The following is a 72,089-nucleotide window of genomic DNA, read 5'->3' as shown; positions in this document are numbered from 1 at the left end:
AGACATTGATACCTATGTTCTCCTCTAGGATTTTGATGGATTCTTCTTTTTTTTAAAATTATTTATTTATTGACAGAGAGTACACAAGTAGGTAGAGAGGCAGGCAAAGAGAGATGGGGAAACAGGCTCCCTGCTGAGCAGAGAGGCCAATGTGGGACTCGATTCCAGGACTCTGAGATCATGACCTGAGCCGAAGGCAGTGGCTTAACCCACTGAGCCACGCAGGCGCCCTGGAGACGTGTTTTGAAAGAATACATAAACAGAGGACCTACATACATTTGTATATTCCATGTATGATGTATGGTATAATAATTTCATATATGCGTTGTATATATGTATAGATATATAAAACACAAACACATAATTTTTTTTCTAATCTACTTGAGAAGAAGCTACATACACCATAATCCTGCACTCCTTAATACTTCAGTATGCATATTCTAAGACCATGGGCATGCTCTCAAATAATCACAGACCAATTAACAAAATTGATGCAACTGTCCCATTAGTTATGGGGCAGGTACTTAGCCTAATCTTTGGCTACATTGTTCCATTCTCACTTTAAAGATGAGGACAAGGAAGCTTGGAGACATTTCAGAAATCAGCTGAGGTCCCAGCTATGTAAATGGTACAGCAATAAGGGCACTTCATTCCCCTATAGTGCAAAGGTTAATGGGAAGGGACAAACAATTTCAACGTATTAATGTCATCACCTTAGTTTGAGCTGCAAACACTGATTGGTAGGGGCCAAAACAGGAGAATGTGGAATTCGGACAGGATAATGTCTCCTAATAAAACATGGCAAGACAGTTTTCTTTAGTTGCCTTTTTATTTTGGACATTTAAATCTATTTGTAATGATAGTAAAATAGTAAATATATTGTAATGAGAGTAAAAATGATCACCCTATAATTTTCACCTGGATTCATCAACTGCTAACATACAGCTACATTTCCTTCTGGTTTCTTAGCTACCTCTCTAAACACACAAGTATCTATTAGCAAAAATAATTTATATATATACACATATACATATATATACACATATATGTATATATGTGTGTGTATGTGTGTGTGTATATATATACAGTGAAAATTAATTAAAAGGAAACCTCACTAACATGGAGTCTGGAGGTTCAACAGGAGTTCTTCTGCCCTGCCACTTGTGGTCAATTACAAACCCAACAAGAAGAGACGGACCTTGTGAGCCAATATGAGTCCACTCAGCCAGTAGAAGGAAGAAAGTCTCCTCTAACCTGCTCTCCTCCTTCACCTCCCCCCAGCAGACTAACCAATGAGAGGTAGTCACAGCCCAGCCAATGAAACACAGCCACAGCTCAGCCAATGGGAGACAGTCACAGCTCAGCCAATGAGAAGCCACATACTTCAAACTCCCTGTTTAGTCCAGTGGACTTTTTGCGTAGAATAGCCCTACCCAACCTCCTCTTTCCTCTCTAAAACAGAAGTCTCCTTTGTTTGGTGAGCAGGGGACTTGCCTCTGCCCTGTGGGCTGCCTTGTATTTCCCACTTTGCAATTCTCTTCCATCCCAAATAAACCCATTTTCCCCAAGAAAAAACTGGCTCTTTTACTTTTAAGGTTAACATACCTATATACAATATAGATATATCTTCAACTTAGTTTCGTGTCACATTGAGATTATGTAATGGTTATAAATATTCATGTACATACCTGTGTGTATTTATTTTTCACGAATCCATTGGAAAATAAATTGCAGATATCTTGCCCCTAAATCCCTTAGCTTTTATCTACTAAGAATATGGACATACTCTTACATAACATAGGGTCAATTTAGGAAATTTGTCATTGATACAATTCTATAATTTATGCTTATTGTCAAAATTTTTTCAGTTGTTCCAGTAATACATTTTTTTTCAAGTTTGGGATTTATTCTTCAATCACGTAGGCATTATATTTAGTTACTATGTTTCTTTCATCTCCTCTAGTCTAGGACAATTGCTTTCAGCCTTTCTTCTTCTTTCATGACGTTGACATTTTTGTTGAGGCGAGGTAGTTAGATTAGAGCATGTGCACCAGTTGCGTTTGTCTGAGATTTCCCCATCATTAGGTCTGGTTATGCGTGGGGGGCAGGGAAATGGCACATATGCTGTTCTGTCTTTCTTTGTGTATGATATTGGAAGTAGCACATGACGGAGATGGTTTAAGTTGTTCGTCTAATATATCAACAACAGAATTACACTGATTTAACTAGCTTATTACCTAAATCCTGGTGATGGGCATTAAGGAGGGCACGTATTGCGTGAAGCACTGGTTGTGGTGCATAAACAATGAATCTTGGAACACTGAAAAAATAAGATTAAATTTTGTAAAAACCCAAGAAACTTTTTTTTGTATTTTTAAATTTTTTTTTTCCAATTTATTTATTTTCAGAAAAACATTATTCATTATTTTTTCACCACACCCAGTGCTCCATGCAAGCCGTGCCCTCTATAATACCCACCACCTGGTACCCCAACCTCCCACACCCCCCCCCGCCACTTCAAACCCCTCAGATTGTTTTTCAGAATCCATAGTCTCTCATGGTTCACCTCCCCTTCCAATTTACCCAAATTCCCTTCTCCTCTCTAACGCCCCTTGTCCTCCATGCTATTGGTTATGCTCCACAAATAAGTGAAACCATATGATAATTGATTATCTCTGCTTGACTTATTTCACTTTTAAAGTGCATCTGGGAAGAGTCCTAGAGGAAAGAATTATTTTTAACTCACGAGTGAGTCAAGTCATTTGTTGACATTTTAAGAGACAGGACTTCAAGTGGGGATTAGATTGATTAAATATTGAATCAAACAGAGAATGCACAGTGCTGCCTTCTGCTCTCTCTCTCTCTCTCTACAGATCCATGCGCAAACCATCCCTGCCCTGCTAAATCTTACTGTGTTTCCATGGAACAAAAATACTTCTGTCATTGCATACATGGATACGTTTCGAACACAGGAGAAACAAATTTCACAGACCGGAACGTCGTTTGCAGAGGTGATTCTGGGCTTGTAGAAAGAGTGGCATTACTGCTGCAAGAGTATGCCAATCTTGGAAAGAAAGCTGGCCATAGGATTCTCAGAGAGGAAAGGCTTCAGTGTCCTGCCTGAAGGTCATGTCCCTTTACTCTGTAGCATCATTCATGTGAGAGTAAGAATTTGAGGCCCAGGTGAAATTGACTTGTGTTCCATCTCAACTCTAACTAAGCAGCTGTGTGACTTTTGGGGCAATTGCTTGAATCCTCCATCTCAAGTGTATAGCCTGTAAAATAGGAGTAATCATCCTACCTTCTGCAGATCAGAGAACTTAGGTCAGAGGAATATGTGTTTGTTTAAAGGAGTCAATCCCAAAGTGAATGAAATGCCCGGTTTAAAAAATAAGTCCTCCTATGCATCCAATGTCATGCTGGGCATTTTTCTTATTTAAACCACACTCCAACTCCCCATGACATGGATGTCTCTCTTTTTCTTTTTTTAAGATTTTATTTATTTATTTGACAGAGATCACAAGTAGGCAGAGAGGCAGGCAGAGAGAGAGAGGAAGGGAAGCAGGACCCTGGGATCATGATCTGAGCAAAAGCAGAGGCTTTAACCCACTGAGCCACCCAGGCACCCTCTCTTTTAAGATGGAAGTTAGCAAACTTTTTCTGTACAGGGCTGTCTAGTAAATATTTCAGGCTTTGCAGGCCATATGGTCTCTGCTGCAACTATTCAGCCCTGTCTTTATAATGTAACTGTAGCCACAGACATAAATGAATGGATGTGGCTGTGTACCAATAAAATTTTATTTGCAAAAACAGGCAGTGGGCCAGCCCTGGGCCACAGTTTGCAACCTTGGCCTAAGTAATGAGAATATTTGCTATCCCCCCAAATTCCCCAATACTTATAGTAGGATATAGTCATATTTATTTGAAAAGGAAAATAATTTGTTTTGCTGAGTTTATCTCAATATATTTTCTAGTGGAATCGTTTCTAATAGAAATCTAACAGAAGCCTCTTATGGGAGTCACATAAGTAATTTTAAATTTTTATGGTAGCTACATTTAAAGTATTATGCCTCCATCAGAAAGGATGAATACCCAACTTTTGTAGCAACATGGACGGGACTGGAAGAGATTATGCTGAGTGAAATCAGTCAAGCAGAGAGAGTCAATTATCATATGGTTTCACTTATTTGTGGAGCATAACAAATAGCATGGAGGACAAGGGGCATTAGAGAGGAGAAGGGAATTTGGGTAAATTGGAAGGGGAGGTGAACCATGAGAGACTATGGACTCTGAAAAACAATCTGAGTGGTTTGAAGTGGCGGGGGGGGGTGGGAGGTTGGGGTACCAGGTGGTGGGTATTATAGAGGGCACGGCTTGCATGGAGCACTGGGTGTGGTGAAAAAATAATGAATACTGTTTTTCTGAAAATAAATAAATTGAAAAAAATGTAAAAACAGGAAGTTATTTTTAGTAATATACATTTTTCAAATATTATTTTATTTCTTCAGTGTTCCAAGATTCATTGTTTATGCACCACACCCAGTGCTCCATGCAATGCTTGCCCTCCTTAATACCCACAACCAGGTTCACCCATCCCCCCACTCCCCTCCCTTCCAAAACCCTCAGTTTGTTTCTCAGAGTCCACAGTCTCTCATGGTTCATCTCCCCCTCTGATTTCCCCCAATTTACTTTTCCTTTCCTTCCCCTAATGTCCCTCAAGCTATTCCCTTTGCTCCAGAAGTAAGTGAAACCATATGATAATTGACTTTCTCTACTTGACTTATTTCACTCAGCATAATCTCCTCCAGTCCCATCCACGTTGACAGAAAAGTTGAGTATTCATCCTTTCTGATGGAGGCATATTCCATTGAATATATGGACCATATCTTCTAGTAATATACTTTAACTCAGCATATCAAAAGTATCATTTCAAGCTGTAATAAATACAAAAAGCACTAATGAGACCATTTATGTATTTTTTTCATATTGTCTTTGATTTCCGGAATGCATTTTATGCTTATAGTACATTTCAGTTCAAACTAGCCATAGATTCAGGTACCTGGTGGTTCCTGTTTTGGACAATGGACTTCTTGGACTTGACTTTGAGTTGTTGTGACATTTTTTAAAACTCCAGCTCTTTACATTTTGGAATCCAGAATGAGATGGAAGTAAAACTCTTGATTTACAATTATTTTCTCTCAGGAATTCATAGATATCTCTTCCTTATTTTTAATAGCTAACATTCTCAATTTGAATCTTGTTTTCTTTATAATAACAGTTTTTTCCCTCTTTCTGGTAGCTTGTAAGATTTCCTCTTTTTCCTTGGAGGTAGGACATTTCATTTTGTTTTTAGCATGTTTTTATATATTTTTCTTACATAGATACATATACATATATCTAATATTGATATAGAGATTTATTCTCTTCTCCCTTACAAGATCTCTTTTTGGGGTTATCTTTTTCAGTATTCTTTTTTTTTTTAGTGTTCCAAGATTCATTGTTTATGCACCAGACCCAGTGCCCCATGCAATCCATGCCCTCCTTAATACTCACCACCAGGCTCAGCATGTTCTAGCTTCTGTTGATCTAAAAGTTGTTCCTTTTTACTGTAGGGAAATATTTGATTGGATTGCATTTCTTCTTGTATTCTTTTTTTTTCCATATAATAATACTTTATTTCATTACACATTCACACTTCACACTTCGAATATACATTTCAGTGAGTTTTGACGAAAGTATACAGTTGTTTTAAGTCCAATAGAACTTCAACTTTTCATAGTTGAATCGTTTACAAGAAGCTTATGTGTTGTAATTTTGTTCATAATTAGTTTTTTTTCCAATTTATTTATTTTCAGAAAAACATATTCATTATTTTTTCACCACACCCAGTGCTCCATGCAAGCCATGCCCTCTATAATACCCACCACCTGGTACCCCAACCTCCCACCCCCCCACCACTTCAAACGCCTCAGACTGTTTTTCAGAGTCCATAGTCTCTCATGGTTCACCTCCCCTTCCAATTTACCCAAATTCCCTACTCCTCTCTAACGCCCCTTGTCCTCCATGCTATTTGTTATGTTCCACATATAAGTGAAACCATATGATAATTGACTCTCTCTCCTTGACTGATTTCACTCAGCATAATCTCCCAGTCCCGTCCATGTTGCTACAAAAGTTGGGTATTCTTCTTGTCATCTTGACAAAATTCCTTTTGGGTGGGTACTGGCCTTCTTGGATAACTCCTTCCTCTTTACTTTTCCCTCTAAATCCTAGAAGAGTTCCTCAACTTTCTTTTCCTGACCAATAATTTGGCCTTTTGCATATTCATTCTGTTACTGAACATTGTCATTAAAATTTCAGAAACCACAGCTTTAATTTCTCAGGAACTTTTTTGGTTATTGTTCTTTTGTTGTGCCATTTCCATAACAGCTTCTTCTTTCTTTCAGTTGTTACAAGATATTTGTTGGGATGAAGAGGTTTGTCAAAGGCAAATTTCTTTTTTGTCTGTCTCATTGTTAGTGTATAGAAATGCTACTAATTTCTGTGCATTTATTTTGTATCCTGCCACATTCCTGAATCACTCTGTGAGTTCTAGCAATTTTGGGATGGGTCTTTTGGGTTTTCCATATAGAGTATAATGTCATCTGTGAAGAGTGGGATTTTGAGTTCTTCTTTGCCCATTTGAATGCTTTTTATTTCTTTTTGCTGTCTGATTGCTGAGGCTGGGACTTCTGGTACTATGTTGAACAACAGTGGTGCGAGTGAACATCCTTGTCATGTTACCCAGCCTTAAGGGAAAGGCTCTCAGTGTTTCCTCACTGAGAATGATATTCACTGTGGGCTTTTCATAGATGGCTTTTATGATATTGAGTTATGTTTCCTCTATCCCTACACTGTGGAGAGTTTCAATTAAGAAAGGATGCTGTATTCTGTCAAATGCTTTTTCTGCATCAATTGAGAGAATCATATGAATTTTGTCCTTTCTTTTATTAATGAGATGTATCATGTATCATGTTGATTGATTTGCAAATGCTGAACCATGTTTGCATCCCAGTAATAAATCCCACTTAGTCTTGGTGATTCATCCTTTAAATATACTATGGAATCCTATCGGCTAATATCTTGGTGAGTATTTTTGGCATTCATGTTTATCAGGGATATTGGTCTGTAATTCTCCTTTGTCTTTGTCTAGTTTGGGGCTCAGAGTAATGCTGACTTCATAGAAAGAGTTTGGAAGTTTTCCTTCCATTTCTATTTTTTGAAACAGCTTCCAAAGAGTAGGTATTAGTTCTTCTTTAAATGTTTGGTAGACTACATCAAAAACCAATGATTTATTTTTTTAATTTTTTAAATTTATTTTCAGTGTAGCAGTATTCATTGTTTTTCACCACACCTAGTGCTCCATGCAATCCGTGCCCTCTCCAATACCCACGACCTGGTTACCCCAACCTCCCACCCCCCACCCCTTCAAAACCCTCAGATTCTTTTTCAGAGTCCATAGTCTCTCATGGTTCATCTCCGCTTCCAATTTCCCTCAACTCCCTTCTCCTCTCCATCTCCCCATGTCCTCCATGTTATTTGTTATACTCCACAAATAAGTGAAACCATATGATAATTGACTCTCTCTGCTTGACTTATTTCACTCAGCAGAATCTCTTCCAGTCCCGTCCATGTTGCTACAAAAGTTGGGTATTCATCCTTTCTGATGGAGGCATAATACTCCATAGTGTATATGGACCACATCTTCCTTATCCATTCATCCTTTGAAGGGCATCTTGGTTCTTTCCACAGTTTGGCGACCGTGGCCATTGCTGCTATAAACATTGGGGTACAGATGGCCCTTCTTTTCATGACATCTGTATCTTTGGGGTAAATACCCAGTAGCGCAATGGCAGGGTCATAGGGAAGCTCTATTTTTAATTTCTTGAGGAATCTCCACACTGTTCTCCAAAGAGGCTGCACCAACTTGCATTCCCACCAACAGTGTAAGAGGGTTCCCCTTTCTCCACATCCTCTCCAACACATGTTGTTTCCTGTCTTGCTAATTTTGGTCTTTCTAACTGGTGTAAGGTGGTATCTCAATGTGGTTTTAATTTGAATCTCCCTGATGGCCAGTGATGATGAACATTTTTTCATGTGTCTGATAGCCATTTGTATGTCTTCATTGGAGAAGTGTCTGTTCATATCTTCTGCCCATTTTTTGATATGATTGTCTGTTTTGTGTGTGTTGTTCTTTATAGATCCTGGATATCAACCTTTTGTCTGTACTGTCATTTGCAAATATCTTCTCCCATTCCGTGGGTTGCCTCTTTGTTTTCTTGACTGTTTCCTTTGCTGTGCAGAAGCTTTTGATTTTGATGAAGTCCAAAAGTTCATTTTTGCTTTTGTTTCCTTTGCCTTTGAGACACATCTTGAAAGAAGTTGCTGTGGCTGATATCGAATTGGTTACTGCCTATATTCTCCTCTAGGATTCTGATGGATTCCTGTCTCACGTTGAGGTCTTTAATCCATTTTGAGTTTATCTTTGTGTACAGTGTAAGAGAATGGTCGAGTTTCATTCTACATATAGCTGCCCAGTTTTCCCAGCACCATTTATTGAAGAGGCTGTCTTTTTTCCACTGTATATTTTTTCCTGTTTTGTCGAAGAGTAATTGACCATAGACTTGAGGGTCTATATCTGGGCTCTCTGCTCTGTTCCACTGGTCTATGTGTCTGTTTTTATGCCAGTACCATGCTGTCTTGGTGATCACAGCTTTGTAGTAAAGCTTGAAATCAGGTAACGTGATGCCCCCAGTTTTATTTTTGTTTTTCAACATTTCCTTAGAGATTTGGGGGTCTCTTCTGATTCCATACAAATTTTTGGATGATTTGCTCCAGCTCTTTGAAAAATACCGGTGGAATTTTGATCAGAATGGCATTAAAAGTATAGATTGCTCTAGGCAGTATAGACATCTTAACAATGTTTATTCTTCTAATCCAAGAGCATGGAATAGTCTTCAATCTTTTTGTGTCTTCTTCAATTTCTTTCACGAGTGTTCTATAGTTCCTTGAGTACAGATCCTTTACCTCTTTGGTTAGGTTTATTCCCAGGTATCTTATGGTTCTTGGTGCTAGAGTAAATGGAATCGATTCTCTAATTTCCCTTTCTGTATTTTCATTGTTAGTGTATAAGAAAGCCACTGATTTCTGTACATTGACTTTGTATCCTGCCACATTGCTGAATTGTTGTATTTTATGGTGACTAACATAACACAGTAAAAAAATTAAAAATTAAAAAATGTTTGGTAGAATTCTCTTGAGAAGCCATCTGGCCCTGGATTCTTGTTTGTTGGATGATCTTTAATTACTACTTCTTTGATGGTTATGGGTCTGTTCAGATTTTCTATTTCTTCCTGCTTCAGTTTTGGTTTTTTTAATGATTGATTGATTGACTGATTGATTTGACAGACATAGATCACAAGTAGGCAGAGAGGCAGGCAGAAAGAGAAAGGAAGGGAAGCAGGCTCTCTGCTGAGCAGAGATCCCAGGACCCTGGGATCATGACCTGACCCAAAGGCAGAGGCTTTATCCCACTGAGCCACCCAGATACCCCTGTTTCAGTTTTATAAGTTTCCAGGAACGCATCCATTTCTTTCTGATTGCCTAATTGGGACAGAATTGCTCAGAATTGCTCATAATACATTCTTAAAATTGTTTGTATTTCCTGGTACTGGTCATGATCTCTCCTCTTTCATTCATGATCTTACTAATTTGGGTCCTTTCTCTTTTCTTTTGGATAAGTCTGGCAAGGGGTTTATTCATCTTATTTATTAATTCTTTCAAAGAACAAGCTGCTGGTTTCATTGATCTATTGTTTTGGCTTCTGCTTCATTGATTTCTGTTCTTATCTTTATTATTTCTCCTCTCCTACTTGGTTTAGGCTTTATTTGCTGTTCTTTCTCCAGCTCCTTTAGGTGTAAGGTTAACGTGTATATTTGAGACTTTTCTCCAAAATTTTGAGAACTTTTCAAGAAAGGCTTTTACTGCTATGTACTTCCTTCTTATGACTGCATTTGCTATATCCCAAAGGTTTTGAAAAGTTGTGTTTTCATTTTCATTTGTTTCCATGAATTTTTAAAATTCTTTAATTTTCTGGTCAACCCATTCATTCTTCAGGATGCTATTTAACCTCCAAGTATTTGAGTTCCTTAGAAATTTCCCATTGTTGTTGAGTTCAAGTTTCAAAACTGTGACCTGAAAATATGCAGGTAATAATCCCAATCTTTCGGTAATGGTTGAGACCTAATTTGTGACCCAGTATGTGATCTATTCTGAAGAAAGCTCCATATGTACTCGAGAAGAATTTGTATTCTTTGTTTTAAGATGGAAAACTCTGTATATATCTCTGAAGTCCATCTAGCCAGTGTGTCCTTGAAAGCTCTTGTTTCCTTTTTTTTAATTTTATTTTTTTCAGTGTTCCAAGATTCACTGTTTATGCACCACACCCAGTGCTCCATGCAATATGTGCCCTCCTTAATACCCACCACAAGGCTCACCTATCCCCTCAACCTCCTCCCTTCCAAAACCCTCATTTTTTTTCTCAGAGTCCACAGTCTCTCATGGTTCATCTCCTCCTCTGGTTTCCCCCAATTCACTTTTTCTTTCCTTCTCCTAATGTCCTCCTTGTTATTCCTTATGCTCCAGAAGTAAGTGAAACCATATGATAATTGACTTTCTCTGCTTGACTTATTTCACTCAGCATAATCTCCTCCAGTCCTGGCCATGTTGATAGAAAAGTCGGGTATTCATCCTTTCTGAAGGAGGCATAATATTCCATTGTATATATGAACCATATCTTTTTTATTTATTCTGAAGGGCATCTTGGCTCTTCCCACAGTTTGGCGATTGAAGCCATTGCTACTATGAACATTGGGGTACAGATAGCCCTTCTTTTCACTACATCTGTATCTTTGGGGTAAATATTCAGTAGTGCAGATGCAGGGTCATAGGGTAGCTCTATTTTTAATTTCTTAAGGAATCTCCACACTGTTTTCCAAACTGACCGCAGCAACTTGCATTCCCACCAACAGTGTAAGAGTGTTCCCCTTTCTCCACATCATCTCCAACACTTGTTGTTTCTTGTCTTGTTTCCTTTTTTAAAGATTTTTATTTAATTATTTGACATTGCTGTGAGGGGGGTTTGAAGTCCTCTATTCTTATTGTACTTATACCAATGTATTTCTTTAATTTGGTTATTAACTGGTTGATATAATTTGCTGCTCCCAAGTTAGGGGCATAAATATTTACAATTGTAAATAGGTCTTCTTGTTGTATAGACACATTAACCATGGTATAAAGTCCCTCTTTATCCCTTACTACAGTCTTGGTTTAAAATCTACTTTGATATGAGGATTGCTAACTCAGCTTTCTTTTGAAATCTGTTAGCATTATAAATGGTTTTCCACTTCCTCACTTTCAGTCTGGAGCTGTCTTTAGGTCTAAAATGAGTCCCTTGTAGACAGCATGTGGATGGGTCTTGCTTTTTTTTTTTTTTATCCAATCTGATACTCCGTGTCTTTTGATTGGAGCATATAGCCCATTTATTTTCAGAGAGACTACTGAAAGATATGAACATAGTACCATTGTATTACCTATAAGTGCCTGTTTCTGTAAATTGTCTCTGTTTCTTTCTATGTCACTCCTGGGCTAGCTCTTTGCTTACAGGATCCCCTTAATATTTCTTACTGGGCTAGCCTAGTAGTCACATATTCATTTAATCTGTCTGTCCTGGAAGGTCTTTATCTCTCCTTCCATTCTGAATGAAAGCCTTTCTGGATAAAGTATTCTTGGCTGCATATTCTTCTCATTTAGCACCCTGAATATATTATGCCAGCTCTTTCTGGCCTGCCAGGTTTCTGTGGATAATTCCTTTTTTTTTTAAGTTGTGTTGTTAGTCACCATACAGTACATCAATAGTTTTTGAGGTAGTGTTTCATGATTCATTCTTTGCATATAACACCCAGTGCTCAATGCACTACTGTGTATTTACCCCAAAGATAAAGATGTAATAAAAAGAAGGGTCATATGCACCCCAAGGCTCATAGCAGCAATGTCCACAACAGCCAAACTGTGGAAGGAGCTGAGATGCCCTTCAACAAATGAATGGATAAAGATGTGTTCCATATATACAATGAAATATTACTAAGCTATCAGAAAGGATGAATATCTAACATTTGCATCAACATGGATGGATCTGGAGGAGATTATGCTAAATGAAATAAGTCAAACAGAGAAAGACAATTATCTGTGGGTAGTTCTGATGTTAAGTCTGACATTCCTCCCTCTAAAAATAAGGAGCCTCTTGTCTTGAGCTACTCTCAGGATTCTCTCTTTTTCTCTAAAATGTGCAAGCTTCACCATTATATGTTGGGGTGTTGAACTATTTTTATTGATTTCAGGAGACATTGTATCTTTCTCTTGGACATGAATACTTGTTTCTGTCCCCAGATTATGGAAGTTCTCAGTGATGATTTGCTCAAATATACTTTCTGGCCCCCCTCTCTCTCCACCCTCAGGCACCCCAATAATTCTGACATTGGCTTGCTTCACGGCCTCATTAATTTCTCAAAGCCTTTCTTCATGGGCTGTTAGCTGTCTTTCTCTCTTTTTCTCAACTTCCTTCCTTTCCATCACCCTGTCTTCTAGGTCACTTACTCTCTTCTGCCTCATTCAGCCTGGCTGTTTGAGCATCCAATTTAGGCTGCATCTCCAGTATAGCATTTTAAAGTTTGGCATGATTAGATCTCATTTCTGTGCTAAGAGATTCTCTACTGTCTTTTAATGTTTTTACAAGCCCAGCTATTAGCTTTATAATTGCTATCCTGAATCCATCACTGATATCTTACTTATATTCATATCAATTAGGTCTGTGGCAGAGAACATTGCTTCTGGTTCTTTCTTTTGTTTTGAGTTCCTCCTTCTAGTCATTTTGTCCAGAGAAGAATGGGTGAACAAGTGAACAGAATAAAAAAAAAATCAATCACCAGCCAAGCAAAATACACAGTAGACAAATCCAAAGTGGTCAAAAAACAAAATAGAAAAACAAAACAAAAAAAAAAAGAGAGAGAAAGCAAAAAAAAGAGAGAAAAAAAGGGGGAGGAAGAGATTAGTCTCACAGGGTGAATAAAGAAGTGTGATCCACTTGTTCCTGGGTGAATTTTGGTCTTTATGTTCAAAGACACTAAATCCCAAAATTGCAAAGAAAGCAAAACTTGTATATATAAAAAATTAAAATTATATAGAGTACAAAAAGGCCAAAAATGAAGTGAATCTCTATAAAATATAGATGTAAAAAATAAAAGATAAAAATGAATTAAAAATATAGAGTTCGTAAAATAAGAAACTAGTTGAAATGGAAAAAAAAGAAAACAAAAAAAACCCAGAAAATTTTAAATGTAAAGATAAATGGATTATGAGAAAATCCTCAAGTTCTATATAATATTTTCTCCTAGCACTGGAGTTTTACAATCTTGTGGGATCCCTAAGCTAGTTGTGCACCTGTTCCTCTAGCTTGTCTTCTGGGGGAGGGGCCTGCTGTGCTGCTTCTCAGGTGTCTTTTTCTGGGCTGAGTTGTTCCTCCCTTTGCCAGGGGGCTGGTCTCAATGTAAGCTGGTCCTCTGTGTGGGTTTGTTCCCTCAGAGTTTTCCACACCTCTTTAGAGGATCAGAATAAAAATGTTAGAGAGGAGAAGGGAGTTGGGGGAAATTGGAAGGGGAGGTGAACCATGAGATACTATGGACTCTGAAAAACAATCTGAGGGGTTTGAAGTGGCAGGGGGGTGGGAGGTTGGGGGAACCGGGTGGTGGGTATTAGAGAGAGCACAGATTGCATGGAGCACTGGGTGTGGTGAAAAAATAATGAATACTGTTTTTCTGAAAATAAATAAATTGGAAAAAAGGAAAAAAAAAAAAAGAAAAAGAATAAAAATGGCCATGCCCCAATCTCTAGCCCCAGAGCTGAAAGATCAAAGTCCACCCCCCAACTTCAGTAAACCCTCCTGGACAAACAGTTTTCACTTTTGTGTGTGTGTTAAACTCCGTAACTCCTGTGGTAGGTATCCATGGCAGTCTCCTAGGGGGATTCTGAGGGACTTGCATTATTGCCCTTTTTGTTCCATGGGGCTGAGAGAGGTTGCAGGCTCATGCATGTACCCATTCCACCACTCCCAGGGGGATGGCTGACTGTCACCCTACTGTCATTTCTGAGGCCGCACCCAAGAGCTGTTGCCTGGTCATGGGCATATCTGTTTAACTCCTCTCAAGGGATGGCAGGCAATGCACATGTTCCACTCTTTTTAAAGGTGCTCAGGTGGAGAGCAGTCACCCCATTAGCCTGGCTCTTGGTTTATGGCGACCTGAGTTAAGATTCCCCTCCTTGGGTTCCCCAGCTATAACCAGTTTCCCCGTTCCAATGCTTGGGCACTCTCCCAGTTCAAGCACCCTGGTTAGTTTTGTGACTCCTGGGATCCCGAGACCACATTTACTCACCTGGAATTCTGCCCATTTCATCCCCTGAAGCCCTTTCAGACAGGGATGTCTTTCACTGGAACAGATTTCTAAGGGTTCTGATTTTGCCCCCCAAGGCTCTATCACTTTCCAGTAATCAGCTTATGGAGGCTCACTCCCCCTTCCGTTTATCTCTGATATCTCCCCTCAGATTTGTGTCTCCATACCTCCTACTTTGCAAAAAAGCAAGGAGAAAAAAGTTTTCTACTTGTAGAGTTCCAGATATATGTCCTTACATCTCGGGCTGAATTCGTGGCTATTCAGAATGGTTTGATAGTTATCTAGCTAAATTCAAGGGACCAGATGAAACAAGGTCCCCTACTCTTCCACAACCTTGCCTCCTACCCCTCAGTGATTGTTTTTCTATTTGTAGAGTTGCAGTGATTCTTTTCTTAGATCTCAGATTTCATTCACAGTTGTTCAAAAGGATGTGATAGATAACCAGTTGAATTCAAGGACCAGATGAAACAAGGGCCCCCTATTCTTTCCCCATCTTCCCTCTGACTGAAACTTTTATTTTACAAGCCCTGTTAAGGGCTAAGCTACAACCTTCCCAACTACTTAAAAACCAAAGTAGAATTTGAGACCCATTTTTTATTTTGGGAATTATGGGATCCTCCAAGATTATGGAGACAAATCTCTCCTAATTAAAGTAGACATGGCATTGTTTTCTGTGATGAATCTATGATGTTAACCCAACTTACCTATTTTCTGTCCTAGAAATCGACATTGTGAACTGCTCTAATTTCAGTAGTGATGCAACGTTTCAGAACTGTCAGAAGCAGGTAAGGTTCATCACTTCATGGGTTTGCACAAGTGTACAGAAGACCGTCCTCAGAATAGAGTGGGTGATGTAGGGAGGGATAGCTCACCATAGTGTGCAGATGTATTCAATATATATTGTCATGAAACAAGTGACCCCCAAACTTAGTGACTTAAACAACATTTACCGTGTCTCAATTCCTTTGAGTCAGGAATCCAGGGAGTGCTTTGCTGGACATGTTGCCATGGGATATCTAACAAGGCTGTCATGAAGGTGTGAGAATGGAGAGTAAGCAGAAATCTCATCTGTGCTGACAGGAAAGGAAAACCATGGAGCTGCTTTGGTAAACAGCCTGGCAACTCCTCAAACAGCTAAACATAGATTTATCGTATTCCCAGTAAGTCTACTGCTAGGTATATAACCAAGAAAATTGAAAATACATGTCAACATAAAAACTTGTACACCAGTGTTCACAGTGGCATTATTCACAAGAGCCAGAAAGTGGAAATGACTGACATGCCCGTGAACTCCTAAGTAGACAAAAGAAATGTGGTCCATCCATACAATGAGCTCCTCCTCCACCATAAAAATGAATGAAGCATTGACACATGCAACAACATGGATGGACCTTGAAAACACGACGCTCAGTGAAAGAAGCCAGACAAAAAATGTCACAGAGAGCATGATTCCTTTTATATGAACTGTCCAGATAGGCAAATCCTGAGACACAGAAAGTAGACTAGGGGTTGCCCTGGACTAGGATTGGGGGTGATGGCTCAAGAATGCAGATTTTAGGGGAGAGTGTTGAAAATGCTCTAAACTTTATTGTGGTTGTGGTGATGGTTGTACAAATCTGTGAATATACTAAAAGCCATTGAATTATATACTTTAAATGGATGAGTCTTATGGGTGAATTATATCTCAATGGAATTGTTAAAGAAAAAAATGTTTGTTGAGGGGCACCTGGGTGGCTCAGTGGGTTAAAGCCTCTGCCTTCAGCTCAGGTCATGATCCCAGGGTCCTGGGATCAAGCCCCACATCGAGTTCTCTGCTCAGCAGGGAGCCTGCTTCCCCTCCTCTCTCTCTCTCTGCCTGCCTCTCTGCCTACTTGTGATTTCTGTCTGTCAAATAAATAAATAAAATCTTTAAAAAAAAAAGTTAGCTGAATTGGCCAGTGGTCTCCCAATATAATTGGGTCTCCCAATTATATAGTTGGTCTCCCAATATAATTATATTATAATTATATAGTTGGTCTCCCAATATAATTATATTATAATTATATAGTTGGTCTCCCAATATAATTAATCAAAGACTTTTAGTACCTACAGACCATATATTCTGAGCTCCTTTGTTTTTAATTAGGGACCCTGAGGCCCAGAGAGATTTAAGTGACTTTTTCAAGGTCACAAGTCTTGTTGGTGCCAAAGCTGTTTTAGCAACCAGTTTTAAAGTATGTTTGGCAAAGCAGAGGATCATAGAGAAAGAGAGGAAAAATAAAACAAGAAGAAATCAGAGAGGAAGACAAACCATAAGAGACTCTCAACCATAGGAAACAAATTGAGGGCTGCTTGAGGGGAGGGGAGTGGAGGATATGGGGTAACTGGGTAATGTTCATTAAGGAGGGCATGTGATGTAGTGAGCACTGGATATTATATAAGACTGATGAATCACAGACCTCTACCTCTGGAAAAAAATAAACCAGTACATTATTGAATTTCAATACATAATTGAATTTAAATTTTAAAAATTAGGGAAAAAATGATAAATGAAATTGGGGCTCATCTATCAAAACTACTAGACAACCAGCCCAAGCTGATTAAAGGAAAAATAACAAATCCTTCTTTTCTTCTTTTCTCTTAGTTAAATTTGAGCGGTTTTATGGACAACAGCAGAGAGATCTGCACCAGTTTTGCAAAGCTGTCCCGCGGCTGTGGAGAGAGAAGAACTACTCTGTCCCTACAGGTCTGAGCTTCTTTTCCTTTGGCTCCAGGTGCAGGTGGATGCCTTCTCCACCACCACCTCCCTTTTAAGTAGACTTGTATGGTGTATATACAATGAATCTTGGAACACTGAAAAAATAAAATTGAATCAGAAAAAAAAAAAAACAAGTAAACTTCGTCTTTCAGAGCAGTTTTAGATTCACAGCAGTGTTGAGCAGAAATAGGGAGTTCCCACATATTCTCGCCCCATTCATATGCACAGCCTGCCCTGGTATCTGGCATCAGATGGTGCTTTTGTGAACCTACAATGTCATGTCAATGTCACCCCAACGCCAGAGTTGTTGACATTAGGCGTCATACTTCATACTGCCCATTCTGTGAGTTTTATCAAATGTATGACATGTGTCCACGATTATAGTATCAAACAGAATAGTTTTGCTGCCCTAAAACTGCTCTAAAAAACTCATCTCTATGAGTTTTTATTAAGTAGGGCATGTGCCATGATGAGCACTGGGTGTTACATGCAATTAATGAGTTATTGAACACTACATCAAAAACTAATGAGGTAGTATATGTTGACTAACTAAACATAATAAAAAATGTATTTTAATAACAATTTTATATATCCAAGGAGTACATGATGATATTTTGATATACATATATGTAATGAAATGATTACTACCGTCAAGCTAATTAGCATTCCATTTCCTCACATTTACCTTTGTGTGTGTGTGGTGAGCATTCCTGAAAGCTCTTAGCAAATGTACAGTATATTATATAGTATTCTTTTTTAAAAGATTTGATTTATTTTTTTTTTGTCAGAGAGAGGGAGAGAACAAGCAGGGGGAGTGGCAGGCATTGGGAGAAGCAGGCTCCTCACTGAGCAAGGAGCCTGATGCAGGACTCTTAATGCCAGGACACTGGGATCATGACCTGAGTCAAAGGCAGATGTCTAACCAACTGGGCCAACCAGGCATCCCTATTATATAGTATTTTTAACTAAAGCCATCATACTATACATGATAGGTTGAGACTCATCCTATATAAATGCAACTTTAGAATCTTTGACCAATGCAGATGGATACTTAACCAAATCAAAACCAAACACTACTATAATACTGGAAAGTATTGAAAGACATACTAAGGAACTGAGTCTACTGACACTTATCTTCTTAGGAGATGACCTATGTGAAGATTCTCAGGATTGGGCTCAACCAGCATTTGCCAATTCAGGAAATCTCATTTCACACAGTTCCTTTGGAGTCTGTGCATACAAGGTTGTGGGATGTTCCCAGAAAAGATTTAAGGTCCCTCAGACCTCTGTCAATGAGAGTAAATACCTCCTCTTTTGTGCTTCTTGTCAATTTTAATTTTAATTTTGAATTTATCACATGGCAAAATGTTGTGGAAAGGCAATGAAAACCAAAGTCTTCTCCCAACATAGAAAAAAGCACCAAAAAAGTCTAAGAGAAGGAAAATGGTTTTTTTATGGAATAAGTATTAAACCAGCATGCTTTTGCTTTTACAGTGCCAGATCCTGGGCTCAGGGCTATTGGTAGATTTATCTGGCCCAAACACAAGCTTTAATTTGTTCAATTAAAGGACTTTGGGGAGCCCCAGTGCCACCGCCCATCAGCTGAGAACCGTAGCGGGGGGCTCTGGGGCCCGTGGGTGCCCACGGCCAGAGGAGAAGGAGGAAGCCGAGGAGGTTGGGGTGACTGCTTAGAAAACTGTCCAGCCCGCCAACATCTGATGAAATTAGTGAATAAGCGAATCAGCTATGTCTTACACTCCGGGAGTTGGTGGTGACCCCGCTCTACTGGCCCAGCGTATCTCTTCTAACATCCAGAAGATCACACAATGTTCTGCAGAAATACAGAGGAGTCTGAATCAACTTGGAACACCTCAAGATTCACCTGAACTGAGGCAACAGCTGCAACAGAAGCAGCAGTATACTAACCAACTTGCCAAGGAAACGGATAAGTACATTAAAGAGTTTGGCTCTCTGCCCACCACCCCGTGAACAGCGTCAAAGGAAAATACAGAAGGATCGCTTAGTGGCTGAATTCACAACATCACTGACAAATTGTCAGAAGGTCCAGAGGCAAGCTGCAGAGAAAGAGAAGGAGTTTGTTGCTCGAGTAAGAGCCAGCTCCAGAGTGTCTGGTGGTTTTCCTGAGGACAGCTCCAAGGAAAGGAATCTTGTATCCTGGGAAAGCCAAGCTCAACCTCAGGTGCAGGTGTAGGATGAAGAAATCACAGAGGATGACCTCCGCCTTATTCAGGAGAGAGAATCTTCTATTAGGCAACTTGAAGCTGATATTATGGATATTAATGAAATATTTAAAGATTTGGGGATGATGATCCACGAACAAGGAGATGTGATAGACAGCATAGAAGCCAACGTGGAGAATGCAGACGTGCACGTTCAGCAGGCAAACCAGCAGCTGTCAAGGGCAGCAGAATATCAGTGCAAATCCAGAAAAACCCTGTGCATCATCATTTTCATCATTGTCATCGGAGTTGTAATTCTCGGTCTCATCATATGGAAAGTCAAAGGCTAAATTATAAAGGAGCGTGCTATTGCACTACATTCTCTAAATTATGTAGGAAGATTCCTATAATCATGGGGCTTTTGTATTATTATTTTTAAGTTACTCCATTAAGGATGGCTCCCAGACTTCATTATTTTCATTTGGGGGGAGATTTTCCTTTGGATTCAATCTGGTATTTTCTAACACTGAAAGTTTTTCTCAGTATGACTGCTGGCATTACTTCCACACTTTTCAGTCTAATAATTGTGAGGTTCTGTCCACATTGTAGATGCCTTTCACTTATAATTTATTTACCTGTTGACTTAGTTCTTGGAATCAGTAAATGTAAAGGTGTGCATGTGTTTCATGGGCGTCTGTCTCTCACAGAATGATGTATACCCAGATTTGGGTTCCTTCAATTAAAAATCTCAAATTTAATTTCGATTTGGGCCAGCAAAGGAAATAGTCAATAATTTTAAAAAAATTATCATACCTGTTTGTGGTGTTTAGTTTGTTTGTTTGTTTGTTTGTTTTCCCTGGTTCATAGCAGACAAATTACCTATTTAACTTTTCTTGTTGGTTTTCTTTTAAGACCCTTGTTTACTCTAAATGAAATCAGTGAATAATTTCCTAGAGTATCTCATACTCCCGATGTGTATATATTAAGCATTTGCTGTAGATTGCCTAGTAAAATACTAAGGATAGATTGTTTTTACATAGGCCCTGTGTAAGTCTGATGTTTGCTGGGGAATGTGTAGTCACTATAAATGTTTAATTTGAAGGAAGAGTATGAAAAATCCATACTTACTGCATTAGGAATCTGAAGACCCCACCTTATTATTCTGTTGTATACTTCCACAGCTATTACTGTGGAAAATAAATTACCTTAAGTCCTTTAGAGTAATGGCTACATGTGTATCCTTGGATCAGAATTACTTTGGGGAAGGAACTTTCCCAGAATTATTGTTTTTGAGCACTAACACTTAAAATTTAATATTACCTTGCATACCATTTTGTACCTTCCTTCATTAGAAAACAACTTGGATCTTTGCCAATTAACTCACTTGCTTTTTTAAATCAATGTTGTTTTAATGCCCTAATCTGAATACTGTAAAGAGGATTATCTTAGTTTACAGTTTGTATTTTATAACGTTCTTACATAGCAGTTGGATAGTGAAGTCAGTGTTTTACATGGCAAAGCTATGAGACTTCAAATGGGAACAAATAAAATACTACATGAGTAAATTATATCTTTGCAACCAAAATAAAGATGATTTTAAAAGTGAAAAAAAAAAAGGACTTTGGTCTTGCAAAGCCTCCCATTCATCTAACAAGCCTTGTTTCTAACAGGAAATCGGGAACTCTTACCATTTTCTCACAAACCTCACTTCCCAATTAACGCCTGAAAATCAAACACAGAAAGCAAGGCTAGTGACCACCTACCTGCAGAGTATAGAAGCGGCCGTCCTTGCCACTGCATCCAGAAATCCAAAGGAAACACAGAAGGAGGAAGGGCCTTTTATGGGTAAGGAATCACAAGGATGGTAAGTATACCTCCCCTTCCCTGTTGCCAGGCTCTGTTCTACCGAGTTTGTGTATCACCTCACAAAATCCTCCTAGTAGTGCTGGGGTAAGTGTGATTACCTCTATCTTATAATAAGGGGGCTGAGTCCCAGAAAATGTGCCTGAGTTCCTGGCATCCTAAATGGTGTAAGAGCCCAGAGTCAGACTCTGCACCCAAGTCTGAGTCCACAGTCTTCTCTCAGCCAGTACACAGTCAGTGTGCACTGCCTGGTATAATTTTGCATTTCATGGATTTGATTTTTTCCTACATGGACCCACCATCAAAAGTTTGCAGGTAGCCGATTTCATAAAGTACTGACAGAGGAAATGAATAGGGTGTGGTTTTAATTTTGGATTGGACATACCTCTCTGTTTCTTATAAACATTCACAGAAATACAGATCAGCAAGTAGAAGAAAGTATACACCACCTATAATCCTGCAGATTCAGAGAAACCTACTCTAGGTTAGCGTATTATTTCGTGATTGCTGCGTAACAAGCGATCACATATATAATTCATAGCTTCCATGGGTCAGGAGTCGGGGCATGGCTTAGCTGAAAACTCTGCTTGGGTGGGTCTCCCAAGACTGCAGTGAAGGTGTTGGATAGGGCAGGAGTCTCATCTAAAGGCTTGAACAAGGGAGAATTTATTTCCAAGCTCACATGGTTATTGACAGGATTCAGTTCAGTTCTATTGCTGATTTGGAAATGGTTCTTTCTCTTCTACCTTCCTTCCTGGGCTGTGAGTCAGTCCTGGGTTGAAGAGCAAAGGGTAATACCTCACATCGATTTGGAGGACTATTAACAAAAACCAGAAAATAACAAGCATTGATGAGGATATGGAGAAAATGGAGACCTTATGCATAGCTGGTGGGAATGTAAAATGGTACAACGATGTGGAATTTCTTGGTGGTTCCTCAAAAAATTAAACTTAGAATTACTATATGAATCAGCAATTCCATGTCTGGGTGTGTACCCCCAAAGAACTGAAAGCAGAAACTCAAAGAGATATTCATATATCTGTGTTCACAGCAGCTTTATTCACAGTAGCTAACAGGTGAATGCAACTCACGTGACCATTCATAGATGACTAGATAAACAAAATGTGGTGTATCCAGACAACATAGTATTATTCAGTCTTAGAGGAAGGACATTCTAACACCTGCTACAACAGGGATGACCCATGAGAAAGTTATGCTCAGTGAAATAAGCCAGGTACAAAAGAACAGATTCTCTATTATCCCACTCATAGGAAGTCCCTAGAGGAGTCCCATCCATGGAGACAAGAAGCAGGTGGTCAGAGCCAGGGGTGGGTGAAAGCATGAGGAGTTCATGTTTAATGGGAACAGATTTTCAATTTAGGAAGATGAAAAAGTTCTAGAAAGGGATGGTGAGGGTGTGATTGTGCTTAACACCAATGAACTGTATGCCTAACCACAATTAAAATGGTAAAATTTATGTTATGTGTATTTTATTCCAATAATGATAAAGAAAAAACAGTGAAGGTGCCTGATTAATTCCTAGTTCACTTCTTGAATTTGACTAAGTGCCCATAGAGTTTGGCCATTTCTTTTCCACACTAATCAAGAGTTATCAGTTCAGGAGTGTGTGGGCTTTTCTTTTTGGTGTACAGGGCAGAGGATTATCACATTGGAGCAGGAGGGCAAGTGAATGTTGTTGTTGACCAAACATTCTCTGTTTTTTAGCCATCAACACACAAAGGGTTGAGAACTGCAGGCTGAAGACACTCAGTTTGAAGGCAGAAAAGCAGACCATGGATATCCACTGCAGCACCACTGAGAAAGAAATCTTGGGAGGTACTCTATATGGTGGCCCTAGAATTTAGACTATCAGTCCAAGAATTTTCCCAGTGGAATTCCATGTTGCTCCAATAAAACAGTTCATAGAAGCCTTTTATTGTTACTTAAGTAAGTTCCATGAATGACACTGATAAAGCCAGAGTCTGGGAAATTCACACTGGATTCTTACAGCCAGAAAAAAGAAAAAGGAAAGAATCCTATTTTGTTTACCTTGGATGTGTTGGAGCAGGATTAGAGTTGAGATTTTTTTTTTTTTTAGAGATTTTTTAATGGCTTCCCCTGTCTTTTCCGTGCTTAAATCACCTCCACCCTCTGCAATGCTTTAGGCTGGTTTCCTTGAACAGATGTCTTTCCCTTGCAAATGGACAATGAGTGGCTCCCCATTTCCTGGAGGAAACCAATCAGTCTTTTAGCTCTTTCTCTCTTTTTAAAATTTCTGAATATTTGTGTTTATTTTTATTCATTTATATTTTTTTGCTTTAAGTTTTAAATTTTTAAAAAAATTTTACTTGAGATATAATTGACATATAACATTGGTTTCTGGTGCATGACATACTGATTTCATATTTGTCTAGCTCATTTTAAAAACTGTGCAAAGTCTAAATTTAATCACCTTTAAGATTTTTCCTTTACTATTTTTCATATGACCTTTCCCTCCTGCAAACTTAACCTGCTAATAGTCTTTTTCTTCCTCTTTCACTTCCTTGCTCTCCCTTTCATCTCTTGCCTTCTTCTCCCCTTCTCTCTTTCCTTTTTTCTTCCCCCTTTTTTTCTTCCATCCCATTTTCTTTCCCTTCCCTTTTCTCCCTTTCTTCCTTCTCTAAATCCACCCATTCATCCACCCATTCATCCATACATCCATACAATCTACCATCTTTCCTTTCACCCACCCATCCATTCATCCTTCTATCCACGCAAGCATGCATGCATGCGTCCATCCATCCGTCCATCCATCCATCCATTCTTCCATCCATCTACTCACTCACTTACCCATCTATTAAACTGCCTGCCTTCTTTCCCCTCTTCCTTGATTCCTTCCATCAATTCATTGATTTGCATTGGAATTTTGGGGGAATATAATGACTTCACATTTTCCTAGCTCCAACCTAAAGTTGGTTATTAAATATCTGTAATCTTTTCCTTAACTGTAAAATGCCAAAGAAAACATTCCCTAGCAAAAGTGGTAGTCATGAAGAAATTTCTATTTAAAATATGTTAAAAATAAAATGATTATGACTTATGTGAATGACTCAGCACATTGTCCCACAGTAAAGGCTCAATAAATGAGAACTAAAATCATTTTTTCCAATGATCTGTGAAAGTTAACACAGATTACATTGCCCCCAAGTGGCCATCCCTGAAACTAGGTGGGGTTTTCTTCTTTATCCCAGGTATTATCGCATTTATATCTTATGCTTCTATTGGTCCCATCATCGGTGAGAGTTTTGCGTCTGAGGAAAATCTAAGGACAAAGGAAAAATTGCATAATTTCTACCTGAACTCCAAGGTAGTGAGTGGTACAGTGGGATCCAGAAAGAACATCTCACTCCCCGTGTCGGTTAATTTCACATTTCAGCATGAAAAGGTATGTGAGAACCAGGTAACTCTATTACATGTACAGGGATTTCATAATTAAATGGGAATGTTTCCATGCTGATGAATTCACAGGTTGGAAGTCTGTAAAAATGAAATTGAATCTCACCCATCTGGGAGACGGGGTGTTGGAAAGTCCAAAATAAACCAAGGGTGTGCTATGGCTTCCTGAGAAACTGGGGTATCCCTGAACTGTATTGAGGAGATAACTTCAGAATCAGCCTCTCAACTCTCCCCCAAGACTCTGGACATGTCTGACTTGTCAAACCGGTCCAAATAAAACTGGTCAGGGTTTAAGAAGGCACCAATCCAGACCAGCATGTGAGATGAGTGGTAGTCCTTAGGTGTTTTTGGAGTGCTTCCTAATGGCTGTAACGAGGCACAATACCAGGCACATTCCAATAGAAAAGTTTTCAAGGTTTAGAACTTTGCCAAAATTAAAATTGATTTGTCTTCTTCAAAGGGTTTGTTTGCTGTGTAAACAATTACCCCAGAACTTGGCAACTTAAAGTGATATGAATGTATTATCTCACTTTGTTTCTTTTTTTTTCTCAATTTTTTTATTTTCAGAAAAACAGTATTCATTATTTTTTCACCACACCCAGTGCTCCATGCAAACCGTGCCCTCTATAATACCCACCACCTGGTACCCCAACCTCCCACCCCCCCGCCACTTCAAACCCCTCAGATTGTTTTTCAGAGTCCATAGTCTCTCATGGTTCACCTCCCCTTCCAATTTACCCAAAAGCACATACCCTCCCCAATGTCCATAACCCTACCCCCCTTCTCACTTTGTTTCTTTAGGTCAGGAATCTGGGTGTAGCTTTGTTGGACGGCTCTAGCTCAAGGTTTCTCAAAAGTTTTCGGTCAAGATGGTGGCTGGGTGTTGTCACCAGCAGACTTCACTGAGGCTAAAGGGTTTGTTTTAAAGGTGGATCCTCCCTGTGGCTGGTGGCAAGAGGCTTGTTTTTTTGCCATGTGGGGCTCTCTGAGAGCTGCTTCACTGTTCTCATGGCATGACAGTTGGCTTCTGTGAGTGCTCCAAGAGAGACTGCTCCCAAGGAAGTGGGAGTTAGACTTGACATTTTGAAGAGAGTGCCAAATAATTGATGGACATTTCTTAAACCAGTACACGGAGAGTTGCTGCTGAACAAACAGGGTTCAAGTCCCCGCTCCCTTCCCACTCACTAGTTAGGCAAATTACCCAGCCTTCTGTGCTGAGCACAGTCCAGGTGCTGAGGTTCTGCTACTGGTAATAGTAATGTGCCTTCTTGATGTGTAGGATAAATGAGGCCACATGTATAAAGCCCTTAAAATAGTGCCTCACATCAACAAATGGTGCTGGGAAAATTGCATATCTGTGTGCTAAAGCGCAAATGGACTCTTACACCATACATAACATGAACACAAGATGGATCAAAGACATAAATGTAAGACCTAGAACTATCAAACTTCTAGAAGAAAACATAGTTGAAAAGCTTCATTACTTAAATTTGGCAAGAATTTCTCAGCTACGACACCAAAAGAACAAGCAACAAAAGTAGAAATATACAAATGGGTGACACTAAACTAAAAACTTCTGTGCATCAAAGGACACAGTCAATGGAGTGAAAAGCTAACCCATGGAATGGGAGAAAATAGCTGCTAAAGGATTAGTACCCAGAATACATTAAGAACGTCTACAAATCAACAAAAGCAACAAAATACCACAATTTAAAAGAGAGAGAGAGATAGAGAAAGGATCTGAACACATGTTTCTCAAAAGATGATATACAAATGTTCAAGAAGCATATGCAAAGATGCTGGAAGTCACTAACTATTAGGTAAATGTAAATCAAAACCGCAATAACATGTCACTTCATATCCATTAGTATGGCTACTATAAAAAACAAAACAAAATAAGATGAAGAGGGAGAGAAATTGGAATCATTGTGAACTGTTGGTAGGAATATTAAATGGTGCAGCCACTATGGAAGATAGTATGGTTGTTCCTCAAATGCTTGAACCTAGTATTACTGTATGAAATAATATCGAATAGGGTTTAGCTTTTTTTAAAAAAAAATGAGCACTGGGTGTTATATGTAAGTGATAAATCACTAAATTCTACACCTGAAATCAATTTTACCATATACATTAAATAATTAGAATTTAAATAAAAACTTGAAAAATAAAGAAATACAATTTTGATATATGTTACAACAGGGATGAACCTTGAGGACATTTTGTTAAGTGAAATACACCAGACACAGAAAGAAAAATATTGTAATCTTCCATTTTGTATAAGGTCCCCAGAGTATTCAGGTTCATAGAAACAGAAAGTCAAAGAATGTTTGCCAGGAGTTGCAGAGAGAGAAATGGGAGTTATTTTTTTAATGGGCAGTGTTTCGGTTTTACAAAATGAAAAAAAGTTGTGGACAGGACACCTGGGTGGCTCATTTGATTAAGTGTCAGCCTTCTGCTCAGGTCATGATCTCAGGGTTCTGGGATCAAGTCCTACATTGGGCTCCTTGCTCAGTGGGGAGCCTGTTCTCCTTCTGCTTGTGCACTCTTTCTCTCTCTCTCTCTCTCTCTCTCTCTCTCTCTCTGACAAATTTTTTAAAAAGTTCTGGAGATGGGTTGCACAAAAATGTGAATTTATTTAACATTATGGTGCTGTCCACTCAAAAATGGCTAGGGTGAGAAATTTTTATATTATGCAATTTTTTTATTATGCAATTTTTACCATAATAAAACCTTTATTTAAAAAATCTGACACATAGGGGCGCCTGGGTGGCTCAGTGGGTTAAAGCCTCTGCCTACGGCTCAGGTCATGATCTAGGGTCCTGGGATCGAGCCCCACATCAGGCTCTCTGCTCAGTAGGGAGCCTGCTTCCTCCTCTCTCTCTCTGCCTGCCTCTCTGCCTACTTGTGATCCGTCTGTCAAATAAATAAGTAAAATCTTTTTTAAAAAAAATCTGACACATTGTAAGAATTCCAAAGCATTAGATACCATTACTTTCTAGGCTCAGCCTTTGTTGATTTTTTTTAAATGCAATTACATGGGAATTTCAGAACACAGGAAGTGGTGAGCACACATTTTTTTACTGCCTTTTATTCCCTGTCAAAGGAAATATTTAAAACCTCTAAATATCAAATAAGCAATATTCAGACACCATTTCCCCCTTTTCCCAGCTCTTGGCTGAACACAGGATTTTTTTTTCTTACAAACAGCCTTAAACCTGGATTAAGGAAAGAAACAGGTTTTTGTTTCCTTCATATAATCAAACTTTGGGCATGATTGAGTGGCCATGTGAAAGCATTCTGACCCATTTATACCTCCCACTGGGGCCCATTATACCTAAGTTGTTCACTTGTAGCAGCTTCAATGAGCAAGTCCTTTTCTGTGTCAAATCACAGAACAGTGAACCAACACTTTTGTGCATGTACTGTATTTTGGGGTATGCCCCAGCGCATGCATCTGGTACAGTAACAGAACCTACACCATAAGCTGCTGTGGAGGTTAACCGAGTTATTCCATGCTGAGTCTAGAGATTGGTGCCTACATATGTAGATATCTGTCAGTGTTGTCTCTGTTGGTGACAAGGACAATTTCAAGGGAGAAAAGAACCACTAGTTAGGAATTCAACAGATATTTTCTCTTCTTCAGGAAATCACATTGCCTTGACATCAAAAATGATCTCCTTTTTCTTTCCTCTTCTCATTTACCTTACAAATGAGAGAGACAGTAGGTAGGATGGTTAAGACTTACAGCTCTGAAGTCAGAACTCCAGGACTGGAATCCCATCTCAATTATCACCAGATTCCAACTGTCAGTTTCCCCCTGTGTAAAAGGAGTATATGAATACCTACCTTACAAGGATTTTGTAACAAGTAAATGAAATAATAGACACAAAATACCTAGTATATTTTGAAATATGAACAACAATCAGTAAATGTTAGTTATTCTATGACTAGGCTAAGGTAATGTTGTTATTCTCCAGATGAAGAGAGAAAATGAGCAGTCCATCTGTGTCTACTGGCAAGGGTCGTCTTGGTCTAATGAAGGCTGTCAAGTCATTTCTTCAGATGAAAATCAAACCCTTTGCAGCTGCAACCACCTCTCCAGCTTTGCCATCCTTGTGGCATCTGCCAAATTAAAGGTAATCTCTACTTTTGTAAATAAACTTACCTTTCATTGAAGTGGAACATTATCAAGTTCTAGTAAAAAGAAGATTGAATGCATTCTGACATTGAACAGAGAGCGGTTTTAAAGCAAGCCCTCTATTCATGAAAGGCTGTCAACATTTTCAGTGGAAATCACTAGAATGTTCACCTGGAAGTGTTAGCCATTAAGTGCTTCTCACAGCTTCCTGTTCCTAAGAACCAAAGGGTGGGGTGTTTATTTATAATGCAGATTCTTGGCTCCATTTACAAGAGATTTGGATTCTGAAAACCTGGTGTGGGGTCAGGGGCCTGAATTTTACAAGGGGATTCATTCCCTAGACAAATATTCCTCGAGCATCTAGGACCACTAAGTGTGTGGAAGATACCCCATGCTTCTGTGAATGGGGACATAGTAAGTAATGAACCTCAGAATAAATGAATTGTATTGTATGTTACAAACTTCTCTCTTTGATATGGGGAAGTTACAACAGAGACAACTCTGTGCTCCCTCAACACAGAAGGAAAGAATGTCAAACATCTCCTGAATAGCTCTTTACCTTTACATTGATCATACATTGAACTAATATTCGGAACCTATTGGGTTAAAGAAAATATACTAGAGTTCCTGGGTGGCTCAGTTGGTTAAGCAACTGCCTTTGGCTCAGGTCATGATCCTGGAGCCCCAGGATTGAGTCCCAAGTTGGGCTCCCTGCTCAGCAGGGAGTCTGCTTCTCCCTCTCACCCTTGCTCCTCTCATGTTCTCTCAATCTCTCTCTCAAATAAATAAATAAAATCTCTTGAAAAAAAGAAAACATAGTAGTAAATTATTTTATGTCTCCTTTTACATTTTTTTAAATTTTTTTTTAAAGAAAGTCTCAGCCCAGGGCTAGGAAATCTTTTTTTTTTAATATTTTATTTATTTATTTCTCAGAGAGGGAGAGCGAGCATATGCAGACAGAGTGGCAGGAAGAGACAGAGAGAGAAGCAGGCTCCCTGCTGAGCAAGGAGCCCGATGTGGGACTCAATCCCAGGACACTGGGATCATGACCTGAGCTGAAAGCAGCCGCTTAACCAACTGAGCCACCCAGGCGTCCCTCCTTTTACATTTTTAATGGGGCTACCAGAATATGTAAAATTACCTCATAGGATATATGTTTTTTGAAAAAACCCACTTTATTGAGATTTCCTTGATATGTAAAAATTGTATATATTTAAGGTGAACAATGTGATGTTTTAGTATATGTGTATGCATTATGACAAGATCTTCATGGTCACGATACATAACTTACCCATCACCTCTATATAGGTGTCCTGTCATGTGTGTCTGTGATGAGAAGGTTTAAGATCTACCTTCTTAGCAATTTTCAAGTACACAATACACCATTGTTATCTGTTGATACCATGCTGCGCATTGGATCCCCAGAACTTAATGAGCTTTCATAACTGAAGCTTGGTGCCACTTGGCCACACATCTCTTCATTTTCCATTCCTCCCAGCCTCTGGCAACCAACACTCTACTCTCTGCTTCTGTGAATTAGACTATTTTGGAGTCTGCATATATGTGATATAATACAATATTAGTTTTCCTTTGTCTGGCTTGCTTCATTTGGCCTGATGTTGTCAGGATTCATCCACGTTGTCACAAATAGCAGGATTACCTTCTTTATTAATGCTGAGTAATACTCAACTCTAGTAATGTAATGCATGCACCTCAGTGTCTTTACTCATCCATCCATCAATGGATATTAGGTTGATTCCATATCTTGGCTATTGTGAATGATGCAACTGTGATATTTCTATGGGCCATGCCAGTTTGGTGGTTTCAGTTTTCCAACAATCCTGTGTAGAAAATGCTCTTAATGCCTCTATTAACTTGCCAGGACTGTGATGACAAAGTTTCACAGTCTGGGTGGCTTAAACAACAGAAACTTATTTTACTGCAGATCTAAAATCCGGAAGTCCAAGTTCAAGATGCTGGCAGGATTTTTTTTCCTGAGGCATCTCTCCTTGGCTTCCATCACCCTGTGTCTTCACATGGTCCTCCCTCTCTACCTATCTGTTTCCAAATTTCTTATAAGGGCACCAGTCTTACTGGATCAGGGCCCACCCTAATGACATCATGTAACTCAGTTAACCCTGTCTCCAAATACAGTCAGATTCTGAGGTCCTTGGGATTAGTACTTTTACATATTAATTTGTGGGTGGGGAACACAATTCAGCCTGTAATACTACCTCCATTTTAAATATGGGGACACCAGATCTCAGAGAGCTAAAGTCATTTGTTTGAGGGACAGACCTGGGACACCCATCAGGCACATAACAACATAACTGGAAACTCTAATGGATTTCTTCTTTTGCGGCTCATAGGTGGATCCTGTACTGACCATGATCACATATGTGGGGTTGAGCCTCTCTCTGCTGTGCCTCTTCCTGGCAGCCCTCACCTTCCTCCTGTGCCGAACCATCCAGAACATCAGCACCTCCCTCCACCTGCAGCTCTCCATCTGCCTCTTCCTGGCCCACCTGCTCTTCCTCACAGGCATTGAGCGGACAGAGTCCAAGGTAGGAGAATTAGATGAGACTCACTTTTCTGTGAACATTTCCAGTGGTTTGCCACTATGCTCTTGAAGCCCAAGGAAGGGTAGCTAGATGTAGGAAAAGGGAAGGAAGGTCCAAAAATTTGGATGGACAGTTCAACCCCCATTGCCAATGGCTGCTCACCTTAGTGCTATCAATAGTGGGTCTCTGGGAATGAATATTAGAAGGGAGCTCCCTGGCTATGAAATGGTAAAAGTCGGGGTGCCTGGGTGGTTCAGTCAGTTGAGTGTCCAACTCTTGGTTTTGGCTCAAGGCATGACCTCAGGGTCATGAAATTGAGCCCCACATCACTCTCACTCTGTGGGGAGTCTGCTTCCCCTCTTCTGCTTCCTCTGTCCCTCTCCCCTTTCTCTCAAATAAATATATAAATCTCTTTAAAAAAAGAAATGGTGAGGGATGCCTGGGTGGCTCAGTTGGTTGAGCCTTCAGCTCAGGTCATGATCCCAGCATCCTGGGATTGAGTCCCACATCGGGCTCTTTGCTCGGTAGGGAGCCTGCTTCTCCCTCTGCCTCTGCCTGCTACTCTGTGTCTGCCTGTGCTCACTCTCTCTCTCTCTTTCTCTGACAAATAAATAAATAAAATCTTTTAAAAAAAAAAGAAATGGTGAAAGTTGCATATCAAAATTAATTTATTTTAACTTGGCAAACCTAAAGCATGAGTAGAGGAAGTGAATTGCCTAATATCATATAATAGGTTTTATGAGGTTTTAGTTAAGAACCTGACTGTCCTTCACTTAATTCAGTGCACACAGCTCTAGATCTGCACTTTGTAGCAGAACCTCCTATTAAGATAAAAAATATTCTATATATGAACTCTTCAATATGGGAGTGACTGGCCATATGTGGCTATTAAGCACTTGACTTTAGCTAGTGTAACTGAGGAACTGACTCTTCAATTCTGTTTTAATTTTTTTTAAGATTTTATTTATTTATTTTACAGAGAGAGACACAGCAAGAGAGGGAACACAAGCAGGGGGAGTGGGAGAGGGAGGAGCAGGCTTCCCACCAAGCAGAGAGCCTGACACAGGGCTCAATCCCAGGACCCTGGGATCATGACCTAAGCCAAAGGCAGACAATTAATGACTGAACCACCCTGGCACCCCTTAAATTCTGTTTAATTTTAATGAATTTAAATGTAGATAGTCCCATGAGTGTCTCCTAGCCATAAGGTAGACTGTGCAGATCTGTAGATATCAAGCTTATTCAGCAAAGAAGGACACTGAAGTGTTTATTTTGTGAATATTTGTGAAAATATAGCTCCTCTAAAGCCATTGGGTCACCTTTCAGCACTTTGCTACATGAAAATGTTGAACATAGGATACTCAGCTCTCTCTGATAGTATTTTATGCATGAGTGAGATGAATCTAAGCCAAAGGTCAAAAAAATTGTTTCCCAGACCTAACTGTCAGCAGTTCCTTTCTGTTGAGTCTGCTTGTGGCTTTTAATTTAAAAAGAGTTGCCAGTATCTGGGTACTTACCTCAAAGAAGGAGCACTGGGTGTTATATGCAAACAATGATTCATGGAACACTACATCAAAAACTAATGAGGTACTGTACGGTGACTAATGTAACACAATACAAAATTTTTTTTAAAACTTAACAATGTTTTTAAAACTTTTGTATCAACTTGGACAGGACTGGAGGAGATTATGTTGAGTGAAATAAGTCAAGTAGAGAAAGTCAATTATCATATGGTTTCACTTACTTGTGGAGCATAAAGAATAACATGGAGGACACTGGGAGAAGGAAAGGAAAAGTGAAGTGGGGAAAATCAAAGGGGGAGATGAACCATGAGAGATTGTGAACTCTGAGAAACAAACTGAGGGTTTTGGAGGGGAGGGGAGTGGGGGGTTGGGTAATCCTGGTGGTGGGTATTAAGGAGGGCACATATTGCATGGAGCACTGGGTGTGGTGCATACACAGTGAATCTTGGAACACTGAAAAAATTAAATTAAATTTTTTTTTAAAAGACACTTCTCTAATGAAGACATACAAATGGCTATCAGACACATGAAAAAATGTTCATCATCACTAGCCATCAGGGAGATTCAAATTAAAACTACATTGAGATATCACCTTACACCAGTTAGAATGGCCAAAATTAACAAGACAGGAAACAACATGTGTTGGAGGGGATGTGGAGAAAGGGGAACCCTCTTACACTGTTGGTGGGAATGTAAGTTGGTGCAGCCTCTTTGAAGAACAGTGTGGAGATTCCTCAAGAAATTAAAAATAGAGCTTCCCTATGACCCTGCCATTGCACTACTGGGTATTTACCCCAAAGATACAGATGTAGTGAAAAGAAAGGCCATTGGTACCCCCAATGTTTATAGCAGCAATGGCCGTGGTCGCCAAACTGTGGAAAGAACCAAGATGCCCTTCAACGGACGAATGGATAAGGAAGATGTGGTCCATATACACTATGGAGTATTATGCCTCCATCAGAAAGGATGAATACCCAACTTTTGTAGCAACATGGACGGGACTGGAAGAGATTATGCTGAGTGAAATAAGTCAAGCAGAGAGAGTCAATTATCATATGGTTTCACTTATTTGTGGAGCATAACAAATAGCATGGAGGACATGCTATTATATAGAGAGGAGAAGGAGTTGGGAGAAATTGGAAGGGGAGGTGAACCATGAGAGACTATGGACTCTAAAAAACAATCTGAGGGTTTTGAAGGGGTGGGGGGTGGGAAGTCGGGGTACCAGGTGGTGGGTATTATAGAGGGCACAGATTGCATGGAGCACTGGGTGTGGTGCAAAAATGATGAATACTGTTATGCTGAAAATAAAAAATAAATTTAAAAAATTTTTTTTTAATTTTTTTAAGATAATCAAAGAAAAAGAATTTGAAAATAAGTTCTGAAAGAGACATTTGCCCAACCATGTTCACGGTACCATTGTTCACAATAGCCAAAGGTAAAAACAACCCGTGTGTCTTGACAGACGGCAGGTACAAGAAGTGCTGTATATACATAGGTTGGAATATTATTCAGCCTTAAAAAGGAAGGACATACTGATACTTGCTACAACCTGAATGGACCTTGGGGACATTGTGCTTAATGAAATAAACCAGTCACAAAAGGACACATCCTATCTGATTCCACTCATAGAGGGTCCCTGAAAAACTTACACATATCCCCAAAGACAGAGGGTCGATGGTGGGAACCTGGGGTGGGGGAGGGTCGGAAGGTTAGTGTTTCAAGGGGACAGATTTCAGTTTTGCAAAATGAAGAGTTCTGGAGATGGATGGTGGGGACGGCTGCACAACAGGGTGAACGTACTTAACACTCACAGGCATTGAACTAGACCACGAGCCATGCACTCATAAATGGTAAGATGGTAACTTTTGTGTCATGTACTGTGTATTTTCCCACAGTTTTTTTTTTCTTTTTAACTGTCCATATTTAAAAACTGAGAGATTTTGCTTAACAATCCTGATTTCCAGGTGTGTGTGTGCATATGTTTTAAAGAAAGGAAACACTGGCAATATTAGGCTCACATTCTTTCATTATTATTATTATTATTATTATTATTTTAGTCACCATGCAGTACATCTTTGGTGTTTTTTTTAAGATTTTATTTATTTATTTGACAGAGAGAGATCACAAGTAGGCAGAGAGGAAGGCAGAGAGAGAGAGAGAGGAGGAAGCAGGCTCCCCGCTGAGCAGAGAGCCCGATGCGGGACTTGATCCCAGGATCCCAGGACCCCGAGATCATGACCTGAGCCGAAGGCAGTGGCCCAACCCACTGTGCCACCCAGGTGCCCCACATCTTTGGTTTTTGATGTGATGTTCCAAGTTCGTTGTTTACATAACACCCAGTGCTCCATGCAGTACGTGCCCTATTACTCAGCCATCAGAAATGATGAATACCCAACTTTTGCATCAACCTGGGCTCACATTCTTGAATGGAAACCATTGCTGGAGCTGAAAGCAACTGCTGCTTTTTGGAAGGGTCATGTGGCACAGTTCCAACCACTACCTCTTCCCTAACACTTGCCTGCTTGACAGATACATGCTCCCTGCCTGGCACTCCACAGCTATTTAAGTTTACCGCCATGAGTCAACCCAGAGAAGTACAGGAACTCAACCCAAGCTTCTTGCTCTGCACGACTGTTTTCCATTGACCTTGTATCCCCTTTGCTCCAAGGAACGGTGAACATTGTTCTCTGTGCACCCGTAAGGTTCTCCCAACTTCTGTCTCCCCTCCAGGTGCTGTGCTCCATCATCGCTGGGGTGCTGCACTACCTCTACCTGGCCTCCTTCACCTGGATGCTCCTTGAAGGGCTGCAGCTTTTCCTAACCATCAAGAACCTCAAGGTGGCCAACTACATCAGTGCAGGGAAGTTCAAGAGGAGGTTCATATATCCTTTTGGCTACGGGATCCCAGCTGTGATTGTAGCTGTGTCTGCAGGGCTTCGACACACCAGCTATGGAACAGAAACTCAGTAAGCACAGTGTCCTTGTTATGAGGAAGTAACAATACAAATATGAACTCCAATGTATTAAACATCTACTACCTGTGCTATTGAAGGCTCTGTGGGCCCCCCAGGAAACAAAGCAGACAATAAGCAAATAGACATGCAATATGATGTTGGGCTGTGATAGCTACCACCACAGAAAGCAAAGTAGAGAAATGGGAATATATGTGAGGTGATATTTGAAACAGTGTGGTCAGAGGGACCCCTAAGAGGTAAACTTCCTATGACATATGTTACTTGATTTTTGAAAAGTCTTATTGTGTTTATTTCCCAGTGCTGTTCGAACAAATTAGCTCAAACTTGGTGGCTTAAAACCACGCAATCTTGTTCTCTTAGAGTTCTGTAGGTCAGAAGTCTATCATGGGTCTCACTGAGCTAAAAACAAGGTATCAGCATGTACATTCCATCTTGGGCCTGGAGGGCTTTTCCAGCCTTCAGGGACCACCGATATTTCTCAGCTCATGTCCCCTTTCCTCTGTCTTCAGAGCTGGCAACATTGCGCCTCTCTGACCTTCGGATCTCCTTCTGACTCTCTTCTGTCTCTCCTTTCCACTTCTAAGAACACATGTGATCCCATGGGATCCACTCAAGTAATCCAGGGTAATCTATCTCCCCATTCCAAGATACTTACACTCAATTATATCTGCAAAGTCCCTTTTGCTTTGTAAAGTAGCAATTCACAAATTCTGGGCCTTAGGACTTGGACACTTTCAGAGTGGAGAAAAGCTCAAGTTATTCTATCACACCTATAAATTTATCTTCTTTCATAATCTGCTCTAACTTGCAAAATTATTTTTAGGACCAAGTGGGCAATTGTGGGTTTAGGGTAGACATAATTTTGGAAAAGAAATAACGTACAAAAAAGTGTCCTTTCAACTAAGCAGTAAACATACTTTTGAAATACAACTTGAGGAAAGCGTACCGTCCTTTATGAATGAAAATCATAGTTGAAACTAAATATTTTTGTTACTAAAAGCCAAATCTCTGTTTATCCTGCTATTGGTCTATTCCAGCAGTTCTTAGGTAGGGGTGATTTTGTCCCTCACAAGGGACTTTCAGCAGTGTCTGGAGACCTTTTCTGTTGTCACAACTTGAGGGAGAGAGGTGGCCAGAGATGCTACTGAATGTTTTGTGGTGCACAGGGGGTTGACCCATGTTGACCATGGGCCCCAAATGTCAGTAGTACCAAGACAGAGGAATTCTGGTCTATTCAAAGCCACCGCTCTGGGTTTGTAATTGAATTCTGATAGTGGAAGGATGGGGCAGCATTCACTGGGTCCTCGATGCTTAACTGAATGAATGGTCTGGGCCACTATACCCAGCATATAAGTTTTCCATGAATGTTAATCATTGTTGATTTTTCTCCATGTTATGGTTGTTTTTGTTATATTATTATTTCGCCCTGACCCAGTTCCTGTGCCCATTTTTCTCCCTATGTTTCAGTTTAGGGAAAGATTTTTTTTAAGATCTTATTTATTTATTTGACACTGAGAGAGAGAGAAAGAGAGAGAGAGAACAAGGAGGGGGAGCTGCAGGCAGAGGGAGAGGGAGAAGCAGACTCCCCGCTGAGCAGAGAGCCCAGGATTAGAGGGCTGAGCAGGACTAGAGCCCAAGACCCTGAGATCATGACCTTAGCCAAAGGCAGCTGCCTAACTGACTGAGCCGTCCAGGTGCCCAGGAAAGATGTTTTTTTTAAATGCACACTAAAAACCTAATAATGTACTATAGGGTGACTAACGTAAAATAATGAAATAAATTTTTTTTCTTAAAATTTTTATTTTTATTATTATTATTATTATGTTACATTAGTCACCCTACAGTACATCACTAGTTTTTGATGTACTGTTCCAAGATTTATTGTTTACATATAACATCCCAGTGCTCCATGCAATACATGCCCTCCTTCATAATTTTTTTAACTTTTAAAAACTTTAAAAATTAAAAAAAATAAAAATAAATAAATGCATTTGTTTATTTCTATGAAGATCTGGAAATTTGTTTGTTCTGTTTTTCAGCTGCTGGCTCAACTTCCATGGAAAATTTATTTGGAGCTTCATGGGACCTGTTTTTGTTATTATTTTGGTAGGTGTATAATTTTTGTTGTCACTTTGGATATAGAAAATACCGTGTTTCGTGATTTGACAAAGGAATCATTGGATAGAGACCTATTTAAATTTTCTTCAGAGTCTTTAGACTTAGAACAGAACATACTAAGAGACCATGTATGGACCCTTCTCTTTGTGAAAAGAGTCACATCTGAGCTGAGATGAAGACATCACATGTTACCACAACGGAATCACTGATAATTTGGCTTTCTAAAAAAATATGTGGTCACTGACAATCAGCTTTTTTTTTTAATTTTATTTATTTATTTGACAGAGAGAGATCAAAAGTAGGCAGAGAGAGAGAGGAGAAGCAGGCTCCCTGCTGAGCAGAGAGCCCGATGCGGGACTCGATCCCAGGACCCCGAGATCATGACCTGAGCTGAAGGCAGCAGCTTAACCCACTGAGCCACCCAGGCACCCCACTGGCAATCAGCTTTTTAAAAAATTATAATAAAATCATTTAACATGAGCTGTATCCTCTTAGTAAAATTTTAGGGGTTCAATGCAGTATTGTCAAACAGGGACATGATGGCGTCATACAGCAGAGCTCTAGAGCATAATCAGCTTGCATGACTGGAACATTATACCTCCTGAATCATAATTCCTTATATCCCTTTTCCAGCCCCAGACCCCAACACCACCATCCTACTCTCTGCTTCTATGAGTTTGACTATTTGGACATCTCGTGTAAGTGAAGTCATGCCGTATTAGTCCTTCTGTGACTGGCTTATTTCACTTACCATCATGTCCTAAAGGTTCATCTGTGTGGCCACATAGTATAAGGTCTTCTTCTTTTTTAGGGCCGAGCAATATTCCAGTGTGTCTATCCATCTATTTACACAATGAGCTATTGCTATCAAATCTACTCTATCCATTCTCTTAATGGATACTTAGGTTGTTTACGCATCTTGGCTTTTGTGAATAATGTCGCATGGAGTATGGGAGTATGGATATCTCTTCAAGATTTGAACTTCAATTCCTTTTTTATTATCTAAATTCAGTTAGCCAACATATAGTCCATTATTAGTTTCAGATGTAGTGTTCAATGATTCATCATTGCATATAACACCCAGTGCTCATCCCAACACAAACTCAGTTCTTTTTTTTTTAAGATTTTATTTATTTATTTGTCAAGGATAGAGGGAGAGAGAGTGAGCAAGCACAGGCAGACAGAGAGGCAGGCAGAGGCAGAGGGAGAAGCAGGCTCCCTGCCGAGCAAGGAGCCCGATGTGGGACTCGATCCCAGGACGCTGGGATCATGACCTGAGCCGAAGGCAGCCGCTTAACCAACTGAGTCACCCAGGCGTCCCACAGACTCATTTCTTTAGAATAGATATCCAGAAGTGGGATTGCTGGATCACAAGTCAGTTATATTTTAAATATTTTGAAGAAGCTCCATACTGTTGTCTACAGCAGCTGTACCAACTTACATTCCCACCAACAGGTGTGCAAGTGTCCCAATTTCCTCACATGTTCACCAACACTAGTTAACTTTTTCATTACAAATAACTTAAAATTCACAAGAACTTGCAAAAATAGTTCAAAGAGTTCCAAGTAGCCTTCACTCAGCTTTACTCAAAGATAATATTTTACATAATCATGGTAAAATACCAAAACCAGGAAAATGACATTGGTATAGTCACATCAACTAGACTAGAAGCCTCAATCAGATTTCCTCTCTGAATTAATAGAATGTGTTTTGCAAATACAATTTGACCATCAATCTTGGGTGTTTTTTAATGGTTGTGTAAAACATTTAGTGATCCTAAAATTTTGTTATTAAAAGGTCATGCCAATGGGGGGAGGGGGGAGCAAACCTTGGAAAAGGTAAGCACCAAAATGGAAATAGTGCTTATCTCTGCATATGATTTTTTTCACCAGAATTTCAGGTAAGTTCTCTCTGTTTTTCTGCATTTTCCTAATTTTGGATAATGAACATATATTGCTTCTCTGGTCATAAAAAAACAGAGGCTAGGGGCACCTGGGTGACTCAGTGGGTTAAGCCTCTGCCTTCGGCTCAGGTTATGATCTCAGGGTCCTGGGATCGAGCCCACATCGGGCTCTCTGCTCAGCAGGGAGCCTGCTTCCTCCTGTCTCTCTCTGCCTGCCTCTCTACCTACTTGTGATCACTATCTGTCAAATAAATAAATAAAATCTTTTTTTTAAAAAAGGAGGCTAATTTTTTAAAAAATCAAGGCATATGCAACTAATGGACTATTGACACAACATCAAAAACTAATGATGTACTATATGTTGGCTAACAACATAATCATAGAAAATAATCGAGGCATATATCCAGAGAGTTTCAGAAATCCTGAACATATTTTACAAGTTTCAAGAATGAATTCCTTTTTTAAATTTCTTTTTTTTAATTTTATTATCAGATATTAGCCTACTTTAAACTTTGTCCTTCATGTCATTTCCACAGATCAATTTTTCCTTCTATCTGACCACCCTATGCATTTTAAAAAACCAGCTTAGCTCCCTCAATAATGAATTATCCAGGATGCACAACACAAGGTAGGTGGGCACAGAGCCAGAAAATGCAAAAGAGGTTTGGTTTTTTTTTTTCCCCCTCCAGAATATTTCACTGTGTAAAGTGGGGGCAGTGATTCTAAAATGAGGGGTAATTTTCTGGAGACATTTTTGGTTGTCGCAAGATGGGGTGGAGGGTGAAGAGGGGAAGGCTGCTACTGGCATCTAGATGTTAGCCACCTGGGATGCCATGACATCCTATGACGCACGGGACAGCCCCCCACATACACATATATACACACAAAGGTGACCTACCCAAACGTCAGTAGTGGTGAAGTTAAGAAACCCTGAATTAAGAGAATAATGTCTTTGCAGTTTCCCTTATTTTTATAATTTGGGGGAATGTATATGGTCCCGGTAAAAAGCAAAGTTTATCCAGCACATGAATCTCTAATAGGGTTGTATTTCTACAAGAAGTCCTTTTCAGTACTTAATGTTGTGAATTATAGGTTGTAATTAATATTATTGTATTAACTTGTTTTATGCATGGTGTTATTTAGGTACATAGTAAGAACACTAGATCAGGAGGTAACTGCCATTGAAAAGATAATTTGTTATACTCACAGACCTGAGAGGAAATGCATGCTGTGCCACGAGAGGGGGATTTTCTGGGGAAACACCGGAGTTGGCTAGCAGGCAGGGGACAGGGGAAATTGTAAGCAAGTGCCTTTATTGTGGTGTCTGTGGGAAAGAGGTATAGCAGGGTAAACAGGCTTAGGATCAACTAGTTTGAAAAATTCCAGTAAGAGACTCTTTTTTAAATTTATTTTATTTAAATTCAATTAGTTAACATATAGTGTAACATTAATTTTCAATGTAGAGTTGTTATTCATCCATTGCATGACTTAATGTTTACTAAATGCCCATTATATCAAGTACCCTCCTTAATGCCCATCACCCAGTTACCCCATCCCCCCACCTCCCCTCCAGCAACCCTCAGTTTGTTTCCTAGAGTTAAGAATCCCATGGTTTGTCTCCCTCTCTGATTTCATCTTATTCTATTTTTCCCATCCTTCCCCTATGATCCTCTGTTTTGTTTCTTAAATTCCACATATGAGTGAAACCATATGATAATTGTCTTTCTCTGATGGACTTATTTCACTCAGCATAATTCCCTCCAGTTCCATCCACATCCATGTAAATGGTAAGATTTCATCTTTTTGATGGCTGGGTAATACTCCATTGTGTGTGTATGTGTGTATATATATATACATATATACCATCTCTTCTTTATCCATTCATCTGTCATTGGACATCATGGCTCTCTATATAATTGAGTTATTGTGGACATTGTTACTATAAAGATTGGGGTGCGGGTCCCCCTTCAGATCACGGTGTTTTTTTTTTCTTTTGAGTAAATACCTAGTATTGCAATTGCTGGGTTGTAGGGTAGCTCTATTTTTAACTTCTTGAGGAACCTCCATACTGCTTCCCATAGTGGCTGTACCAGCTCGCATTCCCACCAACAGTGTAAGAGGGTTCCCCTTTCTCCACATCTTCACCAACATTGCTGTTTCCTGTTTTGTTAATTTTAGCCATTCTGACTAATAATAGGTGGTATCTCATTGTGGTTTTGACTTGTATTACCCTGATGCCAAGTAATGTGTTGTAATTTTTCATGTGTCTGTTGGCCATTTGTATGTCTTCTTTGGAGAAGTATCTATTCATGTCTTCTGCCCATTTCTTTTCCAGATTCTTTGTTTTGGGGGTGTTGAGATTGAGAAGTACTTTATAAATCTTAGATACTAACCCTTTATCTGGTAAGACATTTGCAAATATCTTTTCCCATTCTGTAGGTTGTTTTGGTTTTGTTGACTATTTCCTTTACTATGCAAAAGCTTTTATCTTGATGTAGTCCCAATAGTTCATTTTTGCTTTTGTTTCCCTTGCCTTTGGAGACATGTCTAGCATGTCATGCTGTGGCCAAGATCGAAAAGGTTGCTGCCTATGTTCTCCTCTAAGATTTTGATGGATTCCTGTCTCAAATTTAGGTCTTCCATCCATTTTGAGTCTACTTTTGTGTCTGGTGTAAGGAAATGGTCCAGTTTCATTCTTCTGCACATGGCTGTCCAGTTTTCCCAACACCATTTGTTGAACAGACTGTCTTTTTGCCATTGGATATTCTTTCCTGCTTTGTCAAAGATCAGTTGACCATAGAGTTGAGGGTCCATTTCTGGGTTCTCTAATTTCTTCCATTGATCTATGTGTCTGTTTTTGTGCCAGTACCATACTGTCTTGATGATGACAGATTTGTAGTAAGAGCTTGAAGTCTGGAATTGTGATCCCACCATCTTTGGTTTTCTTTTTCAACATTCCTCTAGCTGTTTGGGTTTTTTTCTTGTTCCCTATGAATTTGAGAGACTCTTGACTATAGGAAAACACACTGAGGGTTGTGGAAGGGAGGTGGTTGTGGGGATAGGGTAACTGGGTGATGGGCACTAAGAAGGGCACTTGATGTAATAAGCACTGGGTGTTGTATGCAACTGATGAATCACTGAACTCTACCTCTGAAACTAATAATACACTATATGTTAATTAAATTTAAATAAAATTTTTTAAAAAGAAAAGAAAAATTCCAGTGTGTTTCTGGGCATAGGGATTTTCCCCAGTTGTCTGGTACCTGGCCCTGGGGTGATTAAGGCAGATGAATAGTGGCCTGGAATGTGAGAGACCCATAAAGGAGGTGGTTGAGGGTGTGAGCTTTGGGTTGGTTGGTTTGCATTTGAAAGGTACACTCTAAGAATTGGCTAACCCCAGGAGGGGCAGGCCCTGGGCAGGGGGGGGTGGTCGGCAAGGTTCCAGTTGTCACACCAACAGACTGCAGAAAATAAAAAACATAGTTAATACACGTATGGTATATAATTCTAATAAATGCCATTATGTTACTATTATGAATACTGGAACATATGCTATTTCATTATACCAAACAAAAATGTATACTTTTTGTATATTTGTAATGTATTACTTTCTATCAATAATTTTACATGTGCTATTTAACACTTCACAATATATTATACTAGCATTACCTACCAGTCCGTCTCTATAACACGCCTGCCAGGGGTAATCATGTTGAACAGGCTGATATTCTAAGTCCTGAAGCCCTGAAGCAAGAGTAAAACCATCCCAGTATGTGAGAGAAACTATTGCCATGAGCCATGGAGCGGAGATGAATAACATCATGCTGTGTATTGGTTTTGGCAGGATGCTGGCATTCAAAGCCATTGCTCAGCTTTTCATTTTGGGCTGTTCTTGGGGCCTTGGCTTCTTTCTGGTGGAAGGAGTACTGGACCCCATCAGGTCGGTAATGGCCTATTCCTTCACCATCATCAATGTCCTACAGGGCGTCTACATCTACCTGGTCTACTGCCTTCTCAATCACAAGGTAAACCAATCTGCCCTCCACATATTCCACTGCCTCTGCATTTCTCATGTTCTACTGCTACTTTCTGTCTCTTGGACTTCTCCATTGCTTGGGTAGTGGTTGTGTATATGTATGTGTGTTTGGGGGGTGGAGGGGTGAGGGAGGTGGGGCTCTTTCTTCCACATCTGAAGTTTTATCCCAGGGACCACCTTTCCAGGATTTCTGTCTCTTGCTTCCAGTCATTTGAACCTGCATTGAAGTAGTAGAAATTGGGTAGAGCCATACAAGGCCCACAATCAGAGGTTAAGAATCTGACAATGAGAAAAAAAAATGGGGAAAACACAGTCAATGCTGAGAAATCGTTGTATAGGACTTTACAAAAAATCCCTATGCTACGAAAACAATTCTGGGTTATTACATTTAAATACTGAGTTTGTAATTGTAAACGTGGGCTAATTCTGAGAATGACAAAAGAATCAAATGTTGACTTTGAAGGGGCATTTTTTTATGCATTATGGTGTGGGAGCTATGATAGAATGATTTTATGTGATGCTCAACTTTTATAAACTGCAGTTTCACCCACAAATAGTTTGGAATTTGTGAATTTTACAAGGCTCTCTGAATCTTTTGATAGCTTAATCATTTTCTAGGGTGTGTCTATCTTGTGGTGATTCTTTTTAGAGTTTCACTTTTTTAAATTATCTGGTCCAAGCTGCAAGATTTTTGTCTATTGTAAGGGTTGGCAAACTTTTCTTAAAGTATCAGGAAATATTTTTGGCTTTGCAGGCTATAAGATTTCTGTTGTAGCTCTTTACCTGTGCTCTAGTACCATGTAAGTGCCCATAGACAGTATGTCAGTGAATGGGCAAGGCAAAACATTATTTACACAAATAAGTAATGGACTACATTGGGCCTGGGGGCTTAAGTTGCTGATCCCTGGTCTATTGTGTCTTGAAAATTCTCCAACATCACAGTCATTTATTTCATGAGCTTACAGATTTTTAAATTTTTTTATGTTATATTAGTCACCATAAAGTACATCATTAGTTTTTGATGTAGTGTTCCAAGATTCATTGTTTACATTACCACCCAGTGCTCCATGCAATACTTGCTCTCCTTAATAACTATCTCTGGGCTAACCCATCCTCCCCACCCCCACCCTCTAAACCCATCAGTCCATAGCCTCTCATGGTTTATCTTCCCCTCCGATTCCCCCCACTTCACTTTTCCCTTCCTTCTCCTCCATGCTATTCCTTATGTTCCACAAATAAGTGAAACCATATGATAATTGTCTTTCTCTGCTTGACTTATTTCATTTTTACAAGATTTTCAATTTCACTTTGCAATCATTCCCATTGGGACTTACTAATTGGATGTTTTACTGGCTGGTAGAATTATGGGTGTGAAAAAATACAGTAAGTACTACATGTAATGCTATTAAACACGTGATGGGTATTAAGGTCACAGGTTGTGATGAGCACTGGGTGTTACACACAACTGATGAATCATTGAACACTACATCAAGAACTAATGATGTCCTATATGTTGGCTAACTGAACATAGTAAAAAAATAAAAATAAAGGTCACTTTCAGCAAAATATATATATATATATATTTATATGTATGTATATATATATGTATATATATATATATATATATATATAATCTTTAAGTCATCTCTACACCCAGTGTGGGGCTCAAATTTATAACCCTGACACCAAGAGTCACATGTTCCACAGACTGAGCCAGCCAGGTGCTCCACATGTAATGCAATTAATGTTCAATCATTAAATTTATATGGTAGCTACTTAACAAAATGAAGTAAATTTTTCTCAATCATTTCATTGCAACTTAAATTTAAAATACAATAAAAAATTTAACGCTTTAGAAACCAGGAAAAATAAGACAGCAGCAAAAGTATACAAATATAGGGGTGCCTGGGTGGCTCAGTGGGTTAAGCCTCTGCTTTTGGCTCAGGTCATGATCTCAGGGTCCTGGAATGGAGCCCCGCATGGGGTTCTCTGCTCAGCAGGGAGCCTGCTTCCCCCTCTCTCTACCTGCCTCTCTGCCTACTTGTGATCTTTCTCTCTCTCTCTCTCTCTGTCAAATAAATAAATAAAATCTTTTTTTTTAAGTACACAAATACAACAACTATAATACTTACCAAACTTCAATGCATTTTAAAATACCAGTACCAGATGTTTACTTACGTTCCTAGCACCACTGGATTTGGCCATCACTTTCAGAAAGCTACAGGAATACTACACTATACTTATTTTGATCACTTCCTAGGATTGATTACATTAATTTTATAAGACCCTCCCAAAGATGAAGAATACTGCCTCCTACCAGCCAGCTTTACTTTTTTTATTTCAGTATAATTAACAGTGTTATTTTAGTTTCAGGTGTGCAATATAGTGAGCCAACAGGTCCATGCGTTACTCGGTGCTCATCATGATAAGTGCACTCTTTTTTTTTTTAAAGATTTTATTTATTTATTTGACAGAGGTCACAAGTAGGCAAGAGAGGCAGGCAGGGAGAGAGAGGAGGAAGCAGGCTCTCGGCAGAGCAGAGAGCCCGATGCGGGGCTCGATCCCAGGACCCCGAGATCATGACCTGAGCCGAAGGCAGAGGCTTTAACCCACTGAGCCACCCAGGCGCCCCGATAAGTGCACTCTTAATCCCGCTCATCTATTTCACCCATCCCCTACCTACCTCCCCTCTGGCAACCACCGGTTTGTTCTCTGTAGTTAACCATCTGTTTCTTTGTTTGTCTCTTCTTTCCTTTTTTTTTTTTAATTTTTTATTGTTTATAAACATATATTTTTATCCCCAGGGGTACAGGTCTGTGAATCGCCAGGTTTACACACTTCACAGCACTCACCAAAGCACATACCCTCCCCAGTGTCCATAACCCCAGCCCCCTTCTCCCAACCCCCCTCCCCCCAGCAACCCTCAGTTTGTTTTGTGAGATTAAGAGTCACTTATGGTTTGTCTCCCTCCCAATCCCATCTTGTTTCATGGATTCTTCTCCTACCCACTTAAGACCCCATGTTGCATATATACACAATGGAATACTATGCAGCCATCAAAAGAAAGGAAATCTTGCCATTTGCGGCAACATGGATGGAACTCTTCTTTCCTTTTTGTTTGTTCATTTGTTTTGTTTCTTATAGTCCATATATGAGTGAAATCATATGGTATTTGTCTTTCTCTGACTTATTTCGCTTAGCATTATAACGTCTAGGTCCATCCATATTGTTGCAAATGGCAAGATTTCATTTTTTATGATTGAGTAATATTCCACATAAAAAATCACTTTTATGATTTTTTATGGTTGAGTAATATTCCAAACACTCACAGATACACACACACCCCTTCTTCTTTGTCCATTCATCTATCATTTGACACTTGGGCAGCTTCCATATCTCTCCTACCAGTCAACTTTAAAGGATAATCTAATGATGGGTTTTTGATGAGGACAGGACCCAGCATCACCTTCCAAGTTGATTCAAACTCAAACTCTTTTTTTTAATCATTGCATTTTATTTCTTCAGTGTTCCAAGATTCATTGTTTATGCACCACACCCCGTGCTCCATGCAATACATGCCCTCCTTAATACCCCACCAGGCTCACCTAACCCCCCCCCTCCAAAACCCTCAGTTTGTTTCTCAGAGTCCACAGTCTTTCATGGTTCATCTCCCCCCTCCGACTTCCCCCAATTCACTCTTCCTTTCCTTCTCTTAATGTCCTCCATGTTATATTGATCAATGGGACCTTATAAATATATGATTTTTACCTACAATTTTGCTTTCCCCTAAAAAACTTAGTCTCCATTTTTTGTTTGTTCAGCTTCATGTAATCTAATGTCCTGTCATGTTATATTTTTTTAATTTTTACTTTATATATTTTAATTTAAATATTTTTATATCTTCAAAAATTTTCTATTTATCTATAAAAATTTAAATATAGGGGCACCTGAGTGGCTCAGTTGGTTGGGTGACTACCTTTGGCTCAGGTCATGATCCTGGAGTCCTGGGATCGAGTCCTGCATCGGGCTCCCTGCTCAGCGAGGAGTCTGCTTCTCCCTCTGATCTTTTCCCCTCTCATGGTCTCTCTCTCTCTCTCAAATAAATAAATAAAATCTTTTTTAAAAATTAAATATAAATGTGTTTATATGTATATATAAGTATACATATAAATATAAAATCTGGTCTGCTCACTTTTTAGAAATATGCAATACCTTACAGTACATTGTAATCAGCAAGATCATATTATAATCATATCATATGTTATAGTTACTTGAGTATTCTAGAGGTTTCATATCTAGAGTATTCTAGAGGTTTTATATCTCAGGAGGCAAGGGAAGAATTCTCAGTTGTTCTCTCTAAGACATCTAATCCATATCCCATAGGTCTTTCTTCTTTCATAGAACCCCCCTTAGTATTTCTTGCAGGGCCACCTTAGTGGTTCCATATTCTTTCAGTTTTTGCCAGTCTTAGAAGTTCTGTATCCTCAAAGAGTTCATCATTATTATTATATATTTTTAAATACCATAAAGGGGCACCTGGGTGGCTCAGTGGGTTAAAGCCTCTGCCTTCGGTTCAGGTCATGATCCCAGAGTCCTGGGATCAAACCCCACGGCGGGGTCTCCGCTCGGTGGGGAGCCTGCTTCCCCCCCACCCCACCTATCTCTCTGCCTGCTTGTGATCTCTGTCTGTCAAATAAATAAATAAATAATCTTCAAAATAAAATAAAATACCATAAAAACACTTAAAACTTTCATGCCTTATCAAACTACAATTTTACTTTTTCCCTCTGTATGATCCTTATATGTGTTTCACAAAGTCACTCCAGGGACAAAACTAACCCCTAGTGACATGCTGGATGAGCCTTAAAGCTAACATTGGGCAATTAGGGACATCTGACTGGGAACCAAACTTGAGTGCTCTGCTTGTTAGGGGGTATTGTGGGGGACTTCTGTCACAAGTGCCCTCATCATAAAGAGACCCTTCATATTTCTCTTCATTGCTTGCATTGCATGCTCATGAGGTCTCATTCTGAATAACAGCCATTTAGATATATTCCCTTTTTAAATTTTTTTAATATTTTATTTATTTTCAAGTAGGCAGAGAGGTAGGTAGAGAAAGAGAGAGAAAGAGGAGGAAGCAGGCTACCTGCGGAGCAGAGAGCCCTCGATCCCAGAATCCTGAGATCATGACCTGAGCTGAAGGCAGAGGCTTTAACCCACTGAGCCACCCAGGCGCCCTCCATTTTTTTTTTAAGATTTTATTTATTTATTTGACAGACAGAGATCACAAGCAGGCAGAGAGGTAGGCAGAAAGAAGGGGGAAGCAGGCTTCCCACTGAGCAGAGAGCCCGACGGGGGGGCTCGATCCCAGGACCCCGGGATCATGACCCAAGCCAAAGGCAGAGGCTCAACCCACTGAGCCACCCAGGTGCCCCCACTCTCCTTTTTTTTAATTTAAATTCAATTAGCCAACATTAGATACATTCCTATAATGCAACATTTTAAATTATTTTCATGTTATAAACCTTAGTCTCAAGTTTTCTTACCTGAAGACTGATCATAATTATGATTTTTTAAAAAGATTTTATTCATTTCTTTGACACAGAGAAAGCGAGATCACAAGCAGGCAGAGAGAGGCGGGGGTGGGAAGAAGGCTCCCGCTGAGCGGGGAGCCTGATGCAGGGTTCGATTCTGGGACCCTGAGATCATGACCTGGGCTGAAGGCAGAGGCTTAACCATCTGAGCCACCCAGGCACCCCATAAATATGATTTTTGATACATAAAGGATATACATATATGATCCATAAATAGGATTCAAAATAAGTTAAAATGTCATGAAATTTCCAACATTACAATAAAGATATCAAATCATAGCTAACATCACTAATATCATCTATTATCACTTATTCAACTGATACATGGGTGCCTATTTGGAATGGTGCATGCAGCATACATCATCAAAAGAGATAGGAACTGCAGGGGCACCTGGGTGGCTCAGTCAGTGGGTCAAGCTGCTGCCTTCAGCTCAGGTCACGATCTCAGGGTCCTGGGATCGAGTCCCGCATTGGGCTCTCTGCTCAGCAGGGAGTCTGCTTCCCTCTCTCTCTCTCTCTCTCTGCCTGCCTTGCCTCTCTGCCTACTTGTGATCTCTGTCAAATAAATAAAAAAGAAAAAAAAAGAGATAGGAACTGCAATGAACATTGGTGTACAAGTATCCATCTAAATCCCTATGTTCAAGTCTTTCACATGTAGCGAGGGGTGGAATTTCTGGGTCCTGTGGTATTTCTGTCTGCATGTTAAAGGAACCACAGTGGTTTTCCACAATGGAGCACCATTTTCCATTCCCATCAGCAATGTACAGAGGTTCCAAATTCTCCACATCCTCACCAACACTAGTTATCATTTAAAAAGTCATATGGCCATCCTAATAAATATGAAGTGGTATCCCATACAACGGACTACTATCCAGCCATAAAAAGGAATGAAGTTTTGTTTTGTTTTGTTTTTTTATTTTTATTTTTTCCAATTTATTTATTTTCAGAAAAACATTATTCATTATTTTTTCACCACATCCAGTGCTCCATGCAAGCCGTGCCCTCTATAATACCCACCACCTGGTACCCCTACCTCCCAGCCCCCCGCCACTTCAAACCCCTCAGATTGTTTTTCAGAGTCCATAGTCTCTCGTGATTCACCTCCCCTTCCAATTTACCCAAATTCCCTACTCCTCTCTAATGCCCCTTGTCCTCCATGCTATTTGTTATGCTCCACAAATAAGTGAAACCATATGATAATTGACTCTCTCTGCTTGACTTATTTCACTCAGCATAATCTCTTCCAGTCCCGTCCATGTTGCTACAAAAGTTGGGTATTCGTTCTTTCTGTTGGAGGCATAATACTCCATAGTGTATATGGACCACATCTTCCTTATCCATTCATCCGTTGAAGGGCACCTTGGTTCTTTCCATAGTTTTGATACATTCTACAGCAAGGATAAATCTTGAAAACATGATGTGAAATAAAATGAGCCAAAGATAATGGGCAAATTTTGTGTGATTCCACTTACATGAAATATCTACAATAGGTAAATTCATAGGGACAGAATATAGACTAGACGTTACTAATGGCTGGGGAGTGGAAATGGGAAGGTGCTGTTTGATGGCTATCAGGGTGTTAAGAAAGTTTTCAAAAATGGATGGCAGTGATGGTTCCACATGTCATGAATATAATTGACACCACTGACCTGTATACCCAAAAAATGGATACTGTGGTAAATTTACATTATATATGCTCCATCACAATGAAAATTGTAAAAAAAAAATGTGTTAATGATATAAATGCAATTCATAAAACATTAATGGGAGGGTCTCTATGGCCAATGAGTGAGGTTGCAAGACTTGAAAAACTGGCAGGGGAAGGGAGGAAGGAATTCACGCCTTCCAGAGCCTATTTTATGGCATTCATTCCTTGTTCATACTCTCTGAAATGAGGTCCATTTCTGTGTGCTTGCACGTTAGGTACGAGAAGAATACAGACGCTGGTTCAAGAAGATAAGGAAAAGGACAGAAACTGGCAACTATGACTTTTTTGGCTCAGTCACCCAGACCAAAACGGTAAGATTTCCTCTTCTCTCATTTCATGTTTTTCTCCATGTCTGACCTTCCTTGATTTCATCATTTGAGATACCTGATCCTTGCTTTTCAAAGAGGGAGCCGTCTTCAAAAATGAGATCTTCAGCCAAGGGTGGGATCTTTCTGGATTTATTTGTACAAAACTCTACTGGCATATTTCACATTAATTTGAGCGGGGGGGTGGGTGGGAGGCAGAAGCAGGTTCTCTGATGAGCGAGGAGCCCAATGCAGGGCTTGATCCCAGGACCCTGGGATCATGACCTGAGTTGAAGTCAGTCACTTAACCATCTGAGCCACCCAGGTGCCCCCAGATAAAGGAAAGTTTTAATAATTTTACAATGAATATCTATCTATACACTACCTATAGTCTACAATTAACATTTTCATGCAGTAGCATTATCTCATCTCTGCCCATGTATCCATCCCCAATCACTACCTTACGCTTTCTTATTTTCTATATGATTGCATTTTTATTTTTTTAAATTTATTTATTTTCAGAAAAACAGTATTCATTATTTTTTCACCACACCCAGTGCTCCATGCAAGCCGTGCCCTCTATAATACCCACCCCCTGTTACCCCAACCTCCCACCCCCCACCACTTCAAACCCCTGAGATGTTTTTCAGAGTCCATAGTCTCTCTTGGTTCACCTCCCCTTCCAATTTACCCAAATTCCCTACTCCTCTCTAACGCCCCTTGTCCTCCATGCTATTTGTTATGCTCCACAAATAAGATTGCATTTTAATCATTCAGTCTGTAGCTTTCAGAAACCTAGATCTATTGCTTTTGTTCTTTGAGGTGAATCATCCATGAACACTTAAATCCATTGGCAATTTTCTTTTGGTCTCTTATAGCCACACACTGTGCTGAGTCCTGGGGAGTAAAAGAAGATTAAATCTTTTTGATTTGAAGATTAAAATCTCCAAATGAAATGAGTTAATGCTAGTAAAGCATTTGGAATAATGCTGGAAGATAATAAGAGCCATATCAGTATTTGTTAGAGAAAAGCATAAAAGAATAGTGCAATCCCCACAGTGGAGGTCATGGGCATAGAATGTGTGGGCTCCCTTCAGTATTTCCACCCACAGCTTTCTCTCAGAAATCTGGGGACACTCAGATTCTGAAACCCATGGTTTGAAGTTTGTTTCTACATGATGTTCAGCTTTCCTTTTTTGTCCCAGAGCCTTCAAAGCCAAGCCAGGCATTTCTTCCTCTTTGCTGCTTCAGACCTTGAAAAAGGCCCATGGGAACTGAACAAGTAGCTTGATCGAAAGGTTTAAATCAGAGGCTCAGAATTCGTGTATCATAAACTATAACAATAATCTGGGAATGGTGTGGTTTAGTGGAAAGAGCAAAACATAGGGGAAGCATGATACAGCAACCTTCTCTTTATCTGACCGTGAGCAGGTGTTTTCAGCTCTGTGGTCCTCAGCTCCTTCTGTCTATTGAGGATGCTAAAGCCGTGTGATCCTTCAACAAATATGCACTGACAACCTGGTTTGTGCCGGTCACTGTCTAAGCATTGAGAGCACAATGATACAGAACAGAGCTGTTCCCGCCTTCAGAGAATTCAGTGAGCAAAAAGATGGAAACTGACTAATCACCACATGGGCAATGACTCATTGGGTTCTCCTTCTGGCAGATTACTTGAAACCTCCAGTACATCATCTTTTGATGCAATCATTTATATGGCTCTTTGATTTTAATCCAGAAAGTACCTACCCACCTGTTCTTTTACTTATAATTGACACATCATTAATGCGTTTTCTTTCCCTTCTGTCAATTTTCCAAATGGAGGTGGAAAACACAGTGGACTTCCCTGGGAAAAGCAGCAACATATCTTCATAGCACAATGCAACCCATGCTCCAGACTCATTACCGGCTTTCCTGAGAGTGAAAAGGACGATCGAGAATAAAGCAACCTATTAAAAGGTGTTTGGGTAACTCTTCCAGCATCCCCTGGACATGTGAATGGAAGTCGTGTTTTAATTCTATAACATGGTTTGGGGAGCTTCCTTCAAAATCTTGACTCCTGTTTTCATACTTGGTAGATATATATTCAGTTTGCTGTGGAAGCAAGCTGTTCTATCTCTACCCTCTTCCTCCCTCCCTCCCTTCCTTCCTTCACCTCTTCCTTACTTCCTCCTTCTTTCCTCTCTCCCTCCCTCCCCCTTCCCTCCCTTCCTCCATCTTTCATTTTACATTGGGTCATGGCTACCATCTGTCACCATACAATATTATTAAAATATCAATGACTATATGCCCTGTGCTATGCCTTTCATCCTTATGACTTTCATAACTGGAAGCCTAGATCTCCCACTCATCCTACCCATTTGCCCATCTCCCCCATACCCTCCCTACTGGCAACCATCAGTTTGTTCTCTGTACTTATAGGTCTGATTCTGGTTTTTGTTTGTTTATTCATTTGTTTTGATTTTTAGATTCCACATATAAATGAAATCATATGGTATTTGTCTTTATCTGTCTCTCTTATTTCACTTAGCATAATATCCTCTAGTTCCATCCATGTTGTCACAAATGGCAAGATCTCACCCTTTTATGGCTGAATTATATTCCATTGTATATATAGACCACATCTTTATCCATTCATCTATTGATGGACACTTGGGTTTCTTCCATATATTGGCTATTGTAAATAATGCTGCAATAAACATAGGGGTGCATATATCTTTTTGAATTAGTGTTTTGGTTTTCTTTGGGTAAATACCCAGTAGCGGAATTACTGAATCATATGGTATTTCTTTTTTCAATTTTTTGAAGGACTTCCATACTGTTTTCCATAGTGGTTGCATCAATTTACATTCCTACCAACAGTGCCCTTTTCTCCGTGTCTTCACCAACACTTGTTATTTCTTGTCTTTTTTATTCTAGCCATTCTAACTGGTGTGAGGCAATATCTCATTATGGTTTTGATTTGCATTTCCCTGTTGATGAGTGATGTTGAACCTATTTTCATGTGTCCGTTGGCCATCTGTATATCCTCTCTGGAAAAATGTCTATTCAGATTCCATACCCTTTTTTTAATCAGATTTTTTTTTTGGTGTTGAGTTGTGTAAGTTTTTTTATATATTTTGGATACTAACCCCTTAATAAATATATTGTTTGCAAATATCATCTTCTATTCAATAGGTTTCCTCTTCATTTTGTTGATAATTTTCTTTGCTGTGCAGAAGTTTTTGTTCTGATGAAGTCCCGAGAGTTCATTTTTGCTTTGATGTCCCTTGCCTCAAGAGACAGATCTAGTAAGAAGTTGCTACAGCCAGTGTCAGAGAAATTACTGCCTGTGCTCTTGTCTAAGATTTTTATGTTTTCAGATCTTACATTTAGGTCTTTAAGCAAAAACACCCAAAGGCAAACAGACCAAGACTAGAATGTCAGCAGCATGAGTAACCCTTGTCTGTGGATCAGGGAACATCTGGGAATGAAGGGTACAGTCCTCTCCCCTGGCTCACACATGGATCCCCCCCACACCTCCAACACTCTCCAGTACTGACCCACTGGGTTTCTCCACCTCCAGCCAATGCTAATCATTCCACAAATGCAAACTGTTTTCCTTAAAGATACAAACAAATGCACTAAAGAAGTGACCATCCCCAGGGCACTTCTGTCAGTTAAGCATCTGCCTTCAGCTCAGGTTGTGATCCTAGGGGTCCTGGGATCCAGCCCTGTGGGCTCCCTGCCCAGCAGGAAGTCTGCTTCTCCCTCTCCTTCTGTCCTCCCCCGCCGCTTGTGTTCTCGTTCTCTGTCAAATGAATAAATTTTAAAAATCTTAAAAAAAAAAAAAGATAGGACCATTCCCTTCTCAACTTGAGTTACACTGATTAGTGCTTAATGCCTAGGGAAAAATGAAACTCTTTTTCCTCACATGCACAGTCTGGCTCACTTTGTCAGCTTCTCCACACTGCATTGGGAGGTAGTTCCTCCCAGGGCCATCCCAAGACTGACGGTGGTGCAGAAGCTATGTCTTTAACTAGGAAGGAGGGAGCAAAGGAGAGACTTCCTCTCTCCTATCTCTGGTAGCTAAAGGGGGAGCACAGGGAAGGCTGCCCCATGAGACACCCTCCAGGGTGACCTGAGACTCAGGGGGCAAAGCAAGGGAGTGGGAATCCTTAGACAATATATGTGCTGGTTCGGATAATCTAGAGAACTCGGCATCGGGGCAGTGAGTATCCCAGGACAGAGAGTATGGCCAGCGACAACATCATTAGAGTCAAGAGCCCCCTGGGGGGTTTCTTGGTGCTCTCTTTGCCTCCCTCTTCATGTGCCTCACTCTCATAGCACTTAACTTCCTGATCGCTGAGCCTGTTATCCTAAATTCCTCTTCCTTCCAAAAGCTGCCCCAGCCTGTAGCTGTTGCAGACCAGTTCCCCCAGAGGGAGAGCAAGAATCCGTATTTGTCACCTGGCATCACCTGTTGTTAACTGTGATTAACATCAGGTGATTATTTAACTGGTCCCAGCCTGGATGTACATTGGAATCAGCTGGACAGTTAACAACCACTGATAACTGTGTCCAGTCCTAGCCCTTGTCATCTGCTGATGCAGGATGCAGCCTGGTCTGCAGGAATTTTACAAATCCCCAGGGAACTACAGAATAGCCAAGGATGAGAAACTACGCCTCTAGCTGCTTGGGGGGCTGTGGTCCTGGACCCTGACTTGTGGGAAACACACCTTGGATGCTTTTAACGCTGTGGGTATTTGGACATGTTCCAGACCAAGTGTGTCACAATGTCTGTGGGAGGGGCCAGGAAAACAATTTATTTTCTAAGAACTCCAAATTTTTTGACAGTAAGACAAAGGGCTCTTTTTCTCATGTTTTTTTCAGACTTTGGAACACATTAGAATTACCTGGTAATATTGGAAAGGACTAGATCCCAGGCAGGATTATTGGCATCTCTGTACATTACACGAAGGGGATAAGGAGTATTTCAAACAGTACTTTAAAACTTACCTAGGTGACTTAAATATGCAGCTAATTGTGCCAGTCACCGCATGAAGGTTGACGAAACGTGAGTTCATGGCAATCAGTGAAGAAAGAACTAATTACATTGCTCTCTGCGTCGCCTAGTATGGGTAGCTATTTAAGTGACCTTGGGGATGAAGGGCAAACTAGCATTAACCTGTATAGAAGGCATGAGGAATTCAAGAATGTGGAACAAGGTGATTTGGTTTTTAATTTTTTAAAGATTTTTATTTATTTTGATATAGAGACAGCAAGAGAGGGAACATAAGCAGGGGTAATAGGAGAGGAAGAAGCAGGGTTCCCGATGAGCAGGGAGCCCAATGCGAGGCTCGATCCCAGGACTCTGGGATTTTGCATGACCTGAGCGGAAGGCAGACGTTTAATGACTGAGTCACCTAGGCTCCCTGTAATTGGATTTTAGAGTACAAGACAGCATATGGAAAAGAGTAAAAATTCTGGATGGAGGTTATCTCTCCATGTGCTGAGAGGGTAAACAGGGATCAAAAACCAATGTTCTGGGACGCCTGGGTGGCTCAGTCAGTTAAGCGTCTGCCTTCAGTCCAGATCATGATCTGAAGCATGTGGTATTGCTTCTTCATTTTGGCTAATCTGATGTGTGTAAGATAGTATGTCCTGATTCGTTAGCATTTCCCTCAAGCCAAGAGGTTAAACGTTTTTTCATGTTTTCTGGTTTGTTTTTTCCAGCATTATTAAGGTTTGGTTGTCAAATTAAAATTGTATATAATTAAAACATACAATATCATTTGATATACACATACATTGTGAAATCATTATCCCAGTTAAGCTAATTAGCATATCCATCACCTCACCTAGCTATCATTTTCTGGTGTGGTGATAACACACTTGAGATCTACTCTCTAAGCAAATTTTAAGTATGCAATACATAATTATTAACTATAATCACCATGGTGTACATTAGGTCTGCACAATCTGTTCATCTTATGACTGAAATATTGTATCGTTTTTATTTTAAAGATTTTATTTATGGGGTGCCTGGGAGGCTCAGTGGGTTAAGCCTCTGTCTCCAGCTCTGGTCATGATCTCAGCGTCCTGGGATCGAGGCCCGCGTCAGGCTCCCTGCTCAGCAGAGAGCCTGCTTCTCCCTCTCTATCTGCCTGCCTCTCTGCCTACTTCTGCCTACTTGTGATTTCTCTCTCCATCAAATAAATAATATTTTTTAAAAGTTTTTTATTTATTTGACAGACAGAGATCACAAGTAGGCAGAGAGGCAGGCAGAGAGAGAGGAGGAAGCAGGCTCCCTGCTGAGCAGAGAGCCCGATGTGGGGCTCGATCCCAGGACCCTGAGATCATGACCTGACCTAAAGGCAGAGGCTTAACCCACTGAGCCACCCAGGTGCCCCAGATTGTATCTTTTGATCAAATCTTTCCTCCCCCCCACCACAACCCAGCCTCTGATAAATTCCATTGTATTTTGTGTTACTGTATTTGGACTTTTTTTAGATGCCATGTAAAAGTGAGATCACGCAGGATTTGTGTTTCTGTGTCCAGTTTATTTCACTCCAGCTTTATCCCTGTTGTTGCAAATAGCAGGACTTATTTCTTTCTCATAGGTGAATAATAAGCACGCACACACACACATTATAGAATAATCACATTTTCTTTATTCCTCTGTCAGTGGACAGTGTTGTTTGCATACATTGGCTACTGGGAATGATGCTAAGGTGAACATGGGAGTGCAGCTCTCTCTTCAAGACAGTGATTTTCTTTCCTTTGGATAAATACGGGGAGAGTGGGATCACTGGATCATGTGGTTGTCCTAGTTACGTTCCTGCCAACAGGGTATAATGTTTCTCTGTTCTCTACACCCTCACTCTTTCCACTTTTGTAGACGTTCCACTTTCATAGAACAACCATGCTAACAGGTATGAGATGGTATCTTATGTGCTTTTCATTTACATCCCTCTGACGATTAGTGATGTTGAACACCCTTCCATGGACCTCATGGGCGTTTGCGTCTCTTCTTTGGAAAATGTCTATTCAGCTCCTGTGCCCATCTATTAACTGATCTAAATGCCAACATTGGGTGATTTTTTTGTTTAGTTGTGTTTTGGAGGGGGTTCTGGGTTTTGTGGGGGTTTTGATATTTGCATTGAATGAGTTCCTTACATATTTTGGATCTTAACCTTTTATCAATTATATCCTATTTGCAAATATTTTTTCCATTTCATATGTTCCCTTTTCATTTTGTTGATTACTTCCTTTGTGTGCAGTAACTTTTTTGTTTGAGGTCATCCCACTTACTCAGTTTTGCTCTTGTTGCCTGTGCTTTTGGCGTCAGATACAAAAAAAAAAAAAATTATGGCTAAGATCAATGTCAAGAAGTTTTCTTCCAAATTTTCCTCTAGGATTTTTAGTTTCAGCTCTTAGGTGAAGTGTTTAGTCTGATGGGTATTAGGGACGGCACGTGTGTACTGAGTGTTATACAGAACTAATGAATCATTGAACACATCAAAAACTAACGATATACCGTAGAGTGACTAACTGAACATAATCCATCAATCAATCAAAAGTTGATCTTTGGGGCGCCTGGGTAGCTCAGTGGGTTAAAGCCTCTGCCTTTGGCTCAGGTCATGATCCCAGGGTCCTGGGATCGAGCCCCGCGTTGGACTCTCTGCTCTTCGGAGGAGCCTGCTTCCCTTCCTCTCTCTCTGTCTGCCTCTCTGCCTGCTTGTGATCTGTCTGTCAAATGAATAAATAAAATCTTTTTTAAAAAAGTTGATCTTTGTGCATGATCTAAGAGTCCACTTTCAATCTTTTCCATGTACATATCTGGTTTTCTCAAGTCATTCACTGAAAATACTATCCTTTCCTAACTCTACATTCTTAGTGACTTCGTTGAAAATTAGTTGACCTTATGTGTGTGGGTTTATTTGTGGGCCCTCTATTCTGTTCTATTGGTGTGTCTGTCAGTTTTTATGCCAGTACTATACTGCTTTGAACACTATAGTTTTGTAGTATTATTTAAAATCAGAAAGTGTGTGGTGCATAAACAATGAATCTTGGAACACTGAAAAGATAAAATAAAATTAAAAAAAAAATAAAAGCAGAAAGTGTGGTGCCTCCAGCTTTTTTCTTTTTGTTCAGAATTGCTTTAGCTATTTGGAGTATTTTGTAGCTCGGTGTGAAAAAAATTTTTTTTTAGTTTCGGTGGTAAAATTTAGAGATTCATCAGTTGCATGTAACACCCAGTGCTCATTCCAGCATGTGCCCTCCTTAATGCCCACCTCCCAGTTACCCCATCCCCCCACCCATCTCCCCTCCAGCAACCCTCAGTTTGTTTCCTAGAGTTGTCTCTCTTATGGTTTGTCTCCCTCCCTGATTTCATCTTGTTTTATTTTTCCCTCCCTTCTCCTATGATCCTGTTTATTTCTTAAGTTCCACATATGATTGAAATCACATGATAATTGTCTTTCTCTGATTGACTTATTTTGCCTTGTTAGCATTATTAGCATTATTATTACCATTATTATTAGCATAATACCCTCTAGCTCCATCCACATCATTGCAAATGGCAAGGCTTCATTTTTGATAGCTGAGTAATATTCCATTGTAGTTTTTTTTTAAAAAATCTGAAAAATACCAATAGAATTTTGATAGAAATTGCATTGAATCTGTATATGGCTTGGGGCAGAATAAGCATTTTAATAACATTAATTCTTAAAATCTATGAACACAGGATATCTTTCCATTTATTTGTCTTCTTCAATTTCCTTCTGTGTCTTATACTTTCTAATGTACAGATCTTTTGCCTCCTTGAAATAAGAAAAAATAAAATGCAGCAAGCCAAACTGGTATGGTTTGGTTGGGGGGGGGTGCAGAGAGAGACATCTGACAGGGCTGAACAGAAGCCCTGAAAATCAGAGAAATTGTGACCATCCAGAGAGAGCCCAAAGAACCAACTGGGTCCAGAAGTGACAGGGAGGAAGAGGGAGCTGAGGTCAGGGAGGAGAGAGCCAAGAATGGAGGAAAGAAACCTAGTCTAGCCAAAAAAGAAGTGGCAGGTAGCACACTGCACTCAGACTGGGTTTAGAGTGGGCCATAAATGCAATGACTGGTGTTTTTCTAAGAAGAGAAGATACATAGATATGTGGAGGGAAGCAGGCTGTGTAAAAGATGCAGGCAGAGATTGGGGTGTGCTGCCACAGGCAGCAGGAATGCCCAAGCACCGGGACCTGGAAGAGGCAAGGGAGGATTCTCTGCTGTTGATAAACCATGAATTGAGCATAGGACTCCCCATTTATTCTCATTCAAACCACCATAAGCTAATATAGTACATTGTCTTTAAAATTCTAATTAATGCATGGCCTATCATACAGAGGTCCTGGAGGTCGCTGACCATGCAGGATATCATCATGTAAATTTCCCTGGTCCCTAGTTATCACGCCTGAACACCTCCTTCTTCTTCTTGTTCCTCTTCTTCCCCTCCTCCCCTCCCCCTCTCCTTCTCCTTCTCCTCCTCTTTCTTCCTTCTCCTCCTTCTCCTGCCCCCCCTCCCCCTCCCCCTCTCCTCCTCCTCCTCCTGCTCCCCCCCTCCCCCTCCCCTCCTCCTCCTCCCCCTCCTCCTCCTTCTTCTTCTTCCTCTTCTCCTCCACATCCTTCCTCTCCTTCTCCATTTTGTAGTTTTCAACCCTTACTTGACAATCAGCAATTAGTTCCCATCCACATTAACTATCTGTAGATTTTTTTTAAAGGTTTCATGTATTTATTTGACAGACAGAGATCACAAGCAGGCAGAGAGGCAGGCAGAGAAAGAGGGGGAAGCAGGCTCACCACCAAGCAGAGAGCCCAATGTGGGGCTCGATCCCAGGACCCTGGGATCATGACCTGAGCTGAAGGCAGAGGCTTTAACCCACTGAGCCACCCAGGTGCCCCTATCTGTAGATTTTTTTTTAAGTGGTAACACGTACATAGATAACCAACATATAGAACTTCTTTGGTGAATCTTCACCCTCACTACATTTTTCTGGACAGCCGCACATGAATACTGTCTAGAATATTCCTTATTCTTTTGACCCAGACAGCTTTGTTGAGCCTGGCATCAACATGCACATCTGGAGGTCCCATCTCTTTCATGGCAAATTTCCAGATCTCTCTGAGTGCTCAAGAGACACACTTCTCGAAACCCACTCCATGCATGGGCTTGTGAATGTTGGTGGTGTACTCTCTGGTCACTACCTCGCTGATAGCAGAACGGCCCTTCTTTCCACCCTTCTTTGTGAGAGCCATTCTGCTGGGCCCAGGTTGGGAAGGAACCCCTTCATTTTTCAGCTTCACTCCCTGAAATTTAGCCCACATCTGGAAACCAGTCAGGAATAATTTAAATGCATGGGAGGGAAAAACCCAACAGAAATTAACGTAAAAGATGAGCCTGGGTGTTACATGCAACTGAATTATTGAACACTACATCTGAAACTAATGATGTACTTTATGTTGGCTAATTGAATTTAAATTAAAAAATAAATAATTTACTCCTCCAAAAAATAAATAAAATAAAATTAACTTAAGATAAAATGATTTAATAGAAAATAAAAATAGGAAAGACTCAATGAGGGTAGAATTCAGCTATGTTGATGGAACTTGAATAGATTATGTCCAGACATAGATACTTGCAGAATACAAATGAGGGGTCTTGTCCTGTCCACCCCCATGCCCACCCTTACTGTGCTGTCCTCCCTCTCAAACCCAGGCAGCCACTCCTACACTGTGGCCTCACTCAGCTCCACCTCCCAGAATGCCAGGTCTGGCAGGTAAGAGCCCTGTATACTGGGTTCCACCTCATGCTCCATAAAAGGCTCTGTGCCTGGATCCTACTGGACCAGAGTGAGAATGTCCTACCCCAAGACATTGAGAATCTGGAATATGCAGATTAACGCACACTGAAGAGTCAGACCTGTCCCTGTTCTGGGGTGGAATCAGCCTCCACCAAACCTGCTGGCTCTGGGAGGGAGTTTTCCACTGTTAAATCCAGTGCCTATGATAGGAGGCACGGAGTACAGCTGTCTGAGGCATAGCTGTCCACTTCCACTCACTCTCTAACCTTTTGTTTTTCAGTCTTTGACCCTCTGAAATCAGGCTTCCTTCCCCATCTCTGCTAAAACTAATTGAGGGTTTTGAAGGGGCGGTGGGGGTGGGGGGTGGGGGGAGGTTGGGGGAGCCAGGTGGTGGGTATTAAGGAGGGCACGTATTGCATGGAGCACTGGGTGTGGTGCATAAACAGTGATTTCTGTTACACTGAAAATAAATAAATTAAAAAAAAACTACTCTACCAAAAGTTTAAAAAGTCCAGAAAACGCCAGAATCTTCCAGAATCACATCACTTGTTTTCCTTCCTGACCCTAGTGAGACAGTCTCCCCCTCTGACTTCTGTGATGTGACACCTTTATTCTATCAATTATTTGTTCACCATAAATGATTATAATGTTTCCTGGATACATTGTTTATAAGTAAAATGAATTGTTTATTGAATAATTTCAATGTGTCCTGTGCTGTGGGGTGGACAATTTTCATTCGGGGTAAAGGCAGTGAGCCTGCTAGCAAGGATTCTTTCTTTTTTTCTTTTTTTTATTTCTTATTTCTTTTTTATTTAAATTCAATTAGCCAGGATATCATACATCATTGGGTTTTGATATAATGTTCAATGATTCATGAGTTCAGTATAACACCCATTGCTCATCACACCACATGCCCTCCTTAATACCCATCACCCAGTTACCCCATCTCCCTACCCTCCTCCTTTTCTACAACCCTCAGTTTTGTTTCCTGGTGTCAAGAGTCTCATGTGGCCCGTCTCCCTCTCTGATTTCTTCGCATTCAGTTTTCCCCCCGACCCCTATTGTCCTCTGCATTATTCCTTACGTTCCACATATAAATGAAACCGTATAATCCCTGTTTCTCTGACTTATTCCACATGAAATCCAATCTCTTTTTTTTTATTTTTTTTCCAATTTATTTATTTTCTGAAATCCAATCTCTTACCCACAAAACCACCCCTCGACTCTTTCACAACCTTGTCTCTCAAGAGTTTAATGAAGGACAAGTTTGATGTAATAAAGCACAGTGGTATAGAGCAAGAAACAAGATTGACATCATGACGGGAAGTGAAACTGGGGGCTGTCTCACAGTGAAGCGCCCTACTGGATCCTTCCACATAACCTTTTCCAACGTTTCCTCTAGTTGTCAGAACGTTCCTCTTGGCTTCTGGCTCTCTCCACCTGCCTGGCAAGCCTGTCTGCCCTCAAGGCCTCAGCCAGTCTCTCTCTTGATTTTTTCACTTTCCAAGTCTGCCTCCGGATATCTCCAGGTGTTACTTGCTGTCTGCAGATGGGTGGTGGGAGATGGAGACCCACTCCTGGGACCATCCCTGCCCAAAATGGTACCATGCTGGGCCCAGGGCCACTAGGTAGAAACCCTACCTCCGCACTGCCTCGTGCAATGACTTGTGAGGTACTTATGAAGTCCAAAGTACTTAAAAGTTCTCCTTCACTGCTGTGGGCTTGGAGTCCCTGCAGTCTGCTGTATGCAGAGATTTGCTGGGGCTTCTCCAAGATCCTGTCCCATTGATTATACCTGACCTCATTGCCAGGATGGGAAGTTATGCTTGTGACTGGCCTTTTAAAAATGCAACTGGTCAGCCTTGTAGGAGGTGCAGTTCTTTCATGATGTCTTTTCTTGGCCTTGGTTAAATGGACTTGTCTTTTCTTCTCTATGGTCTGGAGCATCATGTTTCTTTTGAGCTTGCTCTTTGAAAACAAAAAGAAGTATGATATGTGAATAAGATGAGAGATGAGGACCACCAGCCACAAAGAATGTTCTCCACTCATTTGGATTTTCCACCCTCCTCTCTCCATGGGGAAATACGTCTTGAATTGCACTGGGCATCACAATCATTCAGGGAGTTGCTAAAACGTAGGTTTCTGGACCTCAAGCCAAGTAGGTCTGGGGTGGGGCCAGGAATCTACATTTCCAAGGGTTCCCAGGTGGTGCTGATGCTGCGGGTGCGGGTACCACACACTGACAATTAGTTCTGGGACACCATCAAGCAGACATAAGTCAAGAAAGTTTGAGGTCATTACCCAGTGCCAACTCCAGACCCTTTCTCCTCCACCACGTTCCCTAGAGGATGTTTCCCTCTTCCCACCCGTGTCAGTGTCAACCACACACATGCTAGTACCCCCTGACCCACCATTATTTGGGCACAAGGATCATAGGTTTCTTTGTATCCCAAGACTTCAGGTTTTCAGTTTATTATGCTTTAAGGCACACTACCTCCTGGAGTTCTTAGCTTTCGTGTCTCATCTTCAGTGAGATTATATCCCTCCCAACCCTGAGATAATCAATTTCTTTGACTTGCACACCGAAATCCCATATTCACTCAACTATCTTCCTGTTCATAAATAAGTAACTCAAAAACACCATATTCCCATCACACAGTTCCACTTTTTTTTTTTTTTGTACAAAGATCTCTATTGTAAACCACTTTTCAAGGCTCTGGTGCAAAACATTCTCCCTGATATTCCTCCTTCTCTTCTCCTTCCTGTTAATGTCAGTTCCTTTATCTGACTTAACACAATGGTTGATGCTTCTTAGAAATCAGTCCTGCTTTCACATTTGTTCATCCACACCCCTGTATAGGCCATCCTTCCATTTCCTTGATTTCAAATACCATTATCCCATAGAACTAGAAATGCCCATAGAATCAGCCCAGATCTAACTCCAACCCTGATACCCAGTGCCATCCTCCCACTCATCTCTTCGGTGATAATACTGATGACTCCACTCACAGTGACCAGATCCGAGGTTGAACCAACCAATTCCCCAAATAATTCATTTTTATCAAAGTGTCCCCAAACCCGCTGCTAATATAATGTCCTGTCTAAACCTGAGTGTCATTCCGGCCACCGGCCACCTCACACTCATAATAATGAGTCCTGAATCCATCTAAAAAACTCAACACCCAAAAAAAAAAACCAAAAAAAAAAAAAATCCAGTCAGGAAATGGGGAGAAGACATAAACAGACATTTCTCCAAAAAAGACATACAAATGAACAACAGACACATGAAAAACTGCTCAAAATCACTTGGCATCAGGGAAATAGACATCAAAACCACATGAGATTCCACCTGACACTGGTCAGAATGGCTAAAATTAACAACTCAGGGAACAGATGTTGGTGAGGATATAGAGAAAAGGGAACCCTCTAGCACGGTTGGTGGGAATGCAAACTGGTGCAGCCACTCTGGAGAATGGTATGGAGATTCCTCAAAAAGTTAAAAATAGAACTACCCTATGACTCAGCAATTGACTACTAGGTATTTATCCAAAGGATATATCACTTTGGATAAATCACTTGTCCAAAGGATATATCACTATCCAAAGGATAATCACTGTTTAGTGATTCAAAGGGGCACATGCACCCCAATGTTTACAGCAGCAATGTCCACAACAGCCAAACTATGGGAAGAGCCCAGGTGTCCATCAACAGATGAATGGATAAAAATGCTATAATGGAATATTACTCAGCCATCAAAAAGAATGAAATCTTACCATTTGTAACAATGTGGATAGAACTAGAGGACATTATGCTAAGCAAAATAAGCCAGTCAAGAGAAAGATAAATACCATATGCTCTCACTCATATGTGGGATTTAAGAAACAAAACAGATGAACATGTAGGAATGGAAGGAAAAATAAAATAAGAGAAAAACAGAGAGGGAGGCAAGCCGTAAGAGACTCTTAACTCTAGAAAACTGAACTGAGGGTTGCTGGAGGGGAGGTGGGGATGGGGTAATTGTGTGATGGGCATTAAGGAGGGCACTTGATGTAATGAGCACTGGGTGTTACATGCAACTGATGAATCTCTGAATTCTACCCCTGAAACTAATAATATACTATATATTAACTAATTTGAATTTAAATAAAAATTTTAAAAATCAAATAAATAATAAGACTCTCAACTTCTGAATAATTCTTGAGCACATTTCAGTTTCCCCACAAAACACCATTTCCCCAGTGATCTTTCTGATCCAGTCATCAGAATTACATTTTCTGTGTTAATTTTTTTCAATGTTCACTAGTACATGTATTATCTCTTTCATATAGTTTTTCTTTTTTTTTAAGATTTTACTTATTTATTGAGAGGAAAAAGTGAAAGAGAGACAAACCAGGGGAAGGGGAAGGGAGAAGCAGGCTCCCAGCTGAGCATGAAGCCCGATTCAGGGCTCAATCCCAGGACCCTTAGATCATGACCTGAGCAGAAGGCAGACGCTCAAATGAGCCACCCAGGTGCCCCACATATTGTTTTTCTATAAATGGATATTCAGTGAAGAGATGATTAATGTGAACCTTAATGTTTTATACTAGTATCCACTTGTTTTGCCTTAGAAGGCACTAAGTTATATTTACTGAAAGAAATTATTCAAACTAAAAAAAAAAAACAAAACTTTCTAGATTTTTCAAATAAATTCACTCAACCACTATTATACAGCAAGATCATCTCTATGGTGCCAGACTGCACTAAATGATCACTGCCTAAGATTTTTTTTTAATTCTTTCTCCCTGGAATTCACTGTAGCATTCCCTTTATCCACAGTTTCAGTTAACCAAAGTCAACTGTGGTCTGAGGTCCAGATGGAATGGTTAGAGGAGTGTACCCTAACCCTACATCACAGTGCCTATGTCATTCACCCGACTCCATCCCATCACATAGGCATTTTGTTATCTCACATCATCACGAGAAGAAGGGGGAGTACAGTAAAATATTCCAAGAGAGACTACATTCACATAAATTATTATAATATATGGTTATACTTAATTCTACTTTATTATTGTTGTTAACTTCTTGCTGTGCCCGATTTCTAAATTAAACTTTATCATAAGTATGTATGTATAGGGAAAAAATATATAGGATATACATAGGGTTAAATACTATCCATGGTTTCAGGTATCCACTGAGGGTCTTGGAACATGTCACCCTGGGGGATATGGGAGGAGTACCATAGAAGATTCTAATCACAATAAGCTGTTTAAAATGCAAACTTAATCAGTGTGCCTTTCTTTTTAAACCAACCATTTCTATCACTTTTTTAAGGGAAGCCATAAATCCCATATCATTCCAGTTGTCCTGACATAATTATTTCTTTTTTTTTAATTCTGTTTTATTTTTTCAGAGTTCCAAGATTCATTGTTTATGCACCACACCCAGTGCTCCATGCAATACGTGCCCTCCATAATACCCACCACCAGGCTCACCCATCCCCCCCTCCATCCCTCCAAAACCCTCAGTTTGTTTCTCAGAGTCCACATTCTCTCCTGGTTCATCTCCCCCTCTGATTTTTCCCAACTCACTTCTCCGCTCCATCTCCCAGTGTCCTCTGTGTTATTCCTTATGCTCCACAAGTAAGTGAAACCCTATGATAATTGACTCTCTCCGCTTGACTTATTTCACTTAGCATAATCTCCTCCAGTCCCATCCATGTTGATACAAAAGTTGGGTATTCATCCTTACATAATTTTTTTAAGTTTTATTCATTTATTTCAGGGAGAGAGAGGCAGACTTCCCACTGAATATACAGGGAGCCCAACATGGGGTTTAACCCCAGGACCCTGGGATCATGACCTGAGCCAAAGGCAGAGGCTTAACCCTCTGAGCCACCCAGGTGCCCCTCCTACCATAATTATTAACAATGACCCTTTCAATACTCAAGAGGTCCTAGTTTGGATGGAAAAATACTTGATCCTCCCATTTCTAGAACACCTATTACATGCCAGGTTGTGCACTAAAACCCATGATCCAGAATTTAACTTAACAAAGTTACTGCCCCTCTTTATTTTAATCTTGGTGAGACAAAAGACTTAATACAAAGAGTAATGAATGTCTAATATCATGACAGGTATAATTAATGGCTGTGACAAACAGTAAGGTTGATAGAGGAAGGAGGAGGAATGGAGGAAGATAGTGGGGAGGGATAACAGGACAAAAAAAATTAATTACAGGGGCGCCTGGGTGGCTCAGTGGGTTAAAGCCTCTGCCTTCAGCTCGGGTCATGGTCCCAGAGTCCTGGGATCGAGCCCCGCATCGGGCTCTCTGCTCAGTGGGGAGCCTGCTTCCTCATCTCTCTGCCTGCCTCTCTGCCTACTTGTGGTCTCTGCCTATCAAATAAACAAATAAAATCTTTGAAAAAAAAAAGAAATTAATTACAATTATTGATGATGAGATTAGGGGAGGACTAACTGAGGACATATGTGAGCAAAGAACTAAATTAAAATTTAAAAAAAGACCAAGAACATTGCAAATTAAGGAATTTTCCAAAGAGGGGAACGATTTAAACAGTGCAGGACCACAGGCTACATCCATGTCCTGGTGATATTGTTGGTTGAAAAAAAACCACAAAACAAAAATATCTAGCCTATTAGCCCAAAAAACCTTCACATGCAAAATAGTACAATACCTTAAACATCACTTCAAAAAACATTAACACCTAAGAAGCAGCTTTCAGTAAGATTTCTCCTCATTTTTAAATCTCGTGTCTTCTCACTTAAAAGAAGTTTCACATAAGGGTAAGCATACTAAAGGACCCTGGTTCCATCAGCATGCACTCCACACTCACCAAAGCGGGCTGGTTGGAAGAACGCGCGGATGCAGGTCCTTCCATGGCTGCACTCCTGATGTGAGAGCTGGTGGCTTGCTGGAAAGTGTGAGATTTCTGCTTCTGACTCTCCTTTTATGGAGGAAGGGAGAGGATAACCCAATCAGCCGATAATCCGGCGGAAATACCCTGTCTTATATCAATGGGATTCGAACGGTTCCTAAATCTTTATACCAAGACACAAAAATTGGGGCACCTGGCTGGCTCAGGGTTGTGAATTTGAACTCCACATTGGGTTGCCTCTTTGGCTGTAGAGATGACTTAAACAAACTTTTTTAAAAACACAAATATGTGGAGATTTTGACACTGTCAGATACTGTTGTAGATGAAATCGTTGAATACATTTGTAGGTGAGCTATATTGGGTGGGTTTTTTTTAAGATTTTATTTATTATTTATTTGACAGAGAGAAAGAGAGCACACGCAGGGGGAGTGGCAAACAAAGGGAGAGGAGAAGCAGGCTCCCCACTGAGCAGGGAGCCTGACGGGGGACCCCTGAGATCATAACATGAGCCAAAGACACTTCACCAATGAGCCACCTAGGTGCCCATCTTTTATTATTCTATTGTTCCCTCAATAAACTTATCAGTTGCAGTCATATACAAATCTCCATGTAGTTAATGAGGGGCTCCTGGTGGCTCAGTCCATTAAGCATCTCACTCTTGATTTCAGCTCAGTCTTGATCTTAGGGTGGGGAGTTCAAGTTCCGCCTTGTGCTCCACACTGGGTGTGGAGCCTACTTAATGTGTCCTTTACTTAACGTAGTCTAATGCAACTACTTTTACCACCTTCCCCAAATGCTAATACATTCAAACACTTCCAACTACATTTTTAACTTTTCTGCTTTACTCTTCTCATGCATTTCAATTCTACATGCATTTTAATCTCTAAGAGAGATTTCTAGAATTGTCTCATTAAAAAAAAAATTCAGGGATTGGGGGTTAGGGGGTAGGGGACTGGGTTACGGACATGGGGGAGGGTATGTGCTATGGTGAGTGCTGTGAAATGTATAAGATTGATGATTCACTGGGGCAAATAATACATTATATGTTAATATAAAAGGCAAAAAAAATAATTTGCAATTGTAAATTTTCCTTTACTTCTCTGCATTCCTTCCTGAATTCCTGATTTTTTTTTTTTTTTTTTTTGCTTAAGCCGAAAAAGGAATTTATTTCATATAGCTAAACAGCCCAGGGATAGAACGCCTCTCAAACCAGCGTGATTCATGGTTCAATGTTTTCAGATCATTTTCAGGCCCTGCACTTAATGGGGTAGCTTTATTCTCAGACTTTGAGATGGACCCCAGAAACTTGAAAGTCTCTTTTTTTTTAATTTTTTTAAATTATGTAATGTTAGCCACCAGACAGGACATCATTAGTTTTTGAGGTAGTGTTCCATGATTCATTGTTTGCATTTAACACCCAGTGCTCCATGCAATACGTGACCTCCTTACTACCCTCACCAGACTCACCCATCCCCCCACCTCCTCCACTCTAAAACCCTCAGTTTGATTCCCAGAGTCCATAGTTTCTCATGGTTGGTCTCTCCCTCTGATTTTCCCCCTTCATTTTCCCCTTCCTTCTCCTAATGTCCTCCATGCTATTCCCTATGTTCCACAAATAAGTGAAGCCATATAATTATCTTTCTCTGACTGACTTATTTCATTCAGCATCATCTCCACCATTTCCATCCATGTTGATGCAAGTATTAGGTATTCGTCCTTTCTGATGGCTGAGTAATATTCCATTGTATATATGAACCACATCTTCTTTATGCATTCATCTGTTGAAGGGCATCTCAGGTCCTTCCACCATTTGGCTATTGTGGACATTGCTGCTACAAACATTGGGGTGCATATGGCCCTTCTTTTAATTACATCTGTATCTTTGGGTAAATACCCAACAGTATAATTGCAGGGTCATATGGAAGCTCTATTTTTAACTTCTTGATGAACCTCCACACCAAACTTGTATTCCACCAACAGTCTTGCATTCCTGATTTTCAATCTGGGAGTCTATTCCTTTAGGTTGAAGAACTAGTCTAGTATTTGTTTTCTAGATCAAATCTGCTTACAATGAAGTGTTTCATTTTAAGTTGTTCTTATTGTGGACAATATTGTTGTTGGTATAGAATTCTGGTTTTGATATGACATTTCTTCTAACATTTTAAAAATTGCACTCTGTTAATACCAAACTTATTTAATTTTTGCTTCAATACCACTAGTTAACTTTTTCTTATTTATCTGGCCTCTACATTCTGCAAAATCTGTCACCTTAACTTTGGTTTTTTAGACAATGGTGTATCTCCCTATTGTCTCCTGTGTACTGACTGTGTTTAGGGGGTGGTGATTTAATTACATCTGTGGGTTGGTGTCTTTCATCAATGTTGAACAGATTGTGTATTTTTACTTCGGACATCATTCTTCCCCATGACCTCACAGCTGTTCTTTTTTATTATCTTTTATTCAAATTCAATTTAATTAACATATACTGCAGTATTAGTTTCAAAGGTAGAATTTAGTGATTCATCAGTTGCATACAACACCCAGCACTCATTACATCAAGTGTCCTCCTTAATGCCCATCACCCAATTACCCCATCCACCCACCCACCTCCCCTCCAGCAGCCCTCAGTTTGTTTCCTAGAGTTAAGGAACAGTTTGCCTCCCTCTCTGTTTTTATCTTATTCTAGTTTTCCTTCCTTTCCCCCATGTTCATCTATTTTTTTCTTAAATTCTGCATATGAGTGAAATCACATGGTAATTGTCTTTCTCTG

General features: G+C 40.1%; 2 protein-coding genes and 2 pseudogenes across 2 annotated transcripts; 2 read left to right on the top strand and 2 right to left on the bottom strand.

Moving 5' to 3' along the window:
• Positions 1-19,026: 19,026 nt before the first annotated feature.
• LOC122910799 lies at positions 19,027-20,266 on the top strand (annotated as a pseudogene).
• Positions 20,267-24,314: 4,048 nt separating this feature from the next.
• Positions 24,315-51,607, top strand: LOC122910263 (adhesion G protein-coupled receptor E3-like; the record flags this gene model as incomplete). Its single annotated transcript, XM_044254916.1, has 9 exons — positions 24,315-24,345; positions 24,554-24,747; positions 28,736-28,894; positions 31,266-31,460; positions 35,714-35,949; positions 37,998-38,064; positions 40,516-40,607; positions 43,824-44,004; positions 51,533-51,607. Coding segments are annotated over exons 1-9 (1,230 nt in total), but the record flags the coding sequence as incomplete, so codon positions are not given.
• Positions 51,608-61,319: 9,712 nt separating this feature from the next.
• LOC122910798 lies at positions 61,320-61,897 on the bottom strand (annotated as a pseudogene).
• Positions 61,898-63,840: 1,943 nt separating this feature from the next.
• Positions 63,841-69,322, bottom strand: LOC122910797 (putative methyl-CpG-binding domain protein 3-like 5). The gene is made up of 2 exons (XM_044255430.1): positions 69,278-69,322; positions 63,841-64,410 (listed from the first exon to the last, which is right to left on the bottom strand). The coding sequence occupies exons 1-2, from the start codon at positions 69,320-69,322 to the stop codon at positions 63,841-63,843; spliced, it is 615 nt and encodes a 204-aa protein (XP_044111365.1).
• Between the last annotated feature and the right edge of the window lie 2,767 nt (positions 69,323-72,089).

The sequence above is a fragment of the Neovison vison genome, chromosome 6 (genome assembly GCF_020171115.1).
Source record: "Neovison vison isolate M4711 chromosome 6, ASM_NN_V1, whole genome shotgun sequence".
Classification (NCBI taxonomy): domain Eukaryota; kingdom Metazoa; phylum Chordata; class Mammalia; order Carnivora; family Mustelidae; genus Neogale; species Neogale vison.
Note: the sequence above shows the minus strand (reverse complement) of the source record. Positions and strands in the feature narration are given on the sequence as shown.

Coding starts and splice junctions, on each gene's coding strand:
- LOC122910797 (XM_044255430.1), bottom strand. CDS start 69,322: ATGGAAGGACCTGCATCCGCGCGTTCTTCCAACCAGCCCGCTTTG. Junction 64,411..69,277: donor CTTCCAACCAGCCCGCTTTG/GTGAGTGTGGAG, acceptor TTGTTTTCAAAG/AGCAAGCTCAAAAGAAACAT.